Source organism: Hevea brasiliensis, chromosome 10, assembly GCF_030052815.1.
Source record: "Hevea brasiliensis isolate MT/VB/25A 57/8 chromosome 10, ASM3005281v1, whole genome shotgun sequence".
Lineage (NCBI taxonomy): Eukaryota > Viridiplantae > Streptophyta > Magnoliopsida > Malpighiales > Euphorbiaceae > Hevea > Hevea brasiliensis.
Window position 1 is genome coordinate 5,962,686 of NC_079502.1, and position 58,568 is coordinate 6,021,253.

At 33.3% G+C, this 58,568-nt stretch overlaps 8 protein-coding genes across 13 annotated transcripts; 5 read left to right on the top strand and 3 right to left on the bottom strand.

The window, feature by feature from the left end:
• Positions 1-6,666: 6,666 nt before the first annotated feature.
• LOC110663343 (casein kinase 1-like protein 6) lies at positions 6,667-14,759 on the top strand. 2 transcript variants are annotated; one of them, XM_058129036.1, is made up of 14 exons: positions 6,667-7,443; positions 7,560-7,600; positions 8,315-8,384; positions 8,664-8,812; positions 8,904-8,999; positions 9,514-9,584; positions 10,554-10,615; positions 10,711-10,774; positions 10,891-10,975; positions 11,527-11,653; positions 11,817-11,890; positions 11,970-12,033; positions 13,327-13,436; positions 14,219-14,759. In XM_058129036.1, the coding sequence occupies exons 1-14, from the start codon at positions 7,353-7,355 to the stop codon at positions 14,483-14,485; spliced, it is 1,371 nt and encodes a 456-aa protein (XP_057985019.1). In that variant the 5' UTR covers positions 6,667-7,352; the 3' UTR covers positions 14,486-14,759. The 2 variants fall into 2 exon arrangements, with proteins under 2 accessions (XP_057985019.1, XP_057985020.1); XM_058129037.1 differs by lacking the exons at positions 11,817-11,890; positions 11,970-12,033 and having other exon boundaries at positions 6,692-7,443.
• A 1,160-nt stretch (positions 14,760-15,919) lies between these two features.
• On the bottom strand, positions 15,920-20,562 carry LOC110663349 (vacuolar protein sorting-associated protein 2 homolog 3). The gene is made up of 11 exons (XM_021822612.2): positions 20,369-20,562; positions 20,060-20,104; positions 19,034-19,068; positions 18,904-18,954; positions 17,981-18,085; positions 17,799-17,870; positions 17,510-17,581; positions 17,316-17,396; positions 16,826-16,861; positions 16,679-16,734; positions 15,920-16,251 (listed from the first exon to the last, which is right to left on the bottom strand). The coding sequence occupies exons 1-11, from the start codon at positions 20,400-20,402 to the stop codon at positions 16,200-16,202; spliced, it is 639 nt and encodes a 212-aa protein (XP_021678304.2). The 5' UTR covers positions 20,403-20,562; the 3' UTR covers positions 15,920-16,199.
• Positions 20,563-21,304: 742 nt separating this feature from the next.
• LOC110663346 (serine/threonine protein phosphatase 2A regulatory subunit B''beta) lies at positions 21,305-31,851 on the top strand. 2 transcript variants are annotated; one of them, XM_021822605.2, is made up of 13 exons: positions 21,305-22,286; positions 22,872-23,114; positions 23,259-23,364; positions 23,510-23,609; positions 24,746-24,851; positions 24,996-25,086; positions 26,364-26,505; positions 28,209-28,356; positions 28,490-28,599; positions 30,257-30,413; positions 30,492-30,617; positions 30,740-30,889; positions 31,160-31,851. In XM_021822605.2, the coding sequence occupies exons 1-12, from the start codon at positions 22,128-22,130 to the stop codon at positions 30,878-30,880; spliced, it is 1,629 nt and encodes a 542-aa protein (XP_021678297.1). In that variant the 5' UTR covers positions 21,305-22,127; the 3' UTR covers positions 30,881-30,889; positions 31,160-31,851. The 2 variants fall into 2 exon arrangements, with proteins under 2 accessions (XP_021678297.1, XP_021678298.1); XM_021822606.2 differs by lacking the exon at positions 21,305-22,286 and having other exon boundaries at positions 22,970-23,142.
• A 1,695-nt stretch (positions 31,852-33,546) lies between these two features.
• LOC110663350 (60S ribosomal protein L14-1-like) lies at positions 33,547-36,344 on the bottom strand. The gene is made up of 5 exons (XM_021822613.2): positions 36,185-36,344; positions 35,911-36,012; positions 34,616-34,745; positions 34,421-34,533; positions 33,547-33,766 (listed from the first exon to the last, which is right to left on the bottom strand). The coding sequence occupies exons 1-5, from the start codon at positions 36,185-36,187 to the stop codon at positions 33,713-33,715; spliced, it is 402 nt and encodes a 133-aa protein (XP_021678305.1). The 5' UTR covers positions 36,188-36,344; the 3' UTR covers positions 33,547-33,712.
• A 2,529-nt stretch (positions 36,345-38,873) lies between these two features.
• On the top strand, positions 38,874-45,114 carry LOC110663353 (uncharacterized). 2 transcript variants are annotated; one of them, XM_058129039.1, is made up of 12 exons: positions 38,874-39,072; positions 39,424-39,576; positions 39,709-39,804; positions 40,163-40,266; positions 40,647-40,849; positions 41,320-41,442; positions 41,520-41,608; positions 42,430-42,535; positions 42,893-42,990; positions 44,082-44,336; positions 44,557-44,640; positions 44,850-45,114. In XM_058129039.1, exons 2-12 carry the CDS (start codon positions 39,448-39,450, stop codon positions 44,862-44,864), a joined length of 1,302 nt encoding a protein of 433 aa, XP_057985022.1. In that variant the 5' UTR covers positions 38,874-39,072; positions 39,424-39,447; the 3' UTR covers positions 44,865-45,114. The 2 variants fall into 2 exon arrangements, with proteins under 2 accessions (XP_057985022.1, XP_057985021.1); XM_058129038.1 differs by having other exon boundaries at positions 44,557-45,114.
• Positions 45,115-45,832: 718 nt separating this feature from the next.
• On the top strand, positions 45,833-48,789 carry LOC110663368 (glycolipid transfer protein 1). Of its 3 annotated transcripts, none has more exons than XM_021822644.2 (7): positions 45,833-45,967; positions 46,216-46,340; positions 46,415-46,470; positions 46,592-46,722; positions 48,066-48,201; positions 48,294-48,425; positions 48,589-48,789. In XM_021822644.2, exons 2-7 carry the CDS (start codon positions 46,223-46,225, stop codon positions 48,619-48,621), a joined length of 606 nt encoding a protein of 201 aa, XP_021678336.1. In that variant the 5' UTR covers positions 45,833-45,967; positions 46,216-46,222; the 3' UTR covers positions 48,622-48,789. The 3 variants fall into 3 exon arrangements, with proteins under 3 accessions (XP_021678336.1, XP_057985023.1, XP_021678335.1); XM_058129040.1 differs by having other exon boundaries at positions 45,871-45,967; positions 46,221-46,340; XM_021822643.2 differs by lacking the exon at positions 45,833-45,967 and having other exon boundaries at positions 45,998-46,340.
• A 1,353-nt stretch (positions 48,790-50,142) lies between these two features.
• On the top strand, positions 50,143-51,302 carry LOC110663370 (CRIB domain-containing protein RIC7). Its single transcript, XM_058129041.1, has 4 exons — positions 50,143-50,278; positions 50,366-50,466; positions 50,547-50,628; positions 50,713-51,302. The coding sequence occupies exons 1-4, from the start codon at positions 50,206-50,208 to the stop codon at positions 51,138-51,140; spliced, it is 684 nt and encodes a 227-aa protein (XP_057985024.1). The 5' UTR covers positions 50,143-50,205; the 3' UTR covers positions 51,141-51,302.
• A 428-nt stretch (positions 51,303-51,730) lies between these two features.
• Positions 51,731-53,757, bottom strand: LOC110663354 (piriformospora indica-insensitive protein 2). Its single transcript, XM_021822618.2, has one exon. The coding sequence runs from the start codon at positions 53,461-53,463 to the stop codon at positions 52,027-52,029; it is 1,437 nt and encodes a 478-aa protein (XP_021678310.2). The 5' UTR covers positions 53,464-53,757; the 3' UTR covers positions 51,731-52,026.
• Between the last annotated feature and the right edge of the window lie 4,811 nt (positions 53,758-58,568).

The window sequence follows — 58,568 nt, forward strand, 5'->3', positions numbered from 1 at the left end:
TAATTACTCATCGTATATGCATTTAGTAGAGATAAAAAATAAAATTAGAAGAAAAAACAATTAATACTCCGTAATTTTTTAAATGCGACAAATAATTTTAAACAAAAGAAAATCTAAATGTGAAAGATAAAAATGACGAAGGGAGTACTTAAGAATTTGATCTGTCCAAAATTAAGAAAAAAAAAGATAAAATTAAAAAGTTATCAGTAATATTTCAATCACAATAAGAGAGATTGTTCTTTTCACATAATAAAAAGAGAAATATTTTTTTATTGTGTCTAATCCACTTAAATATGTCTAAATTTATGATTGAAATATTCACTAAAATGTATTAAGAAATTTGAGTGATATTAAATTAAAATTTAAGTATTTTTTTATGCGAATTAAAGTTGAAAACAATGATAAAATAATTTCGAAATTAGAGAAATATTGTAACACCCCTATCCAGTCAATAATAAGCTGAGTCAGGAATGCCACAAACTATATTGAAATGCACAATAATCTATTTAAAACATTTTTAAGCAATAGAACAAACTATTTTAATTTTTTGGAGGTAACAGTATATTTAAAAAATAATTTGTTTTCTAAAAACATATTTTATACAAAAATATAAGAGAAAAAACTGTAAGAGTTTTCCCTGTTTTTCCTTAATTTTCTCCTGTTAAACATGAAATAAACACTTCCAAATAAACCAACCTTTACCTCCAAGCTTATTTTCAATACTAACCAAACTCAAAACACTTCTAAAATTATATCATCAAATCCAAACCATGTTTAAGATCATTTTAAATCCATCCATAATAAAAATAAATAATTAAAAAGATAAAGTTTGTAATGAACATTGCAAATTACATAAAAGATAAGAAGTTTGATACAAAATGATTTACTTGATTATGTAAATTATTTCTAATGTACATGCCAACATTTTACAACTTTTCCAAGATTCAATGGAAAAGAAAATTACAAAATCTCTAATGTGCTTTGAAGCTGATGCAAACTACTATGGCCCCTCTACTGGCGACTGCTCTCTACTACCTGCACGTGGGGAAAATCCAATGATCTAAGCTTATACTTAGTGGTGCTAAACTCATCCATAAAAAAAATTATGCAAGCAGGAAAATAACATACATTTGAAATAACAATTTTTATAATATTAACAATCATGCATATTCATAAGCAAGATTCAAAAAGACTAAAAAAAAAAAACATATCAAATGACAAGTATTAATCAAATTATACCATATTTGTTATGTCTCAACCCCTAAAAACTCTTAGTAGGATCACCTAACTAGATAAGGAAAAACTGTAACTATAGGGCATGAAGTGCCAAAACTGTAAGGCTCAAAAGCCAATAATTGTAGGGCACCATGCGTCAGAAGATTCATATAATGTATTCTGTAGTTGCGGTATTGCTAATTATATATATATATATGGGGCATGCCATACCTTATACTAACCTACGACCCCTACCGAAGTTTAGAAGGGCTAATAATACATATTATATTCTTTTCCAATTATCCAGTTTATATACGTATTTCATGTGCTTATATTTGCCATACATAGCCAAAATTTCACCTAAATTTATTCCAATCAAAATTTATAACATTTAAAACCATTTTCTGCAAAAAACTGCAGATTCCTAGCTAGGTGAACAGAAAAATCTAAAATTTCACCAAAATTCATAGAGACAGAATTTTAATGGCAAATTTTGCAGAAATTAACTTTCATATGTCTATTTTGTTTTCCAATTGGAATCATGGCAAAATCTACTCTACAAGTCAATATATAAGCAAAAATGTATAATTTGCCTAGAATTCTGTCTTAGTGTGAATAGTAACAAAAATGTATGAATTTCAATAGGAAAACAGCAAAATCAATTCCTAGCCATAACTACAAAGTTTTAAAGCTCTCTTTAAGCTTTCCAATGCCTCAAGAATCATCCTATTTCGAGTTTTCTAGTTCAAGTTATGAATTTCTAAAGTCAAGTCCCTTGTTGCTAGAATCTGCCAGACAAGTTTCAGACTTGAGCAAATAAATGTTTTGGCTTCAAACTCTATTCTATTATCAGAATTAAGGCTAACACTGAAGTACAAAGTTTTAGGGCACTCTTCAAAGTTTCATTTGCAGCAACAATCACATCATTTTGACATTCCCAGCTCAAGATATAAATTTTTGAATGTGGCTATCCAACAGCCTCACCCAAACAGAATTCAGATTTCATACACATCAAACCCTAAATTCATCTAGTTAGCAAACAATAAGAAATTCACATATATAACATGGAAACAAGGATGAGTTTAAGTACTAACCTCTAGTATAATCACTTGATTCCTCTTCTCTTCAATTCTTCTACCCAAAACCCTAAAAGAAGATGACTATCTACAACTTCAATAACTTGCTCCCTTTTTCTTTCTTAGGCTTGATTTGTGAGGATTAAGGTAAGAATTAAACTAGGTTTACTTTCTTGGTCTTCTTCTTCTTCTTCAAATTTGTGAGGAAATGGTTATGGAGGAAAGAAAGAAGATGGGAAAGTGAGGGAGAGAGGGGCAGCCGATTGGGGTTTAAAGGGATAAGTCCAAATTTTTTTTTTCCGATGGTTAAATAGGCTTTGTCCAATGGCCACTAATCTCTCTTTATACATTCTACCCCAAAACTTATCATTTACTTCAATTAGTCCTTATATCTTTTAATTTGCCTCCCAACTTTTTATTGTCTTCTTTCTAGTCCTTTCTTTCTTATTAAATAATGTACATATTACTTCTTATAATTAACTTTCATGAAAAAGATCCAATGCCTATATGATGACTCATGCAATATAAATAGATAAAAGTTTAGAGTATAATTGAGAATGTTACAAATATAGTAAATGAAATTAAGCCAGATCGAATGATGAAATGAAATTTGATTTACCGTCAAGATGGATATGATAGTTAAAAATCAATACGACATAAATATAAAATAGATCATCAATCCTAATATTTCATGATTAATCAATCCTAATTTTATCATTGAAAGTTTACTCGTGAGAAACTCTTTATCTTCATTAATGAGTTTTAGGAGTTCTAGCTTAGTAGTGCATAGTCATTCATAAAAATCATAAAAATACTGCCATGCCGTTTCTATTTAAGTGTTCGAGATATCTGGTAATTTAGTTTTTATTTAAGTAGTAATGGGCAGAAGAGATTTAGACAAGATGCTAGTCCCCTGAACTATTTTTATTATTGGGATACGAATTCATGATCACAATTCTGATACTAATTATAGGATTGAGCATTTACCATGTTGTTAAAAGCGTAAACTATTAACAGAAGTATAACTCCAACATCTTATAGCATAAGAATTTAAACACCACATGCCAAAAGGATTTAGATAAATTGTTGAATAGCTTCTTTAGATTAGGTGTTAGATGGAGAAGGTTTTTGTTTTAAAGGATACCAATTCATTTAAATACAAAATTATATATAATTTTTAGTATCTTTTAATACACTCAATATCTATATAATTTGAAAAAAAAAATGAAATCATATCTATAATTAGCAAGCCATCTAAAATGAGGTGAGAGAAAAGCAAAAGAAAGAGATTACTAAGGCCAGAAAGGAGATGAGGCATAGGGTTTATCTGGCATTATTGTTAGAATTGGGATTAAAAAATTATTTTTTTTATAAATATATTAATTAGAGAGTATTAAAAAATAATATAAAATTAAATTCAATGCTAAATAAGCACGTATAAAATGTCACGATCCAAATTATGGGCCTGACCGACACTAGGACTTGGGTAAATATAAGGCCCACAAAGCCTGTAATAAGCCCAACTATCTTCCAACCCAAACATAAAGCCCTTATTTGGCCCAATTTCAAGAAAACAATCGGACAAAGTCCAACGATAATATGGATCATCTAACGAGGAGTTCTCAACTACCCTGACCTGCAATCTAAAAATCCAATCCATTTGGGGAGCTCAGCTCATCCACACAATCATCCATAATCAATATAAAATTAAATGGGAGTCCAACTCTCTCATCCAACATAGGTATCCATCCACATAATTACACATACATGTAGTTTATAAATTACACCCAAATTAATAAATCTTATAGTCCCAATAAATAATATGTTCCTACACATGCGAAGATCTAGAATTCCAATTTAACATTTCAAATTATGAAGATAACGACAAGAAGACCTGCAGAGAAAAGAACAGGTTAAACACAAGAAAAAGCTTTCCTGTAACCTGGAAAAATAAGGTGAACAAGAATGAACATTCAACTCATAGAGTAAGATATTGATTTCACACACAATTAGAGTAAGATATTGATTTCACACACAATTTCTATAACTATCTAATTCTAATGCATCCTTAAAAATAAAATGCATCCTTAAAAATAAAATGCATCATTTTCATACAAGCCATACAGATCAGATCAAATCACATCATAGATAATCTGGAGCACTCACCCAGCCATGTCAAATCCATATTAACACATACATATATGGAGAGTTGATCCCCCTACACAGCTCTCTTAGTTTCAACCTCTGCCAGTGAGATCAACTCAAAACCATACTTTCTCTTTTTATCCAAATGCAGGAGCCAACAAGATCAACTCAAAGCCGTCCCTACCCCGACTTATCCATAATAAAGATTGAGTCCCAGCGAGTCAAGCTCCAGCTGCGTCTACCCATCCTGCCCATATCCATAAGCACCACATACACACTAACTCACACACACAGCTCTAGATTATCATAACACAACAACCAAAATAATATCATCAAATATAAATGCAAAATAGGCATGCCTAAAATTTAGCTATATACATATATGTATAAGTGATGATGAGCATGCCTGAAATATAATAATATTGAAATTGTGAATAAAATCAATATCTACTCACAGTACTCAAAAAATTACTGCAGTGGCTGGGCGGAGGAGGAAGGTTGACCCGGCTTATCTAAAATTAGGACATAACAACTCATCAGCATACAAATCTAAAACAAGACTTTTAAGAAGCAAAGACGCCCTATTTTATTTTGGAAATCTGACAGAGTTTTCCCTGCACTTAGGACCGACCCAACCTACAAAAATACTCAAATAACACTTTTAAATCTCAATTTCCAATAACCACAACTCATCAATAACATATGGCCCCTCCTGGGCCCTCCAAAACAGTCAATATTCACAATTTTAAAAAATTACATTTTAGTTCCCAAAACTAACCTTTTTGTAAAAACCACCAAAACGAGCTTTAAAAATTTTAAAATTTTGCCCTACGGTCCTTTGCAATATCACAAAGCTAATACAAAAAGAATTATAATTTTATAGCTTACCACGAATATTTTATGGATTTTTAATCTAATTTAGGCACTAGATAATTAAGAAAACTTAGGATTCGGGTTTACCTATGCTAATTGTGGCATTGGGAACGCATCCAAGGTGTCTGAAAATGGTGGGTAGCCTATAACCTTGACCCGGTTCTAGAGTATTTCAGACAGCTTGCCTGTCCGGCCTGAAATTGACCTGAGCAACTGTCAAATTTCATCGAAACGAAAGTACCTACGCGAAACCCACAACACCAGGAGTTAGAAAAAATTATTTATGGAATTAATTAAGCTCAATTGAAGTTCGAAAAAATACTACGAAGTTCAAAGAACTCACCAAAATTTTGATATTGGAAAATTTTGAAATTTATATCTCCGCGAAGCTCTCGTCGCGTAAAGCACGCTGGTACTCTCGGAGTTCCCATGGGTTTTTGGTTTGGGAGAAATTTAGCTTAAAAGTTAAAATGAGCTAAAACTTCTCAGGCAAAAATTGGACAAATTGCTCAATGAAATTGGGTGTTCTTGGTGTCTATGGAAAGTTCTTGAGGAGTATAAGAGGTTTTGACAAGATCCAGTCCAATTGGTAGCCAGATCAATCGGATTTTGGTCGGAAAAGAGGCGATACTGCACACGCATGAAGGGAGGTTTGGGCGCGATTTTCGATAGTTTCAGGCGGCGGCCGGCAAGAGGGAGGGTGCCAGGGTGGTCACTAGCGTGTGGGGAGGGAGGGGAGGTTGGTCGGTCGTGGGGAGGAGGGAGGAGAGAGAAAATGCAAGGGAGAGAGAGAAAAAACACGAGAGAGAGGGAGAGTGTCATGCGTGACGCGGAAGGAAAGAGGAAGAAAAAGAGAGCCGGTCCGATCCGGTCCAGTTTGATTCGGTCGGTTCAATTCAAAAAACTCAAAATTGAATTTTTACTCTATCTGAGACAAAAAATAAGGCTCAAAAATTTTAAATAAATTTCAGTAAACTTAAAAAAATTTGTGGAGTTTAGTTTTACAATTAATTTTTAAAAATTATCAAAATTTATTATGTTCAAAAAATCAAATCCAATTTTTAAAATTTAGAAAATTCTAATTAAATTTTCAAAATTTTAATATAATAAAATATTAATATTTACATATAAATAAATATTTTTAAATTAAGAGTGTTACATAAAAATATTGTTTACTTCAAATAAGCCAGATCAAATTCTAAGACTACTCGTAAACTAGTGGTCTATTGCTTCATAGTTCATTCACTCTCAAGTATATTAATTTTTTATTTTTTAAATAAATAAATAAATATATAATGATATTAAAAATTAAAAAAAATAAAAAATAAAAAATAAAAAATTCTCACCTGGCCCTTTTTTCTTCTATTGTCCGTCTCTTCCTCGTTTCTCACATTACTTTTCCTCCCATCAAACACCATCGCATTTCTCCCCCTTTCTTCTTTTTCTTCTCCTCTTTTATTTTTTTTTCTCGTAAAATATGTAAATTTTTAATCCCAAAGCTGGGTTTTCGATCTATCGGATATTTTCAATTTTGTTTTCTGTTTTTGGTTTGCAGTTTCTATTTGCATTTGATTTTTCTGGTCAATGCAGCTTCATTTTTGTTCAAATTAGGGTTTTCTTTCCTAATTTGTGATTGAAAATTTTGGGATTCTTTTTTATATCAATTTTAAAGCATGTGATTTGAAAGATCTCTTTTTTCCTTTCTTAATCCTTTTAATTATAAAGGAGGAAGAATCCCATTTTTTTTGCCCTTTTGAAATTAAATTGGATTTTGGATTATTTTTATTCTTATGATAAGTTTTGTCTCTTCGGTTTACACTTGGTTTTTTCCTAATTAAACGTTAATTAATGCGTATGTTGTAAAAAGTTGAGCTCTTTTTTGTCAAGGGAAGAGAATCTGTGAACCGGTCAATTTGGGAAATCTGTTGGTTTTTTGGGTGTTAATGTTTGTTGGGTAGGGGGGTTATTTATAAGGAAAAGCTAATTGCTCGCAAATCTAAGTAAACATAGCTATTTTATGCTTCTGGGTTGAGTTGTTTAGCAATGGAGAAATCGAAGATTGACCATATTGTTGGTGGCAAGTTTAAGCTGGGAAGGAAGATTGGTAGTGGATCTTTTGGGGAGCTCTATCTGGGTGAGTTTAACTTATCCATTCTTCTCCTTGTAGCATTTCAGCAACAGAATTGTAATCCTTTTGTTATTCTGTCTGTTCAACAGTTTCTTTGATGGTTATTTGACTTGGATTTTCAGGTGTAAATGTGCAAACTGGAGAAGAGGTCGCTGTTAAACTGGTAGGTGATATTTTTCTCAAAAAATGATTATGTTGATTGGGATTTACAGGAGTAATTATTTGTCATCAATTTTCTTTTTTCCTTTTTGGTATGCCATGATAGGTAGTGTTGGAAGGTTCAATTTCATGTGTTTCTACTGTTTTAATCACATTTATCTATGGCAATAAATCTTGTTCATCTTTCTATCTGATTGGCTGGTGTTCATCTTTCTATCTGATTGGCTGGTGGCCCTTTGGACATGGAGTTGGGTTGTATTTGAGGGTTCTTTTATATATATATATAAACATTATTATATATTAGCTCTGGAAGGTTTGGAGACGCCTCTTTGAAAACCATTGTAGATACTGGATGCTGTCTGTCCTTTGTAAGAACCAAAGAAAAAATAAGCTTTTTTCATGCCAGAATTAGGAAGGTATGGATGCCATTAAGATCTTGGATGGGATCTATATTAGTAATTATCTAAGTCTTATGCTACGTTGTCCTATCTGAGTTACTTATTCTTAATGAGGATTGATGAATAATGACTTTTTTTGCTTTTCCCCACGGAACATTTTTATGCTTAAGAATTGCATACAGTATATGCTGTACATCTGATTTTGTTTCTTCTTTTCATTAACCATCTTTTTCTTTCTCTATAAAGGACTTGCATGTCATCTAATGATATTCTTGCCAATTATTGACCTTCCCTTTTTTTTTAAAAAAAAAAAATTTCAGGAATCTGTGAAGACCAAACATCCTCAGCTTCACTATGAGTCAAAGTTATATATGCTTCTTCAAGGAGGGAGTAAGCCCTACCTGTCTTCCTCTCTCTTTCTCACACTCACACACATCCAAAAACACTCATAAAATGTTCTGGAAGTGTAGGATGGAAATTTATGAGAGAACATTATATTTTTTGTTTAGATGCTGTTTTCTGATTTTAATTTTTAAGACAGTAACTCCATGTTGAGGTTAATGTGCCATGATATTCTTTAGAAGTTCCTTTAAAACACACAAGGGGGAACATGGTCTGTAAGCATAATTTTTTCTCATAAATAATTTCATCTTATTTTCCGTGATGAAGCTGGAATTCCACATCTAAAATGGTTTGGAGTTGAGGCTGACTACAATGTCATGATTATTGACCTTCTTGGACCTAGTTTGGAAGATTTATTCAACTATTGCAACAGGAAATTTACATTGAAAACGGTTTTGATGCTTGCAGATCAACTTGTAAGTGTGCATGATTTTTCTTTGTTAAAGAGTATTCTTAATTTTCAAACCGTGAAAGTAAATTTTTTTCCCCTTATTTTTGTCTCTTAAGATTAACAGGGTTGAATACATGCATTCTAGAGGTTTTCTTCACCGTGATATAAAGCCTGACAACTTTTTAATGGGCCTAGGTCGCAAAGCAAATCAGGTACTTGCTTCTGTTCAATTCATGGCCATTATCTCAGAAAATCAGAATATCTGTGCATGCTTTGGGTGATAGAGTTTTAGTAATTCCATGTACAGGTGAAATGTCTTTGGTTGATAAATTTTCTCTCTCGGGGCAGTTTAGGGACAGTTTTTTACACATTAAAATAGAATATGTATATATAATTGTAATTATTTCCTATTGGAGCTGGTTAAAACAACTCACTATTGAAATGATAGCTGAATATTTTTTGTCTTTATAGTAAAATAAGCACATGAAAGTTCATACTGATTCAGTTTCGTTTGTAGTACGAGCTGCATTAAAGTCATTATCTAACTGCATAATAGTGATTATTTGGCACTGTGCCCTCGCTGGAAAACTGTTTGATTATTCTTTCTGTATGATACATTCAGAGAGTTTGATTGGTTATAAGATATTTATAATAAAGGAGAAAGTATTTTTATTATAGTTCCAACTTGTTTCTGCTTTTAAATTTGTTTGAATCGTTCTGTCACAGGTGTATGTCATTGATTTTGGCCTTGCAAAGAAGTATAGGGATCTTCAGACTCACAAACACATCCCATACAGGTAAATCACCATGTTTACATGATGCAGTAAATCCACCATGGCATATATTTTATTATGCTCCTTATGGCCTAGGCCCTTCAGTAGGCAAGGTCAGAGGCTTGATTTACTCATGAGATTTGTCCATGTTAAGGAAGAAGTAGAAAATTTGGTAGGGCATGTTAAGCATTTCTCCTCCCTTTCTGATTAGGAAAAAAATTTATGAACTCAATAAGTGCTCTATAAAACAAATCTGGAATTTTCCTCTTTGTTTTATATGCATTAAAATCCAAGTTTGATTTAAATTCGGATGAAGCTAATTTGGGAAAGGTTGTGACCCATATTTAGAGATTAGATATGAGGACTTGGAAGTCGAGTTGTGGTTTTATGACGTGTTACCAACTTACCATTGTGAAGCTTATTTTATTGGCCCTGAAATATGCTCAATTGTGCATAATGTTTGGATACAAGTTAAGGACCACTTGGCAGGATATGAGTTTGTGGTTATGCCAGTTCGTTTGTGTCTAATATTCACCTTTTAATTGGATAAAGGCAGTTATGGTCTTAGAAGCATACAATTATACTGAATAAATATCACGAAAGCAGCAGAGTTGCGAATCTTTGTTATTTTGAGTTGTTTTAGCTTTAGCTATCTAATTTGACTGAATGTGAATCTAATAAGGATCTTCTGTTCCCCACATCTGCCTTTTCTTTCAGTTTTTAATTTTCCTGCATCTTTTTAAGAAATCTTTTTTCTATACCATAAATTAACATCCATGCTGTGTTTGTCCGCTGCTGCCACACTTTAAATGGTCATCCTACTTTATCACTCATTTGACCCTCTCTCCTCTTTCGCATGCACATGCAATCATGAATATAGATTTTTACTCTCCTCTAATTTCTTCTTCTTGTTGTTCTTCCCCCCTAAAGTTTACTACCAGTTTGAAAATTTAATTTATTGTTGTGGCAACTCATAAAGGTTTTTGGTTGCAGAGAAAACAAGAACCTCACAGGCACAGCTCGCTATGCAAGTGTCAACACTCATCTTGGAGTTGGTGAGTGATGGTACATGTGAAGATGACTCTCCAACTAATATTATCAATACCACTATCATATGTGTAGATTTATTATTTCCCTATTTTTCTGGCAGAACAAAGCAGACGGGATGATTTGGAGTCTCTTGGTTATGTGCTTATGTATTTCCTAAGAGGAAGGTAGCAGCTATGCATTTAATTCATTTCTCTCCTTGTCTTCTCCATTTCTGGTTGAGCTTTCTCTATGCAATGTCAAATAGTTCTTGCAACATTTTGCCTAATTCTTTTTGCATCAGTCTTCCCTGGCAGGGATTAAAGGCTGGCACAAAAAAGCAAAAATATGACAAGATCAGTGAAAAGAAAGTTTCAACTCCCATAGAGGTATGATAGTTTGCCATGATTAACACAATCTTATTAATAAGAAGCCTTATAAAATAAAAAATCGATTGACTGTTAGATCCAAAGTTTGAGGCCCTTGTATGCATGTATATTTTCTGGATTGACGGTACTAATGGCAGATAGTTTGGTGAAGACTGGCTTGAACTCCTGGGCTTGTCTTTGATCCAGACTGGCTAGATGTTCGTAATTCAATCATGGAATAGCAGAGACTAGATTCTTCATTAAATAATTTAGTATTGAATATATGTATAAAATGCGTGCAAGTTCATTTTAATTATATGTATATATGTATAAATGCGTGCAAGTTGATTATGTTAGCTTGCATGTGGCAAGTGCAGACTTGTTTTTTTTTTTTTTTTCTTCTCATTCAATGTTCTGTATATTTTATTCCATAAATTAGTATGGGACAAATCCTTGCCCCAACATTGGGCGAGTTTGGTTCAATGTGGCTGTGGTCCCTTTTTTCTGGTCAGCCAATTTGTACGTAGTTGTGATGTTTTGGATTCAGTAATCTTAATGCACATGTATGATAGGTGCTTTGTAAATCGTACCCATCTGAGTTCGTATCATTTTTCCATTACTGCCGATCATTGCGGTTTGAAGACAAACCGGACTACTCATATTTGAAGAGGCTATTTCGAGATTTATTTATTCGAGAAGGTAAACCACCAGGACTATCATATTTCAGTTCTTAAAAATACATTCATATTTAACATTTCTGACATTCAGTCATGGATTTGTATTTCCCTTTCTCTAGGCCAATTAAATAGTTTATTATTTAGATGTTTTAGTACTCAAGGTTTTGGCTTGGATGCTGCGGCAGGTTATCAGTTTGACTACGTTTTTGACTGGACAGTTTTGAAATACCCTCAGATTAGTTCCAGCTCTAGAGGACGGGTAAGTGCTGGTGAAATGATAGGCCTAGGTTTCTACCCCTCCAGATTTGTTCCTCACTTTACTATTTGACTCTTTTCAGCATTCCAGTGGGAAACCAGGTCATGCAGGACCATCTGTAGAAAGACCTACAGAAAAGGTCTCAGGTATTTCTTAAAATCAAAACTGAATTTTAAATTTGGTGTTAAGTTTATGAACTCTGATAATAAGTTCAGTATATGTGAATCCTAGGTAGAGAGGGCCACAGGCCTGTTCCGAAAGTTCTGTTCCTTGGAGGGAGGGCCCTATACTGGACCACAGGGGGCCAGTTTGGTTTTGGTACCGGTTTGAGGACGGTTCCGGCTTGGTTATAGTTTGATCCGGAATGAGTTAATTCAATGATTGAATTTTTTTTTTCTATTTTTTTAAAGGGCAGTATGAACTAGACTTTTGAATCCATATCATAAGGTGTGACAAAATTTTTACGCTGGTTGTCACCTACCACAACCCTACTCCTTTATCCGGGCTTGGGACCGACTAAGCGCAAACTAATTAGGCGAAAAGCCGGATGGTCGAAGTGGAGACATGTCACGGGAGTTTTATATGATCATAAGATTCCCAATAAGTTGAAAGGAAAATTTTACCGTACAGCCATACGACCGGCTATGTTATATGGTAGTAAGTGTTGGGCACTGAAAGAGTCGTATGCGTCTAAGATAAAAGTTGCAGAGATGAGAATATTAAGGTAGATGAGTGGCCAAACTAGACTAGATAAAGTCCGTAATGAGAGTATTAGAAAAAAGGTAGGAGTGGTGCCAATTGAAGATAAGTTGAGAGAAGGAAGATTGAGGTGGTTTGGTCATGTGAAGCGTAGATATACGGAGGCTCCAGTTAGACAAGTAGAGCACATTAGGTTAGAGGATAGAAAGAAAAAAAGGGGTAGACCTAAATTGACTTGGAGGAGAGTAGTACAACATGACCTAGAAGCATTATATATTTCTGAGGATTTAACCCAAAATCGTTTAGAGTGTAGAAAGCGAATCCATCTAGCCGACCCCAAATTTTTGGGATAAAGGCTTAGTTGAGTTGAGTTGAGTTGAGTTGAGTATGAACTAGACTGCCTGTTCAATTCAAGGGACTGAAGGTTCTGGTCCGGTTTGGCCTGTATACTGTTTACCTGTTCTGGTTCTTGGTAGACCAAGCAGGTTTTGAGCCCAACCCGGACTGTGGACATGTTTAATGCTAGGATTGGAAATTGGTGAGAAGATGGTCTTTTACTCTATTTGAACCCTGAGTTGCACATCACGCATATCGCTGGAACTTTTTGTAATATGAAACTTTATGCTTTTCTTATGCAGAATATGAATATATCATGCACAAATACTCTTTTTTTTTTTTTTTTGGCCTAACTTAGTTTTTCCCCCTCTTCAATGGTTAATATCTATCATATTTTCGTCCAGTTGGGAAAGAGATTCGGGATAGATTGTCAGGTGCTGTTGAAGCATTTTCCACAAGGAAGTTCTCAGGCTCTAGTCCACATGACAATTCCAGAAACAGATCTTCAGAGAATGTAAGCTCATCCTATTTGATTGATTGCAGAAGAAACTATAAAGATTTGTTGTCCAATCTTCAAAGTATTTGAAATTCTGATTACAAGTTGATATCTTTACTTATGTATTTTAGACAGCAAGGTTCTTTTGAAAATTAGTAGTACCAACGAGTTTTCTACCATTTGGAGTCTAAAATGGATCATATTATTTTCACTATGAAAGATTTGCCAATAAGTATAGGAGAACAGGGGGAGTAGGTATCCTATTTAGTCATCTTGTTTGCTTTAGTTCAGGCTTCAAGTCTAATCTTTCAGAATGTTTCATTGATTTTAAACTTGAGATCTTGATCATTAAGAGAACAGATTTTCTGCGTGTACGTTGTTTTATTTGTTAGTTATTAAGGCTTGGTTGAGTTGTACAGTGTTTCATTAGTTCACTTTATATTTTCAGTGACAGCCAAGGCTTTTATTCTGAAAGTTAGATTTGAATCCAAGCTATCAGAATCTCATTTATTTCTGCTTCTGAATAGAGCAATGTGGAAATCAGTAAAAGAGGGGAAAAAGGAAATATAACTAAAGGGATTTTCCTGCCCAAGGACAACCTAGTTTAGTGGTTTGATGAAATTGAAACTAAACTTGAAACCTGTGATGTCTTGTGTCATTTACATTTGCTTATTTTATGGTAGCATGGTATGGTGGTTCCATTTTTGCTCCATTTGAAGTCATAGTGGCAATGGTACTGCATTTGAGATTCTTTTACACCAAATCCTTATTAAGGGCCTTTTTATTGCCTGATTTTGCAGCAACTGGAGCCAGAGAAAGGGCGTAGTTCTTCTCGTTATGGCAGCAACACAAGAAAAGCTGTCGTCTCAAATAGTCGGCCGAGTTCATCTGGCGAACCTAGTGAAGGTCGTTCTAGCAGGTTACTCTCAAGCAGTGGCCGTCTGACTTCTTCACAAAGAATCCAACCTGGGTATGACCCAAAATCATCTACTCGTGCCGTGGCTTCTTCTAAAGGCACTCGTGACGACGCATTTAGGAGCTTTGAGCTCCTCTCAATCAGGAAGTGATGAGAGAGAGTTTGAGATAGGAAGGTATTTGCTTAAGCCTCGTATAGATACATACTCTTCCATGTCAAGCAATCTTGGAATTTATAATCCTGCCATTGTATATGGAATATCACTTAATCGCTGCCATCACTGACTATTTCACATCTTTTAAGAACAACGTTACTTAATCTTGTTCCTGCTTCCTTTATTTTTTGACTCTTGTAACGATTTTTAGAAATTTCCAAGGGAGTTGTGTACGGTACTCGATTTGTCATTAATTTGGTTACTTTCTCTATATTTGCTCCTTTGGGTTATGTCTATGAGTGGTTGTATCCTATTCCTACCATGTGTTGCCTTGTAAATTCAGGTTCAAACGATCGAGGAGAAAAATAATTAGTTGATTAATTTAACGTTCCAAAATAGTATAATTAATGAGTATTGCATATAGGGGTGTGTGGTTTCGGTTTAGTGTTTCATGTGCATACATTTTGTCTATATAATATTAGTCAAAGTAAAAAATATTGATAAATTTAATAATTATGTATTATTAAAAGAGAAATGCGAAAATATTAGTATAAAGAGAATTGTTAAAATATAATTTAATTGTCTAAAAGACCATAAATTTAAAACAAAAATGATAGTAAGAAATACTAAATTTAAATTATAAATCATATCATTTAATTATATTATAAATAAAAACCGTAATTAGGATTAATATATTAAAAATGACAACCTAAATTATTATCGGTAATTTTTTACTATAAATAAAAAAATCAAGCAGTCGAAAGTAATAGTGTATTAGAAGTTTAACTTTTAGTCATAATTTATTAATTTTTTTAGTTATATATTAATATATAATTGTATTTGGAGCGAATTTAAATTTAAAAAATAATATCTATGACTTGTTTGATTTTTGCATATTGAGTATTTATTATCTAAATTTAACTATATAAATAATTAAATATATAATATTTTTTTATAATAATATTTATGAATTTTTATATATTATATTTTAAATAAATAAATTTTTAATATTTTATAGAATTATTAATTTTTTATAATATAAATTATTAATAAAAAATATTTTTTATATAAATTATTAATTAAAATATATAAAATTAAACTAGTTGAATATTTTTTAGATAATATCAATCGAATTTAAAATAAATTTAAATATTAAAAATAAATTTTAATTGAATGTAAGATAAATTCAGATGTTAAGATTATTAACCAACTTCAAATTCAGATACAATGAGTTTCACAAATACCATACTTAATACCATCCCTACTTTCATCTTTGCCAATTTGCCAATAGAACTATTCTATTTTATAGCAGTAGAAGTAGATCGTATAAATTTAACAAACAAAAAATAAAAAATTAACTTCGTTTTCTCAAGGGCATATGAAGCAGTGCAGAGTGCAGCTTTCACTTCCCATTCTTGACTTCTGTTGGTGTAATCTCAATGCCAAAATAAATTTATTTACTATTCTCGTTATTAGCTTTAACTCTGATTCTTGACTAGAGAGGGCATAATGAGACATGACAGATTGATCCAATGAAACAAGTTCTTCAGAAAGGAAAAAAAAAAAAAAAATACTACAAGCTAAACATCTTCAGAGAAAAATACATGTAGAATAGAATTATCTCCAGTACAAAATGCTCCGAAGAATCAACTTATAGAGCGAAGCTCTGATCAGTATGATAAACACATTGGAATTTTAGACATCTTTCTTTTTAAGGGTTTCTCAGAGCTGCCAACCTCTTTTCAAGCTCATCAATGCCCGAACTGCAAGAAGAGAACTTAAGGTAAGCTGAGAAAGCAACAAATGGATTAAAATTTTAATTTTTCATTTGATTCTTTTCTTTATTGTAACACTTGGTCCCAGTTGGAAAGTTGTGTGGTTATGATTACACTCCTCAATCCTTGCTGCCAAAACCCAGGTATGAACCATGAATGAATAAGAGAAAAGAAGTAACAGACTTGGCTTGAAGGCCAGTGATAATTATTCTTGGTGTATACAGTGTTCTGAAATGGGAACTAGACCAGCAGGTTAGACCAGTAAAACCAGGAACTAGTCCAATGACCAGTTCAGTTGTTAAATTTATTTTTTTATAATTAAAACTACTAATACATTTAGTCTTCGCTTAAGAACATAGACTGCATTTGTAATAAAGTTTAGCTTTAGATCAGAAAATACAAAAGAGAAGAATACCTGCGGACATCCTCTTCATTCTTCCCCGCAATTTTACCTTTTGGCACTGTTGACAACTGCCAAATTTCAAGTCAAGTCAGCATAAGCCAAAAAGAAACTTAATCAACTGAAAACAAAGTTCAAAAATTAATTACTACTGGCACTAACCTGTGAGGCAACATCAACACCAATTTCATCTAGCACCTGCCACAAGTGTTGAGAAAAGATTTAAAAAAAAAAAAAAAAAGTTGGCCACTTTCTCTGATGTCCATAAAAGATGATGCATAGGGAATAATTAGTACAACTGTGCCCTTGAAGTCCTTAGCTTTCCAGTTTTACCGCCAGAACAAGAGACACTTGATATCATCAAGTCACTACTAATGTAGAGCCATTGCGTACATGCAGAGGCTTACAGACTTTGAAGTTCAAATAAATAGCTTGTTTAAAAATCTATATATTGTGTCCTTGATTACCATGCAGATTAACTATTAATCTTTTGTAAAAAGACTGGTATTTTGTTTTATGAAAAGCTTCACTTGACATCACATAATAATAATAAGAGAAATCTTCACTTCACATCCAATAATAACAATAAAAAGCAACAGAAAAATAAAAAGCAACAGAAAAATAAGAACAACACTCGATTAAAGTAGCTTACTTGATTCGTCAAATCATCAGTTTCTTCTTCAGCCTCATCATCATCCAAGGCATCATCTATGGCTTCTGACATCATTTCTGTCTGCATACACAAGTGGACAACAATCCATGTTACCACCACAGCAATCCAACCAAGAGAACAAGTACAAACCTTATTCCATGTTAAATTATTCTCAAGTAGAACCACGATCTTACCGTCATATCCATCTGCGCTGATTGCCTCTGAAATTCTCTTATAACCTGTGCTTGCTTTGCGGGAGCCATTTGCTGCAAATAAAACATACCAACCATTGAAAGACACTAAGATAATAATAATAATAATAATAATAACTGAATGTAAGTAATTTTAGTTCTAACTACATATGGTAACAGAACAAATTTTAAGAAAATTGATTATCATGAAGCTGATTTCAGAATAAAGCTCATTATGCATAGTGAAATAAGCAAATATTCATCCAAAATACAATCTGTCATACTTAGATACCTTATTCATAGATGCCATTGCCTTTGTGCCACCTTTCAAACCAACAGCAACTGAAGATTGGGCATGCATTGCCTGCATAAGCGAATAAACACTGAAAAGAGCACATTCTCGTTGCACTGAGAAGAAAAAAGAGACAGAAAGAGGAGATTGTCTCCCAATACATGCATGCTTAGATAAAATACCTGTGTATGAGTAGCTATGCCTCTCATTTGAGCACGACTACCTTGTAAGCTAGCTATTTGTTGCCTAAGCCTGACCAGTTGCCGGGCTAGAATTTTAGTTGCTGCCTGCAGAATGCATACAGATTTATAAAGAAGTTATGTCAGAAAGTTTCATTGCAGGACAAGCATCATAGGCCCTAAAGAATGAGAAAGTTAGTGGTTTATGGTTTCATTGTATGGAAGTTGTTATAGAAGAAATAGCATTTTGGGATGAAATCAGTGTCAAAAGGGCAAAATGAAGCTTAGAAGGCTGTGTGTGCCTAAATTCTGCAAAATCTATCAGGAATTCTGATCTGAAAGTAAAGGAGGAAAAAGGGCATATTTAAGCTTCAACAATTGCACATAGGGTTCCATGGATAAAAAACAATCAAATTGTAGTGCAAGTTTGAGAGCTTCTGAAAATTCCAGTAAACTAGATCTCTATTGAATTGAATGTATTACATTAATTTACAAAGATTACTAGTCCAATTCTTTAATTGGCCTTGGACTTCAAAATAGGATTGAGGAGAAAAGAATAAAAAGTTACTTTATTGAATAAGAAAAACAAACAAAAGTGGAAAACACCACATTAATGTACAACTAAACAATTAAATCATAAAAAAGAAAACCCCTGCCAAGTCCTATTACCAATTGATATATAATTACATAATATACCCAATTCCAAAAGTCGGAAAGCACTGAACATGCAGCCTTTTATCTAAAAAAAATACATGTATTAGGACTAGAAATACTTTATAATATCAAATAGTCTTTACATTCACTAAATGTGGTTCTTTTCAACCCTAACTAGAAAAGTTATCAAATTAAGAACAATAATATGCCAAAGCAACTCAAGTTTCCCATAGCCAACAAGAATCCAACTAAAATCAAAACATACAACACACCTCATTTCCTGTCTTAGCTGTTCTTTTTATCTCAGCGACAAGCTTCTTTTCCTGAAAAGATGACTAATCTGTTAGATCTAACAGCAAAATTTTAAAAAAACAAAAATCATAATTGCAAATTATTACATACCTCTGATTGGAGTGCCCCGATTTCCTTCTCTATACCTGAATCAGGCAAAAAGCAAGCAAAGACATCAATATGAGTATTGAAAGATTTGCTTTAAGAGCAACAGTGCAAAAAGGACCTAACATAGCCCCTAGCATTAAGTGATCCAAGAAGAGCCTCAGAATCAAGAGGAGATCTTTCATTCAAGATAATCCACACTGACAAGAGGAGCTCTAAGGAGACCCAACAACCACAAGTCCTAGATTGCACAACACTAAGGTGGAAAGCTGACCTTACAAGTGATATTTCTCTCTATTTGTGCATGAAGTTTGACAAGCCTGACATAACGCATTGGAGAGTGCAAGAATCAAGCAACACAGTTTAATCCTTTGCTGAAGTCTAAGTTTCTAAGAAAAACAAAGGATAACTTTTCAAGCATATTGATACAGTGGCTGAATTTTCACTAGCTACGTCTGTAAGCTGTTCCTAAAAAATATAATTTTTCTCCTCAGTACACAGCTCCACTTTGAAGCACTAGTGATCACATTCTTGCCTTTCATAGTTGTCTTGAGGAAGATGAAGCAGTAGCTTAACTTTACTTGCTTTGCATGAGTAATTCCTCACAGAAACAGTTTTATCATGTGATACACATCTTTTAAAATTCCATCGTTTTGGGTTTGATGGCAAAGCCACTCGGCATATTTCAGAATAACAACCAACGTAATTACTAGTTCTCAAATCTAACCACTCTAGGTGATAATTTAGCCACTGGAAATGCGTTTGAGTTTCCTCAGGTCATGAAAGAACCATCTCATTTAAGTTCTATATCAACACAAATCAAGCAATCATCCTAAAATTTGAATTTAAAAGTTCAAAACTTAAGATTCCTGGATGTCGGGAGGGGAAAAAATAGCAATAACAGAATCTATAACAGCAGTCATCATTATATGATCTCAATGTAACCCCCAGAGGGGGCGAAAGAGTGTGACCAAGGGTTTTGCAAGTCCAATTCTAATAATGAAAATTAAATAGACTAAAAAAAGACAATACCTCTAGTAGCATGTTGCATTTCTCTCTTGCTCTCTCGAAGAGCCTCTGCAATCAAAATTACCAATTATAATTAACGGAAAAAAAAAATCTTCCTTCTTTTGGTTTTGCAATTTTTAGCAAAACAGAAGTCAACTCAAATTCAAATAGACCAATTGAAGTACGTAAAATTCAATAGCTCAAAAAGATGCGAAAATCATGAATTTATGTGAAGCGAATCAGAGTAGAATAAATTATGGAAAATACATGATCAAGCAATTATACAATCTGATAAAAATCAAATTGTGTAGCAGAATTTAGGGATAATCGAACCTCTGGGATTAGGTTTCTTGTTGAAGATGTTCATTCTACTTTTTTATTTTTTTGAGCTGCAATACACTTGAGAGGTTTCTCAAGCGAGACGAAGAGAGGCGGATGAACAGAAGAAAGAGCTCTTTGTTTTTGGCTCGAAAATGGAATTCGGTGCCCAGAGATTTTGCGGCTGTTTCCTCTTTAATTAATTAATTAATAATTACGGAATTGACTGTAAAAATGTATTAGTCTCACGCGGGTTTACGACTAGCGTGTAGTATTTTGGTGAAATGGCCTTATTTTAAGTTACTTTGATTTCATGCCGCCGTAATAATTAAATATTATTATTATTTTAAATAATTAAATATTATTTTTTTAAATAAATATTATTTAAATATTTAGTGGTGTGACTCTTTTTATTAAGCCATATTAAATTAAGGACATCACTAGTTAATTAAAGGATTTATTTTTTTATTTTTTTAAAAAAGGAAGATTAGTATATTTTTCTAAATTATATCAAAATTAATTTTATGCTTCTTAATTTTTAAAATTAATAATTTAATATTAAAAAATAATTGAATAAGTGGAATGTAATTAATTCTCATGTGGACTTTAATATAAAATAATTTTTATTAATAAGATTTTATCTAAATATTAATTTAAATATAAAAATAAGCAAAATACTTTCAAATTAAATATTGAGACTATATCGTATTTGTTAATTTTAGTATAATTCAATAGAAAAAAATTTCACCCAAAATTTTATTATATAATTAAAATGTTATATTAATAGGAAAATATAAATAATTATTATAGTTTTTAGGAAATTTTAAATGAATAATAAAAAAGTAAGTAATATAAAATAAATATTTTTTTTTGGTAGAAATAAATAAAAGTTATTTTATTTTTATTTTATTTATGTAAAAAAATCTCGTCCATAACCATAAGCCCTAGCATTTGGTGCAGGCGGTGAACCGTATAAAACTGGCGTATATATTCGTACAAGTTACGAAGGTGTCTCAACTCTGAACGGTCTCTGCAACTCTGTACACTCTTCGAGGGCGGTTTCGGTTAACCAAAAGCGCGTCTTCTTTTTTCGAAACTCGCTTCTTCCTCCCTCCCATGGCTGCTGCTGCTGCTGCTACTGCTACTTGTTTCCTCTTCCTTCTCTAGAATTTCGAATTCTTTACACATTCGCCGCTCCTTCTTGTCCAAATTTCTACTTCTGTTTCTTGATTCTCCGGTTCCCGAAGCAACAATTTACGCGGAATTGCTTTCTTGGAAGTGGTTTTGAAGATATAGTATGTGCTGTGGATAATTTTTGTCAGAATATCTAGGGTTTTGCACCAATTCTTTTAGTTTTTTACTGGGACTTTTCGTTTTCTGCTTCTGCTGAGAGAAATTTTGAAGTTTTTTTAAGAAGCTTTGGAAGCAGGGAAAAAAAAAGATTAGAAAAGGAAACAATTTTTCACCGGAAAGTATTTCGGGAAGCATTGAAGGTCTAATGTGCTTCCCTTTGTGGGTTTAAGTAGCACACTCTGTTTTTTGTTGTTGAACTTGCCTTAGGTTTTCTTAAGCGTGGCATTTCTTTGTTCTTGGCTACTATAAAATACTGAGTGTCAAAACTCCCCATGAGAAATGAGTGACAGGAAAACTATGTGTATTCTGGGGCAATTCTGATGTAGCTTTCAAGAGATGATTTGAGGAAGTGAATTGCTAGGGTTTAGGAAGTGGCTGTTGGCTTATTTTTTAAAATAGATAATAGGGATAACTGTATGTCATGGATATTGATATGGCGGGTGGTGGTGGGGATGCTCCTTATTTGGACCCTGAGTTGTTGCAGCTTCCAGAGGTGTCTCCATTTGTACTCAAAGCGAGTCCTCAGATTGCTGAGGAGTTGTTCTCTCAATGGCTGTCACTTCCAGGAACCAGTCGACTGGTATTTTTCTTGTTTCTTTAATTATCTCTGGAACATAATTGACAGTTGTAAATTGTTTGTAAGGTATATCCAGTAGATGCTGGCAAGTTATAAATGGGGTATGAAATTGAGTGATGATGTTTGATTGGATTGTTAATTACTGTGTCAAACGGTTTTTATTACCGGATAACTAGTTCTCTTGAGGACCGAAATTTATTTAGTGGAGAACTAGACTCCTTTTGGTTAATTGTTTGCCTCCACTGTTGTCATTTCAACTATAAAATGTCATTTTCAGCTTTGCTTATCAGTGTTTTATGTGTGCTTCTTCCCCTGCTCAATCCCCTTCTTCCCCTTACCAACTCCTGATAATTATATTTCCTTACTGTCCATGTGTTCATGCCTCTCACCTCTTATCCAGGTTTGGAACTAGCCCAATCTGATTTTGCTTTTGAGTTAATTGAACAACTGTGAGATATTTATTGGCTTTGGCTCCAAATTGCAATTTATTTTCATCCTCATTTCTCTGTGGCATATATTTCATTTTAACTTCCTTTTTTTCAGATGTTTTATCTGATATTATTATAAACTATCTACACTTGTGTGTAGGTGAAATCTTTAATTGATGATGCGAAGATTGGCAATCCCGTTAACTTCTTTGGGATCTCTGTTAATACAAGTGCTGGTGGGGGCAATTCATTGCCTTCCATGTTTCCTGCTGGCAGTGCACCTCCGCTTTCACCAAGAAGTTCATCTGGGTCTCCACGCATGTCTAAGCAGAAGACAAGCCCTTCTTCATTGGGTTCTCCATTAAAATTAGTTAGTGAACCAGTACGAGAAGTCATACCTCAGGTTTCACCTACTCCTGACAGCTTCTGTTGTAAGATACTGTCGTAATTGAGATTCTTAAGGCTTTAATTGGGACTTGTAATTTTCATCTCTTATCAAGGCTAAGTATTAAGTTCTCACAATGTTTATGCATTCATTTGCTTGTAGTTCTATTTTCGAAATGGTCGTCCACCGGCAGATGAACTGAAAGAACAATGTCTCTCGAGAATTAATCAATTTTTCAGTAATCATTTGGATGGATTGCGGATTGATGGTTGGAACTCCTTTACATATATTTGTATACTCTCTTTTTGTTTAGTAGATTTACTATAATTTATGTCTCTTGGGATGCCAAGATAGAAGATAAATAAAGGAATCAGCACCTGTAGGGGGATTAACATTCTTCTTTTGTTTTGTAGAATTTAAATCCATCACCAAGCAAATTTGCAAGTTACCGTCTTTCTTCTCCACTGCACTTTTTAGAAAGATAGATAGTGACTGCAGTGGGATAGTGACAAGGTAGGCGCTTTCTTTATTTCCTATATGTTGTAATAAGATTTTAAACCCATGGGTTACTGCAAGGAACATCTCCATTTAGAAATTTTTCATGTGTTTTGTGTGCTGCATTTTGCAGTTATTAATCACCTTACCTGTTATTAAGTTTACTGCCACTGTAACAATACAGCACTGGCCATTGTCATGTAATTGCCTTTGCTTTGTTTCCCAATTTTATGTCACAAATATTTAGTTTCCATTTGTCTTTTACAGCAAGTGTACTGCTCAATTTTAGAATATACCTTATGTTGAGGTATTTCATACTGTGAACATGCTATGACATTTCTAAAATTATGTTTTTAAGCAGTTATACTCATATCTGTATTCTGTAATCAAGCAGGAGTCTAGATTCTAAAACGATCAGGGTTTTTGGGCATTCTCACATTTAGTAGCATTTAGTTGTGTAAAATAATTCATTCCCCTCTATCCCCCTCTTACATTAACCTGCAATCATGGTTGATGATGATACTGTAGGATAAAGTAACTCAGAATGTGTTTTGTCAAAAACTCAAGTATAAAAGTAAGTCCGTACAACATAGGCAAGGAGATGGTTTATCTTTCTGTGGTTTTGATTTCCTTGCTTAATGAGTTTTTATGAGTGATCCGAGAAACGACATGAAGAACATTTATCATTTATGTTTTTGTACTAAAATTATGAGGGAAATCCAATGAATTAGGTCTGTAAACCATAATCATAGTAATCTTCTCTTGTAGCACTGCTTGTATTTTCCCAAAAACATGTCTAGGGATATGAAAAAATTTGGAACTGAATGTCAACAAGTACTGGAACTTCACCCAACATATATATAGTTAAGCTGAAACATCATCCTGTTCAGACATCTCAGTCAGAATTTGTCAACTCTGTTATTTCTAACTTAATGTTGGTAACATTTTAACTGTATTGCATTATCGTTTGGTTGTAGAGTGATGGGTTTAGGTTTATTGCTTGTTTGTTGATTGAACATAACTATAGAATTTTGGGAATGGATGATTTACTTGCTTATGTTGTGAACCCTTCAACCCTTATTTCAATAGACTAATGTATAGCTTTTTGAATAAATATTTCTGATTAGGTCCTTAGTTATTTCATTCGTTTGCAGGGATGCGTTTATTAAATACTGGGTGGATGGCAATATGCTGGCAATGGACAGAACAACTTGCATATTCAATATTCTAAAGCAGCCAGAAAACAAATACCTGATACAGGTTTGTCTTGTTATCTCCATTATTCATCGTGACACTTGTTTATGTTTGGCTTCCTGGTGATCATAATACCAATATGGTAATATTGGTGGTTGTATGCCAATAAACATCATACATCATCATTTTATATTTTGTGATTTTGTACAGACTGACTTCAAACCTGTTCTTCGAGAACTTTTGGCAATGCATCCAGGGTTGGAATTCTTACAAAGCACACCTGAATTTCAAGAAAGATACGGTATTTAATTCACCTAATCAATTGGCGTTGTATCTTTTGTTGGCTAAACTATGGAGTTGGTGTTTACCACTTCAATTATAAAACTGATGTTTTGGCCCTTATCTCAAATGTTCCCCCTTCCACAAGGAAGTTATTGCACAAAATTTAATTAGCTTTCTCTTTGTTTTTCTCCATACGCACATCGTATACATTTTGGGAAAAGAAAACCCAGATTTGTTTTTGAGGAATGATTTCTGAAAGAGGAATCAGGATGGGATAGTTGAATTACCATTTTCAGTATTCACGATATTCTTTGGTATTAGACATCATTGCAGGCTTTTAGTGAACCCAATTGCATGGTAACAATCAGTGACTGACAATTTTGGTTAACTGAAAAATACTGCCATCTTTCAAATCTTTCTGTTTTTATGTGTCCTAAAAGGTATCTTCTGCTTGTACCTTTTCTACATTGGAACGATCCAAAGGGAAAATAACTTTTTGCTGCTTTACTACTAGAAATGTGTCTTGTCCAAATGAATGCTAGTGCTAGTAAGATATGGTAAATTTAAATGAATTCTGAACTTTCATCAGATCGTGTAGTGTGGAGCTTTCAGCTCGTGGAAAATTGAATGCAATTGCAATCATAGGACATCATATGATTTTGTGCATAGTTGAATGGTTGAATGATCTTTCATGTTCTAGGAAAAAGTTTTAGATGATTTTAGTTATTTTGATTGAATATGAGACAAGCATATGGTTGTACTAACAATATGTTTGACTGACACACATTTGAATGTTCTGTTTTCGTCTGTTAAAGATTTTGAAACATTTGTAAAATTAGGGTTAAAAATTATTTATGCTATCCTATGATTATCTCATGAATTATAATTAATCCCTCCAATACATATCTACGATGGATACACTTTTGTTAAAAAAAATATAAATCACGTGTTTGAATTTTAGATGAAGTTGTGCTTCATTTGTAGACCAACGGCCTTCTTTTCTTCAATTAATTTGACATGATATGGAATAATCTTGCGCATCAATTAGTCAGCCAATCAGTGCATCTATAAATTTCTGATGGTTCATTATTAAATAAAAGAAGTTGCACATCAATTAGTCAGCCAATCAGTGAACCTATAAATTTCTGATGATTCATTATCAAATAAAAAAAGTTGGATTATTTAGTCAGCAAATTTTTTAGACATCTTTGGAGCATTTTTTTCTTTAACATTGTCTCTGTAATAATGTTTGTTCATAAATTAATTTTCCTTTTGAATACTTTCTTCTATGGCCAGCTGAAACGGTCATATATAGAATATTCTACTACATTAATAGATCAGGAAATGGCCGTCTTACCCTTAGGGAGCTGAAACGCGGTAATCTCGTTGCTGCCATGCAACATGCAGATGAAGAGGAGGACATTAACAAAGTCCTAAGGTTGGTGTCCCGAAAAACTTTTTACATGAATTATTGAATTAATGCATTAGGAATGGGAACCATTGAGGTAATATACAAGTTTAGCAAGGAGATGAATTATTATTATTATTATTATTATATAACTAAATGAGCTGCACATTTTACTGTTTCTAAGAATGGTAAAAGGAGGAACAGTAAAAGGTCCTCCTTTCTCTGCCCCTTTTTTTTTTCCTGTTCTTTCCCCTATCGCACTAATTCTGCTGTGAATGATATGATTGTGAACAATGGGACAGCCAGCAAGCATTCTTTTGGAAGGCTAGGCACCAGAGTGACTCTGGCAGAGTCCTACATTGCCCACATGCGCGTGCACGCACGCACGCACGCACGTGCACACACACACACACACACACACACACACACACACACATATTTCTCATTTTAATTTTTTATTTTAATTTCAGTTACTTTCAAATTATTTAATTATTGTTATTATTTTCATTAAAATAATTTTAAAACAAATTTATTCTAACAAAGTATCATTCACTATTCTAACTACAGTGTTGATCATTTTATCTTGTTGCGATTTTTTATTTTTGGTGTCTTCATTTTTTCTTTTATGTATTTTTATTTTGTTACTAGAAGTAATGACTTTCTTTTTAATTTTTACATAATATATCTTTGAATCTTTTGACATGTGACCCCTTTTTTTCTTTAAAATTAGTTGAATCTTTTAAGCTAGAAGGAACACTTGCATCCCCTTTAAATTTTTATTTAGGTATTTTATTTTATTAATTGAATTTTCAAATTTTATTTATTTATTTTTTAATTTTAAACTACTTGAGAGTTCATGAATGAATTCAAATTATTTTTACTAATTTGTTTCTATTGTTGTCATTTTAAATGTTTTAGATTATTTAACTATTTAATTATTAAATTTGCATTAATTGTCATTATCTTTATTAAATCAATTTTAAGATTACTTTATTTTATATTAAATAAAATTTTACTTAATACATCAATATTATATTAATGAATTATTAGACTTTTATCTCATTACAGGGAAAGTATAATAACAATAAATTCTTGATATATTTTACCAATATTTCTTGTGTCTTTTTTATTTTTTGGCTATAAACACTGCTTTAAATAGTAAGATTTTAATTGATGAGATTATTGTTATTTTGTTATAATATTGTAATTATTATTTCAATTGAAGTTACTTAAATTATTTTAATAATTATTGATAGATACTAGTTTTGTTTATAAGGTGTTAATATAATATTTTATATTATTATGAAACACAATAGGATATATTTTTAAATAAAATTTGTTATAATAATATATTATAATAATAATAAATATTAAACATAAATAATACCGGCAGCATTGCGCAGGCTTTTAGGCTTGTCTCAACTTAAATCTAGTTACATAGGAAGGATAAGCCTATATTTATACTTGCTAGAATATGCATTTGAGTACAAAAAATTCACTGGTAGATATATGAAAATAGACCACTTAACTTGTCATGGTACAGCATTGTACATGCCAGTGCTGTAATTGCAACTGAAACATATTCTATTACTATTCAAATATAATATGTTATAGACTTTTATGCTTATATGGTGCAAAGATATTCTGAGAAGACTTGCATATGAGATTGTTTGGCATATTCCATTCAGTTAATAATTAAGGATATGGATTGGTTGTGTTTTCCTTTATTTCAGGTATTTTTCTTATGAGCATTTCTATGTTATATACTGCAAGTTTTGGGAGCTGGATACAGACCATGATTTCTTGATTGATAAGGAGAATCTCATTCGATATGGTAATCATGCTCTTACCTACAGGATTGTTGACAGAATATTTTCACAGGTTTGTTGGCTTCATAAATTGCTTCCCACGCTAAAGTTTGAATCAAGTTAACTTTAGTTTTCAAATTATGAGATGCAATTTACGTAAGTGAGGTGCACAACTCTGTTGTCTTTGTGCCTTAATTTCATGTCAGGTTCCAAGGAAGTTTACTAGCAATATTGAAGGGAAGATGGGCTATGAAGATTTTGTTTATTTTATGCTCTCAGAAGAGGATAAATCATCTGAGCCTAGTCTTGAATATTGGTAACTTTGATTTCATTGTTAATTACTGACCTTTTTTTTTTCTCTTTTAGAAATATGTGAAAGATAAAGTGGATTATAAAATTTTATGTGATTTACAATGAGGTCAATCTTCATATAGTAGTTGCTTTAGTTTTTTCAATGCTCCACTGGCCCCTAAAATGGACAAGAAGGACAAAAGCTCAGCCTATATCTTTAGGTTTTCTTTTTCTTTTCTTAATAGCCATTACATGATAAAATTCAAAGTTTAGCTTGCAAATGTGGTACCAAAACGTGGTTTGATTAGCTATTTTATGTGAACTCTTTTGGTGGAAATGTTCAATTTGACTTGCGTCCATGGGCTGTTGGCAATACAAATAAAAGTAGAAAACCAGGGCATCTTAGACTCATGCCTGTATAAATATTGACTAGTTGTTTTACCATAATGGTACTTTTTCTTCACCTATGTTACTTGGACTTGGGTACGGGTGTCGAAATGGGTATATATCCGTGTGTCAGACTTGTGAACTTTCTAAATAAAAAATATGGAAATATGGATTTAAATTTAGATATGGGTGCTCGGATACATTATGTAGAATGAAAGGGTTAAAGTAATCTACCCAAAAGGGACCAACCACAATTATTCGTCATCTGCAACCATTGGATTCTCAAAATTTCAATATTAACTTGTTTTGTATTTATCCTTCAATTCAAAGTTGCATTCTCTCTTTATTTTGTTTTTAACCTATCCTTTAATTTAATATTCTTTTCATCTTGAGAGATCTGTCACTTGAGTGGTCGACTACATGAATATATGTTGACACATATTCCATGTCGTGTCATGTTGACATATGTTTGGGGCAAAATGAAGAGATGGAGCATCAGAATTCTTCACTATAAGGTGAAATTTTCCATTTGTGTTAGGCATGTTTACTTAGTATAGTTACAACTGGAAACTTCGTTAACATGGGTAGTGTGTCAATACTATGGTTTTTAACCCAGACATTATACTTGTATGTTGCTTGAATTTCCAGATGTTGAGTCATAACACTACCTGGATAAACTTCTTTCAATTGATTTGTCAGTAGGAACTAGGAAGTGAATACAGATCCCTTCAGTCCAAAACATTCCCTCTAAATGGATGTGATTCTATCCATAAAGAAAGAGTGAATAATTACTCTAATTATATTGAGGCACACCATTTTCTTGCCAAATCTTTAGGGAACCCAAGCAAAGCAAGTGTTCTGTTGGTGCTCTCAGACATGCTCATTCAATGTTAATTCTAATTGTCAAATTAGTTATTGGTCTTGCCATTAAGAAGTGAGAGCATAGGTTGTACCCTTAATTTAGTTTGGAGAGAGTTGTAATGCATCATATTAAACATGTTTCTCTGACTATAAACAAACATATTTACATGAAAAAAGTTGCAACCCATGGGCTCTACCAACAGCAGCAGTGCTGTCATCCTTGTTCAATTCTTCGGTTTAATTGAAGCATCACAATTGCAACAGCTTCACTTTTGACTTTCAGTAAGTGCAAATGGCGTAAAGTGCTTCCTCCATTTGTGTCTAGGGTCAAGGCCTAAGACCCAAGTACCACTTTATGAACCTTTATCTTGTCTGGAAATTATTTCTTATTGTATTAGATGTGCATGATTTATCTTGGCAAGTTGTGTTTGCAGGTTCAAGTGCATAGATTTGGATGGAAATGGTGTGTTGACACCCAATGAAATGCAATTCTTCTATGAGGAGCAGTTGCACCGTATGGAGTGCATGGCCCAGGAGCCTGTGCTATTTGAGGATATCTTGTGTCAAATAGTTGATATGATTGCACCAGAGGCAAACACCTGATTCTTTCTGATGCTCGCTCTCCTTTTTGTGTTAGATTTATCTGGGGTGATGAAATTTTATTTGCAGGCTGAAGATTATATAACACTGCATGACTTGAAAACAAGCAAGCTCTCGGGAAATGTTTTCAATATTCTGTTCAATCTCAATAAGTTCATGGCTTTTGAAAGCCGTGATCCATTTCTAATTCGCCAGGTAAATTTCTTCTGGTGTTTTGTTTCTTAGTGATGACATGATTACTATTGGGGGTTTGAATGGTTCTAGTTTATCTCTACGGCAATTTTAATTGCGCGATTTGCTTCTTTTTGTGTTATCAGGAACACGAGGAACCAACTTTGACAGAGTGGGATCGCTTTGCACATAGGGAGTACATCAGGCTTTCAATGGAAGAAGATGTAGAGGATGTCTCAAATGGAAGTGCAGATGTTTGGGATGAATCACTTGAGGCTCCTTTCTAAGTCAATGAGGTAAATTTCACTTGTAGGTCCAGAATTGAAGGTGGACTTCCGTCGAGAGAAAGACATCAGAATTTTGAATTGGTTGTGAATTGGGTTTTTGAAATTGCCATTTTTGAAGTTTGATGTTTTTAAATTGAGAGGCTGTAAAGGCAATTTCATGGATTTGCATAAATCTCTTGTTCTTTGATTGAAGAGTTTGGATATTGGTATTACATTCTATTTTTACATTATATAATTTGTAATTAGAACTTAATTGTAGTGATCTTTGTGTCTCTGCAGCTGCCTATGTAAATGTCTCGTTTCGTTTATGAGTTTTGGCATAGAAGGGAAATTACACCATAAGTGAAGCTCATCAATTTATGCTACTTCAGAGCTCTACATTCAAGGTTGGGCATGACTTCGACATGCAAATTGCTCCAGTAGGCAACAAGCTTGCCTTTTGCTGGACCCCAGAATTATGTGGTGTCAATTTCATGATTTGCCTGGGAGTCATTTGAATTGAGAGATGGCTGCTGTCTAATTGTTCACCACCCAGGTGACAGAAGTTCATACGGTTGTTGTTGCATAGCTATGTTACTTCCAGATCATCAGGTCCATTTCTGGTTGTTTTTTTTTTTTCTTTTCTTTTTTTTTTTTTTCCTTTTGCTTCTTTGTGGTAAAGGTAGCTGGTATCGATGTTCTCTGCCTGTGAGATTGGTCCTCAGATGGAGATTCACTCCAGCTCCATCCTCATCCGTGTCTTCTTTTCTGGGATTTATGTGCACTGTCAATGTTTATATGTTCTTTTGTGGGATTCATGACCAAGAAGACCTTTCTGATGAAACATGATATGTGGGAAACACACTTTTTGATAGGATAGTTGTGTGAAGACTGATATAAGTCCTGTTTAGCATTGAGTTTTAGAATTTGAAACTGTTTTTTTGAATAAAAGTATTATTTTAGATGCTGGTGGAAAAAATAGTTTGGAACAAGCTGTTTTGTTATTTTAGTGTTTTTATAATTAAAATTGATCAAATTTGATTTTTAATTATTTTTTAATACTCTCTACTAGTATATATAAAAAAAAAGTAATTTTCTCGACAGCAGTTTTAACAACAATGCCAAATAGGTCCATACTCTTATATGCTATCAATATTCTTAGGGGCTATAAATGAAACAAAGTCTCTAGACTCTGCATCTCATTAACTTTTCCACTTAATCCAATGCAGTCTTTAGAGCATAATTGTCAATTATTTGAGACGCACAGGTCTCCTATTTACTCTTCGAATTTATTCATTCCTACCTATCATTGCACAATCTCATTCACGATACATGCCCTCATATGCAAACCTTTTCAGATAAATGCCTTTGATCAAATGAAGTCTATGATTTACGTAGATAATTAGAACACGAAAAAAAAAAAAAGCATATTTTAACATAACTAGAACATGTGCAAGAAACCAAACGGCATATGATTTTTTTTTTTTTTCACCTCGATGGAGATTTGAATATTAAATTTTATAGTTGTGGAGATGATTTCAGTATCATTGAATTAGAGCACATAAGTTTTTGAAAAAAAAAATTAAAATTAAAATAATAAAAAAAAGGGCGCATGGGGAAGGGTTTTTATTTTTTATTTTTTTTCAGTTAGACAACCAGGGACAGATGCAGCATTGATGGAAGACATGGCAGCAAAGAGTAAAAGTGAGCCCCCTCCCGATAAATCGGGCACATACTGTTGTTGATCTCCGACATGGTCAACACAGCAGCAACAGCACGCTGAGATGCAACCATTAGCAATTATTTCCTCATTGACGGGTTCAAATTTTATCTAGACCATGGAGGAAAAAACACAAGATATTCTCAACCAATTTAGTTGGGTACTGAAGTCTTCTCCACTAATGTGAGATCTAGAGTTCAAGCTCTAATCAGCATTAAATAAACAAAAAAAAATCTAACGGTTAACGATGTGAGAATTAGGTATAACATTAAGATTGAGAATATAGTTTTCAATATTGCTTAATTAAGAATAATGCATTCACGCATAATTGCTATATTCATAAAGCACAATCTAGTGATGTTAGCGGCAGGTAAATTTCAGATTAAAACAGGGTTGAGCTAAACTTCATGGCACAGGCACAAAGCTCATCCCCACCCAGAACCCTTGTCTGCAGCAGGGACGAGAATTCTTTACAAAAGGCTTTTCCATTATGTTATTTATTCTATTTCCAGCTTTCATTTTCTTTGTCATTTCTACTTACTGTATTCTGTTCTTTAGTTTCCAATTCTAGCCCTGTTCAAGCATTGTATATACAAAATACCAAAAACAGAATCAGGTTTTGTCATTGTGATCCCTATTTTAAATACAAATTTCGCATCTTTTTAAAAGACTGAGATTGAGGTTATTTTGATCTACGATTTATTATTCCCTTCTGGCCATATAGAATTTTATCCCATAGAGTCGCTATATAATTCCAATTGCTATTGATTGATCATTTAACAAAATGAGAAAAGCAAATAAAAAGAACTTAAATATAATGTCTTATAAATAAACAATCATTGCATAATCATAATTTGCATAACAAATCTCCTATTCACCAGTCTCTTCAAATTCCCACAACTATCATTGCATAATCATAATTCGTATTAAACTATGACTACGAATACCTATTAAAGTATCATGCAAGTTTTAAAAAAAATGCTCCATAACTGTCATTAATGCATTTCAGCAAGGTCAGTCATTATTGGTTTCCATAACTAGCTAGCACATTAATGAAATGAAAAACCAAAAATCTAAATTCTCAAGTGTTTTACATTCAAGAAAAAATTGAGAAACTGACAAGTATGCAAATTTTAAGCTGCCTCCTTTTTAAGCTTTGCAAGCTCCTGCCTGATGATCCCTCCTCTCTGCATCAACAATTATAACACATTAAGCTTTCAAATACAAAATAGTATGTCAAGTTGAAGGTCACACTAATCAATCCTCTCGAGCGAAATGTTTATTATAGGTGTAATTTATAAGAGAGCTTGTACTAATACAAGAGTGCTCTGTTGACTAATTATTCACCATTGTTTTGAGAAACTAACAAAGCAGCTAAGCCACAAGGAGAACAGAGTGCCAAAGCTGAGAGCTAACTGCTTAAGTCATCCTTTTATTTTTAGATGGTTCAAAACAGATTTATCAAATAAAGCTAATCAGATAATTCTGTTCACAGCTGTGATAATATAATTTTGTTCACAGCTGTGATAATATAATTTTGTTCACAGCTGTGATAACTCCAATAGTTTTCACCCTGCTAGAGATGCATTGAAGTCTCCAGTCAAGGCTCAAAAATCCAGTTAAGGCAACTGATACCCAAAGGGCATTGCTTAATGAGGATGAGGAGTTGGCTTTGCACAACACAATATCTTGGGCAGAGGTGTTTGACAGTGAAAGATGAATGCAATGTGCTTGATGTAAAATAATATGAAGCTTATGAGTTGTATTTTAACCAGTATGGTCCTTTTACAAACACGATGAAATAATTAGTAAAGCAAAGACAAAACTGAAACATTTCAAACCTTAATCTTTGCCAACATGAGCTTGAACCTATCAAAATCATTAAGTGAGGCCCTTCTCTTCTGCACAATGAGCTTCCTGCCCCAGGAACTGTTCTCCCACTTGTTCTTCACGTCTGCCAACAAAGTAATAACATTTTAATTTCATGGAACTAATTCAAATTAGATACATGACAGATTTAACTGCTAGATGCTGACCAGCTTTCTCCATGGCTTCAATTAGAGTTTTCTTCTTAGGAACTCTTTTTATGTCAATCTTGATATCAGTTAGTGAAAGCCTCTTGAAGTTCATTTGGCTCCTCACCATGTCAGGGGCATCAACAAGTGCCTACAGCACAATAAGAAGGTTATGAATCTTAACATTTGATGTATTGGCTACTAACAGTCAAATTGGTTAGCAGTTAATCAATGTGAATAAGAAGTCAGGAAGTAAACGAATGAAAAGGTTGAGTGTGAAGAAAAATCACAAAAGGCGCCTTAAAAACTAGTTTGTATGCCAGAAGAATTATGCAGGGACAGCAGAGTCAATCTAGCAGGGAGCAAAAATCTGGTGATGAATTTAAAATTTCTCCGTCAGCATATATAATTTTGGGATACATAATAACAATCCAACAAACCCAGATTCAGGCTTCTACAGCTGAAGATATCTAATTGATCAGTGAACCTCAATCTTTTTCTGCCCCCACACAAGTCATAACAAAAATTATTGTTTGAAAACAAAATAAAGAAATCCAAAGCACCAGCTCCAAGAAAGATGGTTACTGACTAAAACAGCATCTTGAACAGAAAGTGAAATTCCATTACGACAAGTGCCAGAAACAAAAGAAACAACCTAGAAAAACACAATCAGAAAAGGATGTTCTTGATCCACTTTTTTACCATTTTCTCTTGGGGGATGGCGGCTATGACTGTAAGAATGCCAAGTATTAAAATCTAATGGGCAAATATATTATATCCATTCAACTATCCAACTGTATTTTCAGACCCAAACCAGCCCAGTTAGTTCAACCAGAAAAACAGGGAACCGATCCATTGGTCCTCAAAGCCCTTTTTTCAAAAACCTGTTAAAAAAAACCCTCTGAACCGGCCGAAGAAAAAGGTGAACTGGTTGACTCAAATCGGTTTTGGGGTCTTATTCAAAAAAGAAAAAAAAATGAAGCCACTGCCAGGACGCAAATACATTCATCCAGAACAAAAACAGCTTATCAATTCCACAAATTTCATATCTCAAACTAGGAATGCCAAGACACAGGTAATCAGCAGGACTAGAGCAATTCACTTTGAATTGAAAACTAAAACACAAATGAAATAAAATTGACACCAGAAAAGTTAATTTAACTCATCATTGAACAGAAAAGACACTACTAACTCAAATACATGCACATTCAAGGGTACAAAATCATCCATCAATAATCAGCCATAATTGAAAAAGGATAACTAAAAAACAGATACTACAGCAAGTATCTAGTCAATTAAACTAAAATAAAGAATACCCTATTTTGGTCGATAACATCCACGATGACGACAAGCTTCCCATACTCCTTGCCGTAGTTAACCAGCGCCACTCTCCCAATCTCCACGTACCTCTTGAACGGCTGCACATACACACAAAGACACAAAATTACAATTAAATAAACAAATGGCGATGAAACTGACAGTGTAGCCGGAACAAGCTTAAGTTCTGTAAAGGAGATTTATGTTATGCTGCTAAACCGTGAGAAAATAAAATTTGCTAGCCATCCAAACAGTAAATCAGCGGCGTCTCACCATTTTCGATCGACTTGCTGAGAATCGAACGCAGCTGAAAGAGGCGCCGGTAAGAGTTGGGTTTAGCGAGGATAAGAAATACCACTAGCTAGCTAGGGTTTTCTACCTACAGTGGTAGTTATCGCCTGCGCTTGAGTCTAGTGTACTGGACGATTTTACCAATTTTTTCATATTAAAAAAATAAAAAAAAAAATTATTTTATTATTTTAATATTATCATAATTAAAAATTATTAAATTTAATTTTAAATTATTTTTTACTATTTCCTAATTAATATATTTAAAAAGTATTCGTAGTGGCTCGATAATAGGTATAAACGTTTATTAAAATTATTTTATTTTTAATAAAATTTTTATTCATATATAAGTCATTTACATATAATCGATATAGAATTCGAAAAGACTCTCTAATTTGATATTTCCAATCATATTGATGTGGAAAAAAAAATAATTATCATGTCTATAATCTTTCTAGTCTTTCTCTCAATGCACTGAAATTATTTTATCTAAATCGAATTTATTATAAATAAAAAACATAAATATATAAGACTTATCATATATTTTATATTTTAAATTTAGACCGAATCTAAATAAGAAAAATCCCTTTATATATATCACTTGCTCTTTCTCATCGTCACCTCTCTCCTCCCTCCCCCCACATTCCTCGTCTCCTCTCCCTCTGTCTTCTGCAAAATCTAGAAGCTGAATAATTAGAGTTTAGGCTTCCTTTGTGAGTTTGACAACCGAAGAGCACCATAAATTGAGGAAGAAAGCATGTTTGTGGAATTATGATGAGAATTTGATGGATAAGTTATAGAGAACTATTTGAGTGGTTCTTTGAAGAAAAGAAATCTAATGAAGGAGGATTTGGAAAAGGAGAATGGGTTGTATTTGTTCTTGGAATATGCAATTCTTTTCTTTTGAATTTTGGTTGCTTGTTATAAGGGTTTAGGTTCTGATTGCTTGGATTTTACTTTTGGTTTGATTTAGTTTTTGCTTTTTTTTTATATATAATTACTTATGTTGATTATGATTTGTTTATGAAAGCTGATGAAATTTAATTTTTTTCTTGATAGAATAACAATTAGAATTTTGATTACTTCATTTTGATTGTTTTGTGAGAGATGGAGAAAGCAAAAGAAAGAAAGGGATAGAGTTTGGGGGAAAGAGTGGGGAGGATGGTGAGAACTGAGAAACAAATGTGGGAGAGATGGGAAAGAGATGGAGGGGTAGATTTTATAAATTAGTTTAATTATAAGGTTTTGGGTAGGCAAAAAAATTAGTATTTCAAATATTAGATCCAACTAAATTTTATTGGGATGGATTTAATTTAAAAAAAAAAATTATTCTTAATGAATTCATATTCACATTAAATATCATTATTTATATCTATTTATATAAATAATTAATTAGATATAAAAAAATATTTCTTTTATAATGATATTTATAATATATATATATATATATATATATATATATATATATATATATTTTCCTTTTAAAATAAATGAAATTTCATTCAACTATAATCAAAAGAATCAATACATAAAGCATGAAAAAAAGAAAAAAAGGAGGGACACCACTCCAGTCCATACCAAACTCAAAATAAATAGTTGTAGCCAATAAATAATAATATATTTTATCTAAATTATTAATTAAAATATATAAAATTAAATAAGTTAATGTATTATTTAAATAATAATAATAATTAATGTATTATTTAAATAATAATAATAATAATTGAATAGGATAAATTTAGATAATTCAATATAATTTTTAAACAAATTTGAGACAAGTTTAGAATAGACTTAAATATTAAGAATAATAATCACATTTGAATTTGATAGTCGTAATTTTCATGAATATCTTAACCGATTGCCATCTTTATTTCTAATAACTAATTTAAATAAAATGATTAATTCATTAACCATCTCAGATTATATAGAGAATTTTAAAAACAGGGACAGATTGATTTAACTATATATATTTAGGTCAAATTACAATTTATTTCATCAAGTTTATAAACCTATAAATGAATCTTTGTATTTTTAAAATTCAAATAATATTTTAATAAAAATGACTAAAATAACATTTATTATATTTTTTAACAATTTAAAGAATATTTGATATGAGATTAATAAGATTAATTATTACTATTGTAATTTTAAACCTTTCATTTGTATACGAAAAATAGAATAATTTAAGTTTTCATCTCATTAATATTTTAACTTATTAAGAGGTTAAAAGTTAACTTTGGAGTTTAAATTAATAATTATCTCTTTTTATCAAATTAACCATTAATTCTTTAAATTTGATAAAATTTATAAATTAGTCCTTAAAATTTAATGAAACCTATAAATAAATCATTATATTTTTAAAATATACCTATTTAGTTATTGACATTTTAAAAAATTACATATTAATATATTTATCCAATTTTCATAAATTATCGTTAATTTAAAAAAATATATTAAAATACTCTTGAATTTCAATATAAAACTATATAGTTTCTGAGATTTTGATTTATTAACAAACTTCTTCTTAAATACAGCAAAATGAAAAATTTTAATTGTTTTTATTTTACAAACTAAAAGAATTTGTAAATTACATTTATTATTTTGAAATAATAATAATAATAATAATAATAATAAAGCATTCAGAGCTAAATGTATTAAAATAATAATAATAATAATAATAATATAAGCTGTAGTGCGTTCCCTTCCCTCATCCTTTTCTCTGTATCTGTGTCATCCCTCCCCTCAATTTCAAGAAATCTCCATGAAAAACCGTTTATAGCATCGACGGATACAATCACAAAGCTCATCTCTTAACGACACAATTTTGATTATCTTTTCTTAGTCCGATAAATATCCATCATCTCTTCAATAAGGTAAGCTCAGAGCAAGTATTTTCTGCATTTCTTTTTCTTGTTGAATATTGTAGAAAATGGCAGATCTTTTAATCCCTTTGATCTTTTTGCCATTGTTAAGAGGGTTGGTTGGTTAGTTCCAAAATGCTTCTGGGTTGTTAGTAATTTGATAAGATATTTGATTTAACGTTGTAAAAATTCTGTGTTTATTCCTGTAAATGGATGTCAGGATAGGAATCTGTTCTCTTTTCCTCTTCATCTCTTCCTCTCTCTGTGTGTGTGCGTGTGGTGTTTTTTCAATCATTTTTAGTTAATGTCCATTTGAACTAATGATCAAATTCTTTTATATTTTGATTTTCTTTGCTGTGGCAGTGAGTGAGTGAGCGATCAGTTCGGATGGTTGGCTGTGAGGGATTGGCAGGAATGCTTTTGAAGAAGTCAGGAGGAGGGGAGGAGCTCGGGGTTTTCTACCCAATCAGACCCGAATGTCAAGAGAACGCTCCTACGACTCGTTTCAGACTTAGGGTATGGTTATTTTCTTCATGTTTTCTCTTTGACACTTTTTTCATCAATTAGTTTCCTTCCTCTTGCATTAATAATGCAGATTTTGTAAACTGCTGCATTATTGCTCTTATTTTTAATGATATGCTCTTACAGGCTGGGAAAACTTTAAGCCCAAGAAGGTGGCATGCTTCTTTCTCTGAAGATGGTCATTTGGATATTGCAAAAGTGCTTAGACGGATCCAAAGAGGGGTATGCATTTTGTTTTTTATTATTCCCTTGTTTGCTTAGTAGTGCTAATCTTAAATCTACAAATGAACTTTGATTTGTTCGCAAACAGCGCATAGTCACAGTTGGTGTTACTGTTATCACGATTAGTAGCATCCACTTTCTTTGCTATTTTTCAGGTTGTTAATTTTTTAGTCTACTTTCTTTTTCTTTTCTCATTGCCATTTTCTTCATCTAAGAATGGCTTGTATGATATTGTCATTGTTGACAATGATGTGAACATTCATCTTCTGAATCACTCTTGCTCCTTTATGTCTTTTAAGTTTGAAAGTATAATATAATGAAGGTGGAATGTTTATTTTTAATTGGTTTTTCATGTTAGGGTGTTCATCCTGCAATTAAAGGGATAGTCTGGGAGTTCTTGTTAGGATGTTATGATCCTAATAGCACATTTGAAGAACGAAATCAGATTAGGCAACGCAGGAGGTAATGCTTTCCTTTGTATTGTGGTCCATGGATATATCTAAGAAGTTTTTTGTCCTTGTACTTGTAATGGGGTTTTGTACATCTGTATATTATGTGTGAATATTTATGTTGTCATGTTCTTTAGATATTTTCGAAGTTCCTTTTTGCCAAAGCCTTATTCATACTACATATCAAAATTAAAAAAATCACAATGGACTTTTCCTGGCTTCTCTTTTAACACATACTGACATAAAAGTAATAATCCCATTAGCACCTAGTCACTCCTTTTTTGATGCTGCCATTCTTCCAATTATGAACATTCTAGTTCCTATTTCTTTTGTTTTTCTAAATCTTTTTCTTAATTCAAACACGTGATTTAGTTTGTCATATTGTCATCTTAGGGAGCAGTATAACACATGGAAAGATGAATGCAAAAAGTTGGTTCCAGTTATTGGTAGTGGAAAATTTATTACAACACCTATCATTACTGATGATGGTCAATCAATAATGGATTCTTCAACAAACAATGCTCAAGGAGGACATGTAAATAATGCTGTTTCAGACAAGAAGGTGATTCAGTGGATGCTTGTCTTACATCAAATTGGTATGTATATGGTGCAAAATCCCTCCTTTTTTTTTTTCTTTTTTTTTTTTTTCTACCGAGTGCATTTTATCTTTCCTTTCATTGGTTTTTAGGAAAGTGATTTGGACCTTTATGCTGGCCACACTCCTTTGTGATTAGTAAATGTTATTTCATTCACAGTTTTGAAGCAAGCAGACAATTTGCAAAGCTGGTACTTCATAATGACTTACTGTTTGCCAATTTGACACATGCTTTGTAATTTGTAAATATAATGTTTCTGATGCAAACAAACTTTGTCAACGTTGCCAAAGATTTGTTGGTTAAAACTGTCATGGAAAACATGCTAAAGCGAAAGTATACTTGTTACATAGGGTTGCACTATATGTTTGCTTCTCTGAAATGTTTTTTCTCCTTCAATAATCTAATTACCATGATATCTTTTGTATCTTCTGATAAAGCTTGATGTAGCTAGTGACACTTCTTTGTTGTAGGTCTGGATGTTGTACGCACGGATCAAACACTTGTGTTTTATGAAAGTGAGACGAACCAGGCAAAACTATGGGATGTTCTTGCAGTTTATGCATGGGTGGACAGTGATATTGGTTATGTCCAAGGTGAATTACAGTGATTTGCATAATTTTACTGTCAAACTGAAGTAATTTTGATTTCAGACGAATATGTTTCCTGGCAGGAATGAATGATATTTGTTCTCCAATGGTAATTCTTCTTGAAAATGAGGCAGATGCCTTTTGGTGTTTTCATCGTACAATGCAGAGACTGGTATACATTTTCTCATAACATAATTAAAGCAATTGTTTATATAAGATATGAAAGTAATTTAATGGCTTGCAATTAGTTTATTTTAGTGAGGGATAATGATTTCAATAAAATCAATTTAAATAAATAGTTTAGTTCTAATCTTCTGACGTGTTATTGTCCTGCATAATCAAGAAATCATAGGCATACTTAACTGTGACAAATATGAAATGAAGCTGTAATTTCAATGTCTAAAATTGCCTCAAAGGTTACTACATTCATGGGGAATTGGGTCAGTCAAGAGACATGGCTGGAACTCAGGATATAGTTAAGACATATGTGGAAACCTTGGTAATGCATGAAAAGATGTTGGGGTTTCCTCGTGCTCGTTCAAGGGGGAAGCAGAGGAAAGCAATAGTTTGAATCCCTGATTGCTTGAGGGCAAGTGCTTGACCATTGAGCTACTGTAGCAGTGGCAGTTGTTGGAGTGTTTGCTTATATATTGTGCCTGAAAAGTTGTTTGCTTATATTAGTGGGACTTCTAGATTATCAAGACCTTCTGCTCGGCATGCCTGTGCTCGCACTTGGATGTGTTGATGATTACTTGTTGACTTTTTGATTATGGAAGATACTGAAATATGGATCATCATTTTGGATCTATAATTGTATGAATATTTTGTGTTTATGCAACTAGCATCTAGAGTCCAGTCGTGGTGATGTTTTTTCTTCTTCCATTTTTGGCAAATTCATTTAAATTTGTGACCCTAAACAATTTTACATGATTAATCCTTGTGATTGCATCTGTTAATGTTTTAGTTATCCTCCTGCCTTTGTCTTTATAACAGAGAGAAAACTTCAGGACCAGCGCAACTTCAATTGGGGTGCAAGCTCAGTTGAGTACACTCTCACAAGTAATTAAAACTGTTGATCCGATGCTTCATCAACACCTTGGTATTTGTTCCATTTCCTAAACTTTTAATTGGTTGTCTCTATTTACTATTCAATCCATGGAATTACGGGCATGAATCTACTTGATACCACTTTGCTAATTTATATTGCCTGAGCCAAAAATGATAATTTATATTATCTGAGCCAAAAGAACTAGGTAAAATCAGAAGTTTGAATTGATGAAAATATGCTGAAATTACAATTAGAATAGTGTAGCCTACATGCCAAATTGGTTGCAGCAACAGGGCCCAGTACATAGTAGAGATAACAGATAATATAAATTTGCTTCCTGCACTCATGCATGTGCACCAAAAAAAGGGCTTCATTGATAAACTAAAAGCTCATTTTTGCATTTGGCAGAGGATCTTGGTGGTGGTGAATATTTGTTTGCATTTCGCATGTTGATGGTACTTTTTCGAAGAGAGTTCACTTTTGTGGATGCACTGTATCTTTGGGAGGTGAGGAAGGATTAATGTATTTATTGAAATTTCTCTCAGAAATTCATTAACACATCATTTGGAATGATTCTTGTGTTAGAATTCAATTCATTTCAATTCAATTAAAAGAATTTAATTGAAATGATTTTATAATAAAATTCATATGTTTAAAATGAATTTTAAAATGATAGAATTCATATGAATTCTATTGTTTGGAGCAATTGATAAGTGAAAATGAATGTACTTATTTTCCTATTTTGCCCTTATTTTTAAAGAAATAACTATAACATCAGTGTTTTGGGCTTTTAATTGAAACTTCATTAAATGGATTAAATTCTTGTAAAATCATGCCACTTTTGGAATGAATTCATTTCTTTCAAAATTTTTTTTTTTAACTAAAAGAATTGAATTTTAGCCATTTTAACTTTCCAAACACGAGAATTGATCAAACAGAATTAGAGGATAGATTTAAAAGTCTTGAGGCTTCAAGTTGAGATTTAAAATTACATAAAATTTTAAAAATCAAGAAAGATAAGATTTAAGGTCTTATACTCAAGTTAGAAGTTTTGATTTGAAGGAAGGCATGACTTTGGGAATTGATTGTTCTCATCCACGCCTAATGAGCTAGTAAATTTTTTTGTAATATTATTATTTTATGGATATATATGGTTTTTTTTCCCTTATAAATTTATGTTCAGAGTTTGATCCTTCATTTTCACACAAATGCTGCTTCTTTCATTTTTTTGTTTTTTAATTATGAAAAAAAAAAGTGTGTATTGTTAAGTTTCATTGCTTTGGAAAATATATAAATTAATCATCTCAAGTTGGAAAAGAACAACTGAATTCTAAATCTAGAAAGTGGGCATTTCAATTCTTAAAGAAGAAAGAACTATAAACTCTTAAATCCTAAGACATAAGAGGTCTAAGATTTATCAGATACTGAAATTTGTAAAGTAGTAGGAGTTTAAAATCTCAACAAAGGAGAAGACCTAATTCAAAGCTGCTGCTTGCTGGAATTTTAACAGCAATATAATTGATTTGTTGGTGTCTTAGTACTTTGGCACATTTTATAGTCAAGCTTATTTTAAGACAGTGATATAGATTGGTTTCAGCTGATGTGGGCCATGGAGTACAACCCAAATATCTTCTCCTTATATGAGGAGCCTAGTGCTGCCACAGACAAGAGTACTGCAACTATGTCAACTAAGGAGCTGCTAAAGCAGTGTGGCAAATTTGAGAGAAAAAATGTGGAGACAGAAAATTCGGGGCATCAAATTGCACTTGCTGTTTTTCTTGCTGCAAGTGTTATTGAGGCCAAGAACAATAGAATTTTGAAGGAAGCTAAGGGTCTTGATGATGTTGTCCAGGTCATCTCTCTCTCTCTCTCTCTCTCTCTCTTTGTGTGTGTGTGTGTGAATGTTTGCGCGCATGCATGCATGTTTATTACATATAAAGAAAACAGAAGAGAGAGTTTGAGTCCCAGGCAAAGCCAAATGAAACCACAAAAAAAAAAAAAAGTAGAGGAAGAGAAGGGGTTATCCATATATATTGTGTGTTGCATTCATCTTACGGCGAACTTTTCTCCAGATATTGGACGAGATTACTGGAAATATGGATGCTAAAAAGGTTTGTAACGAGGCATTGAAGATTCATAGCAAGTACCTGAGCAAGGTGGGCTGTATTCTTACATCTTTTATATGATCTCCTTATCTCTATCAGAAGACGTAAATTATCTGAAAAAGAAAACAAAGGTAAAATTGCTGTGAACAATATGAAATGAGCAAGGCAGAGACATTAACTCAGATCTATGTACAAATAATCAAAAGCCATGTTATATTAATCTAAATTTACAAATAATAAATGGCTGATTCTGCATGCAGGCCAAAATGCCATAGCAATATTGCAGGAGAACACCAAGGCAACGCATGAAATTGGCTGGCTGAGGCTCCAGTTGTTTTCATAGATTGTTTCTCTTAGTGATAGTGTAACCTACCCCCCCACAATCTCTCCCTAATTTATTCTCTTCTATTCATTTATTCATTCCTTTATTTTCATATTTTTTATTGTAAAATAAAAATTTGTTACAATGTTTATAAGATTTATATATGAAATGGTCGCGCAGCAGTGGGAGCTTTAGCAGCTTTATGGTGAATAATCTTATATATGCATATTCTTACATTTGCTCCATATTTTATTCATTAAAAAACTATATTCTATATATTTGAATTTTGTTGAAAATAAATATAATAATAAAAAAAATTATTAGATGAATATATGAATTTCAGTCTTATATGGTATGTGCAATGAAGTCTTAAAAGATTTTTTTTTTTTTTTAGTCAGAAAGGATGTAATTAAGGATTTAGTTTTTTAATATTCCAAAAAAAAAAAAACTTTTTCAACTTTCCAAACATCAATTTTATTTTTTAAATCTAGCTAAACATTATTCTTTTTTATTTTCAAAATAATAAAAAAATAAATAAATTAACTAATCAGGACCTAGAATGGTGAACATAAAAATTTACATAATAATAATGATAATAATTTTTAATAATTGCATCCTAAACAATAGTGTAATTGTATATTATCATTAATCATAGAGTTAAAAATCAATGCAATTGTTGCCTTAAACATAATTATAATAATATATTTATATTTTTTAAATTATAATACTTTAATATATTTAAATAAATTAATATATAAAAGTAAATTACTTTTTAATAAAAAAATAATAATATATTACTGTGCAAAATAAATTATAGAGATTCCGAGTAGAAAAAAAGGTGTATATATATATATATATATATATATATATATATATATATATATATATGTCATTTAACCAATGCAATGTCTTGAACGCTGCCGTTCGGGTCCTTTTCCGCATCAGCACATAACGGAACAGTAACAATATATCATTTTCCTGACTCAAAATCAAGGAAAAACGAAAAATTTTTTTTCTCTCTCATTCTATTTTCTGCACAAGATTTTCATCTCCCAGGTTCTTTTAATTTGATTATTTTCCCCTTTTCTAAATATTCTTGTTATTTTGTCACATTTCATAGATATTTAATCGATCTTGTTTATTATTTATTTCTTTATTTCCCACAATAAATCTGCATTAATAATTTATGATGAGTGTCAGATTAGTCAGTATTATTGGCAAGCATCTGAGTTCAGATTCTTGAAGGAGGGATGTGTTTGTTAATAAGGTTTATTCACGATGTATCTAATGTGTATGCAATGTAGTGCAAGAATGGAGGGAACTGTTTTCACTGCCTCTCTGCAAGGAATTCAACATGTGAGGTCTCAAGATGGAAAAATTCTAACCAAGCCTTTCTTGGACTTATGCAAAACCATATTGCCCGTTTTAGGTACAGTATTTTTACAAATTTCTACTTGTTTTAGGTATAATAATTGTAATAATTAGTCACTTGTATGATTTCAGATAATTTTGGATCAGCCATGTCAATTGTAAAATCTGATATTGGTGGTAACATATCGGTATGATGATCTTTCCCAGCTATTTTTAGAATTTACATTTGGGTTTGTTGATAAATGGGTTGGAATCCAATTCAGAAACTGATGATTTTTACAATTTTTCTTTTTTTTTTTCGCGTTGAAGAGATTGGAGAATAAGTATTCTTCAAACCCATCAGAATTCACTCTCTTATACAGTGTAGTGCGGTCGGAGATTGATGCTAAAACAGCAAAAGGATCATCCAGCTGCACAAATGGTCTACTTTGGTTAACAAGGTCAGTGGGTTTTTAGGTTGGATTAATGGTTGTATTTGTTAGAGAAAAATTTATTATTCAATAAAGAGATCTGGTAAAGGGAAGGAACTTTGCGATGAGAACCCGAGGGTGTATAATCAACACCCCACGGTACGAGTTTTGTTGATCATGTTGAAACTCAGGTGCAAGTTCAGGGGCGGCGTTTCATGTGAAGTGGGTCAAATGATCGCACTTAACCTTTTTCTTTTCATAAACATTATATGTTGTTAAATTATTTTTGAACCCACAAAATGATTGCACCTGAAACTAATGTTGAGGATAAATATGTCAAAAGAAAAATGGTCCAAAAAGCCTTTGCTAAAACATGTCCAAGAAGCTACAAAAATAAAAATAGAGTAAAAGCTTTTGAAAAGCTCTTAGTGCCATTCAAATTTTATTGATTTCAATTGAAAATTGGTTTCAAATTTGTAAATTGTACACATGATTAAAATTTCTCTTATGGATATTACTTTGTTTTCTTTACTTAATTAGCATAAATTTTAATAAATTAATCATATAAAATTTATTTCACTTCATTTAATTTGATGTCGATATATATCAAAATATCTATTTTATTTTAACCCATTTAGCTAGATATCATTCTAATATAAATGCATCTATTTATTTAATTTTTGTGAGACTTGAATTTAATTATGAATCACATTTTATTTTTTAGGTAATAGATAAATTTCTTATAAAAAAATTGGCAACCCCACTAATTAAAGTTGCTTGCTCCACCGTTGCTTAGGTCAAACCCACATTCTCCTCATGGCATAGTAGTGTATTGATAGTTTTGGACTTTTTAATTATTGGGGTGATTATATAAATTGGAAAATTATTGTGTATCTCCCTCCATAATTCATGGAGAAACTGAATTTATGTGAGCACTCAGCACATTATTTTTTAGTGCAGACAGTGTAATGTAGAATTTTTCATATAAATCCTATTTATAATAGGAATATAGATGCATAATAATTAGTGCTTATAATATTCTCATTTCAATAGTGAAAAAGTAGGTGAGTGTTCTAGATAAGAAAATTTAGAATATAACTATTGTATGTGCAACAGAATTGTTATAGCCATATGGTAAATCCAATCACAATCAATAGTTTAAATTTATCCGCCGCACATACAATAATTATATGAAATAATTTCTCGTTGTAGTTGCAGTCATATTTATTGAATTTCTCTTTGTATTTTCTAATTTGTGCGTGTGTTTTCAAGGGTATTGCCGCTAACATTTTTCTTGTGTGATTGTGTGCCCAAAATGTGAAATTTTCATGCATGGAGGTATTATCTTTTGCTTCATTTCTTGGCTGCTTCAGGGCCATGGACTTCTTGGTGGAACTATTTCGTAACTTATTGGCTCATCCAGATTGGAGCATGACACAAGTTTGCACTGATTCATACAACAAGACCCTGAAGAAATGGCATAACTGGCTAGCTAGTTCAAGTTTTTCAGTAAATACTTGTCACCTGGAAATTGTATATGTTTGTTATGTTTTTGTTTCCAATTCCTACTCTTTCTTCTCATGTTAATATATGAAATACAGGTTGCCTTGAAGCTGGCTCCAGATAGGAAGAAATTTATGGATGTAATTAGTGGCAAAGGTGATCTTAATTCTGACATGGAAAAGTTCTGCACTAATTTCTCACCTTTTCTGGAAGAGAATCACAAGTTCTTGGTAAGATTCAAAAATATGAAGTTATGAGTCTTGATTGTTCTCTGCATGATAAAATTTTTTAGTCTCTGCTCAATCAATACAGTTCCTGAGAAAAGCATCAAACAGTAGAAAAATCAAGTGTTTCTGTTTCCTCTCTGACCAGTGATTTTTAAACTCCTTGCAGGCTAGTGTAGGACTAGACGATATGAAAGCTTGATGAGCTGCTGCTGCTGCTGCTGCAGATTAAATCAATATTTCTGGACTGCCTTTCTATATTTCATTTCTTTTATTTATTTGTTGGAATTGGATTGTAGAAAAGCTTAATGAGTTGCTGCTACTCATATTCAATCTTCTTTCTAAATCCAGTAAATCATGTTGATGAAAATTGATTGTTAAAAAAAATGCTAATAATATTAGACCAAATTACATCCAAGAAGGCAGGGAATCATGAACTTCTCAAATTGCAGCTGCAGAAGAAGTTCTTAATTTAGCAAACAAATGTGTTAGCCCCTCTGTTCAAGACTATACCACAACTTAAATGATAATGCGGATACAAATTAGCAAACAAGAAGTTGCTTTCGTCAAAACGAGACTTCTTTGATTGGGATTCGAACTCAAGACAGCTATTGGTATTAATGTTCTTCTTTTAATGACGAATCTGAATCTATTTATCATCTTGTAGCACTCTGTCAGAAGCACAAGGAGCTTTGCAGCTACTCTATGATATTTGATTATTTTAGACTATAATTGTACGTGCAGCTAGCATGTAAGGGAGGTAGTTGCACTTATTGCGGCTAATTTAAGCCATTTTCACTGCTCTGATTAATTTCATTATTTGGGTACTGATCAGCTTTGTACCCAGACCTGCCACTATCCTGCCAATTCTCATTGCAAAAATACATGTCAGTAGAAACAAGCATATCAAACTTTTTTCCTCCAATTTCTCCAATACTAACTATGAAATTGAGAAAAAAAACTATATATATATATATATATATATATATATATCGAGTTTTGACGGTAATTCAAATTTGAGACTTCATAATCTGAGGACGATTTCAATACCACTGGCATAATGCTATGTTTGATAAACTATAATGCAATATAGGAAATTTGATTGCAATACATTGCATTATAGTTTAACAATTGTAGAATTAAATACATTGGTCACTTATAATAGGGTGTTCATTTTCTGATCCGAGTGGTAAGCAATCACCAGTAAGTCAACAAGCATGCAGGACCATCAAAACAGCCTTCTTATTCATAAATAGAAAACCTGTTAAAACCTATAATTAGCTAAATTTAGCCATTGAAGATGACTATACATTCCTTCTTCATCCTCACACCGAAAACTTCGATCCATTTTTGGTTTTTGATTAATGGCCATCAGATTAACGAGGGTTTTGCTTTAAACGGCAATTTCCTTGCTCATTCATCCCTTTTCTCATCAACACCCACCTTTTGACACATTTGTCAAAAACACTTGCATATTTTTAATCTTACATTTTGGAATTTCATCTCACCTTCAAAAAAAAAAAAAAAAAAAAAAAATATTTCAGAGATCAAAATTAATTAGCTTGGTTTATATCAAGATATGCAGTTTGAATTTAAGGCTGCATTCTCAATTAAGGTTTTGTTTTATATATTAAAATTATGGTTTTCCATTGATTTATAATAATAAGAAATTAACATGTTTCTAACCCACCAAAACATTTCTTCTTATTTTCTTTGTTTCAGAATTGAAGTTTAATTTATCAATTCCAGTCCCACAACAAGTTACTGCTCAGAAACCAATCCTGTGATGTCAAACAACAACAATAACAACAAGATGAAGGGCCTTTTGAAAGGCCTAAGATACATTTCTCAAATTTTTGGTATGACATTGATTCTAACTGGATCAATTAAAGATGTATTCTTTCAGATTACTTGTTCATATTCTTATAGCCTGGAATATAATGCAGATAATGAAAAAGAACCCGAAATGCAGATTGGGTATCCTACAGATGTAAAGCATGTTGCCCATATAGGGTGGGATGGCCCTTCAGTGAATTCTCCAAGCTGGGTAATTTTTCGAAATTTTATTTTTCTTCAGTTGAACAAATTTCCAGAAGACTGAATGATCCTACCCCGATTTTTATGTAGATGAACGAGTTTAAAGCAGCACCTGGATTATCATCAGCTTCTAATGGAGATGCAAACGATGAAATAAAATGGGTTTCTGAAGGTATGGTGCTTGTTATTTCAAAGATAATGAAATCTGAAATTCCTGAATCATCATTTGATTTTTATGAGTAATGCTGCGTGGTAGATGCTGCAAGTCGAAGAGTTTCCAGGAGAGCGTCAGATTCTTCAGCAAGGGACTTGCCAGAATTGCCAAAATCATCTAGACGACATTCATCAACAGGAGGAGCAGGTGATTCTCCAACTAAGGAAAAATCAGATAAGCCTAAACAATCAAGGCGGTCTTCAAGAAATGCAAACAAGGAATTGGCCGATGGCAAATCAGGCCGGCACAAGGATTCAGGCCCAGCCGGCGCCAGCGAGGATGCACCCAAAAAAACTCGGAGAAAGAAATCTAAAGACGGCTCAATGTCCAAATCCTCCCGATCTAAAGCACAAGCTTCAGATGTGGATTGTGGATCTGAATCTGGGTCAGTATCCAAATCTCTTAGCATTGGTAACTGTGATAGTGCTTTAGATGAAGATGCAGAAAATGGATTTACAGGTATATCTTGAGAAGTTGGGTTTTTTTTTTTGTAATATTTTTTCTTAATTCTTATACCAGTAGCTAGAATTTTTAGCTGAACCCAAGAGCGCACCCTTTTTTTCCTTTTTTTTATTTATTATTTTTTCCATTTTCCCATCTTCATGGAACATTTGAATGATCCATCTATGGCGCATACTAGCAGGCACCTGTTGGTACTGAAATCTTTTTTCTTTTTCTGTAAAGAAGAGTATTATATGATTAGAAAGTACTGAAATATGATTAATCTCACCATATTTCAGCTTAGAAAGTACTGAAATTCATTCTATTAACATGTACATGTGATCATCATTATCATAGAAAAATATTTTATTCATATGTCTATCATGTTTGCATGATGAATACAAGTTTTCAACTGTTCATTTATCCAAGTGACATTTTGCAAACTCCACTGCAATGGTGGTTCTGCTCCAAGACCTAAATTGCCTATCCTCACCTAAACTCTTACTGAATAAACAAAAGAAAATTAAATTTTGATTTGGAAGGATGAGGAAAAGCACCCAAATTTAAAACCTTTCTGTGTACAAGGTTCAAAAAATAAAACTCAATCAAATCAGGTCAATTAATCAATTATAATCATATATTGCCTGCCTCTTTGCAAACAGCCCTTCAGACACGCACCACTGTCATTTGTCATAAAAAGAACAGAAGGTTGACACCTATGTCCTACTACATCAAATAATCCCCCATACCTTTACAAATTTAAAAGCAACACTGTATATGTAATTTTGAAATTATCATCATAAAAGGCAATAATTACATATTTGCCTCAATGCCACCCCTTCTTCGAATCTAAACCCCCAAAAGTCCTATGCAAAGTTAGAAAGGGGAAACTGTTTCTTTCTTCTGTTAGCCACTTCATCTCTGGACATACCAAAGCAACAAGAAGTAAAAACCCAAAGTTATTAACCCATGGGGAGAAGATAACACCTGCACAGATGATAAAGAAGATACAGAATTATACTCTTTGAAAAGGACAGGATTGGGAATATCTGATTTGTTGCACAACTTCAACTTCTCCAAGCTGCCCTCATTTTTACTAGAGCCAAAACCTTCATCAATGCACAGCCCTGAATTACCTTGTAACTTAAACTTTTCATCAACCTTAGCTGTAAATGTAGCAGATAATGGAATTCTACCACTCAAATTGTTGTTTTCCAAGTTGATCTCATTGACAAATTCCAAAAACCACAACTCCTCTGGCACTTCCCCTTCAAGCTTGTTGTTATCAAGCCTTAGATAACACAAGTTTCTCAAGTATACTCCCATGGAAGGTGGAATCTTCCCAACCAGACCCATGTCAGAAAATCCTATTCCCGAAATACCCCCAAGCTTCTCCCATATTTCTGGAATATGCCCTCCCAGTAAATTCCCACTAAAATACATTTCTTTCAATCTGGGCATTTCTCCCAAGAACAGGGGAACTCCAAAGTTACCAAAGCGGTTAAAACTCAGGTCTAAAAACTCCAAAATTTGTAAGTTAACCAAGCTATATGGAATTTTACCAAAAAACCCATTGAAGCTCAAATCAAGCTTCAAAATCTGAGATAAATTACCTATAGACTCAGGGACATTTCCGTCAAAGTGGTTTTGACTCAAATCTAGAATTCTCAGCTTCTTCAGCTTGGACAGACTAAATGGAACATTACCAGTTAAATGGTTTCTTGAGAGTGTAATCTCTTCAATATTAACCAAATCACCAATCCTGTCAGGGATATTTCCAGAGACCCCATTTCCAGTCAAAACTAGCCTTCTCAGATTGGTGAAATTACCAATGATGCCACTGAGAGACCCAACCAAAGTTGGGTTTTCAACAAACACAAGCTCCTCAAGATTAGCCCCGAAACTCGAAGAAGAAACGTTAGGCACCACAACGGTTGTTTCAGTGAAGCACTTGTAGAAAAAAAGCTTGCGAAGGTACTTAAAGGAGGTGAAGAGGAGAGAGTTGAGAGTGGAGTTCGGAGAACAAGGCGGGTTCGGCGTATAATCGGAAACATAGCCGAAATTGAGCTCAGTGACGTGAGCCGTTTGAGGAAGGGTAGAGGAAACGTAGTTGGGTTGTTCAAAGAAGTAGTCGCAAACGATGCCGTGAGGAGCAGAAAGGCAGAGGTCATCAGGGAAGAGAGTACGCCAAGGAATGGCTGAGTTGATGGAGGAAAGGACCTCGTAGACAGAGTCTTGCTCGGTCGAGTCGAGGAGGGGTTGCTGATGCGAAACGATAAGAGAAGATAATAGAGTCATAAGGAAGAGGAGGATGAAAGCGAACCCTGAGGATGAAGATGGGAATGTTGCCATTTGTGAAAGGGAGAGGTGGTTGAGAGCTATGGAAGGTGAAAATTTAAGAGGCAAAATTAGGGTTTATGAAACTGAAAGGATATGAACTGTCGTGTTAGCTTCCTGGGTGGCTTTGCTGCAGATAACTATCTAACTACCAAAATACCCCTTAGCTGGTCTCCCGTTTAAAGCATGAAACGTCAGTAATTTTGGAAAATGTGAGGGGTATTATAGACTTTCAATAGTAGAACTCATCCCTTCACGATCCGCATGTAGTTGAAGAGACACAAATGTGAAATGTTGGGTTCAAAACCAATGATCAGACGACGGCAGATAATGTTGGGTTCAAAACCAATGATCAGACGACGGCAGATACCTCATTTAACCAGTGGTAAAAATGCTTCATAAATCTCGAACATTTTCACTGGCTTCTTTTAAAAGTCGACGGTTGATAGCCCCGAAAGGATGAAGAAAATTACTACAAACAAATTGAAGTTTAACTCCCGAGTCGATAGCGAAGAGTCTAGTTTTAGTTTCTGTACAGCAACAGTGTAAAAAGTAGCCGGCGTTAGCCGACAACAAAACCTACGGACAAAAGAAGCTGGAGGGAGCCGACTATGACGGACCGCAGCCGCCGACTTGAGTACAGTGTCCCATGAAAGCGACGTTTAACTGGTCCAACCGAGGCAGTTCTTGAGGACACGTTTCGCTGTCAGAGTGGCTAGAATGGAATTGACACGTGGACAAGTACGAAAGATCGTTTCCTGAAATGACAGAACATGCAAATACCATTTCCAGTGCTGGTTGTTTCCATGGAAAACACTGTTTTGGGATAGGCCTTTCGTTTTTCACCTTTTTGTTGCTTCTTGGAGAAGAAGCAAAGTATTGCAGGCAGCGAGCCTGAAAGTTAATTTTTTAAAATTTACATTGAAAATTTTATGATTTTAAAAATAATTTTAGTATTCTTATTATTAAATAATAAATTATAATAATTTTAATAATTGATGTTTTACGATATATTTAGAGGGAGAAAAAAATTAAAAAATTAAAAAGGAAAATATGAAAAGAAAATAATTTATTTTTTATTTTATATTTAAATTAAAAAATAATAAATAATAAAAAATTGGGAAAAAAATGAAAAATTTTTTATTGACCTCTTTTCCTATAAAATGAGAAAAAGTGAAAAAAAATAAAAAAATTATAAATATATTACAGAATTTATAAGTTTTTATTTTTTTAATTTAAAAATAAAATTATAATTTTACAATTCATAAAATAATTTTCTTTTTAATATTTTCCTCCTCTATCCAAACTTGAAATCGTAGTAGTTGTGCTAGTTTAAACTGAAATTAATTATTTTTATCACGACCCAACCTATGGGCCGGACCGGCACTAGGACCTGAGCCAGCCTAAAGCCCCCGAGGCCCGTAGTAAGTCTAATTATTCCTCAACCCAACTCTAAGCCGCATTTTGTAATTTCAAGAATTCAACCGGACAGAGTCCGGCTATAAAATGGACCATTTAACGGAGAGTTTTTGACTCGCCCGACCAATAAACACAATATATATAATAAACTATGGAGCTCAGCTCACCCTTCACATAATCAAATGTCATAAAAATAAATTGGAGCTCGGCTTCCTTATCCAATCCAATCCAATCATACATGCATTTAATAAGTTTATAGGTCCAACATGACAATTATATTACAGACCCAATCAAATAAATATTTCTAATACATGCGGAATTCTAGGAGTAAATAAAAATTATATAATATCATAACATAAACAGGCAACCTGCGAGGGATGGGAACAGGTTAAAACTCAAAAATAAACCTCCTATATCCTGAAAAAAATAGGTGAATAGGAGTGAGCGTTCAACTCAGAGAGTAAAATATCAATTTTAACCATAATTTCTATAGCTATCTAAAGCTAATGCACCATGTGGAGTGAAATACAAAATCGTCATAATTTTCATATCATAACAGCAAAAAGGCAATTTGGAGCACTCACACACCCGATAACGTCAAACAATACATATACGGGAGCTGATCCCCTATACAGCCCTCTTAATCCAACCTCTGCCAGCGAAGATCTCAAGCTGGACTTTCGCTTAATAAACCAAATACGGGGTCCCAGCGAAGATCTCAAGCCGTGTCTACCCTGAAGGAATGGGTCCCAACGAATCTCTCAAGCCGTGTCTACCCGTTCTGTCCATATCCAACACCATACCACACGCACGCCAATGCACGCACACTGTTCCAAATGACCACAAATAACACCAATGGCAATCCATCAATTAAGAATGCAATATAAAATGTGCCTAGTATTTAACTACATAGATATATACATATAAGTGATGCATGGGTATGCTTGAATATATAATAATATCGAAATTACAATTAAAATTAATATTTTACTCACAGACTCAACCGAAGTCACTGTGATGGCTAGGCGGAGGAGGAAGGTTGTCCCGACTCACCTGACAATTTTATTACAATTATTTAATAAATTTGACTCAATACAAACTAAGAAAAGACCAAAGATGTTCTAAGTCATGCCGAAAATCCGACAGAGTCTCTCGTCTATACCTAGGACCTACCCAACCTGTAAAAGGGCTTGAAACGCACTTCTATATCTACACACCATACACCCACAACTCAATCACATCACACAGCCCCTCCTGGCCCCGTCCAAACAGTCATCAATCACAATATGTAAAATTACAGTTTAGTCCTTATAATTGATCTTTTTGTAAAAATTACCCAAATAAGCTCTAAAAATTCTAAAACTTTGCCCTGCTGTCCTTAGCAATATTACTAAACTAATGCAAAAAGAATCATAATTTTCTGAACTACCACGAATTTTTTATGGATTTTTAATCCAATTCAAGCATTAGACAATTAAGAAAAAGTAAGGTTCGGGTTTACCTATGCCGATTCCGACTTCGGAAACACGCTCGGGATGTTTGATAATGGTGGGGTAGCCAAAATATCGACCTAATTCCGAGACTTTTTCGGTAGCCTGTCTGTCTGGCCCGAAACTTACAGACCCGGGCAACCATTGAATTTCTGCGAATCGAAGGTGCCTACACGAAGCGCACAACACAGGGGTTAATATATAATTTTTACAGAATTTTCTAAGCTCATTTAGTACTCGGAAAAATACAACAAAGTTTCGTGGGACTCACAGAAAAACGGTATCGAAAAATTTTGAAATTTATATTGCCGCGAAGCTCTTGAGGAGTGAAGTGCTCTTGTACTCTCTATTTTCTCGTGGGGTTCACAATTTGTGAGAAATCTAGCCCAAAAATTGAAATGGGCTAAAATTTTTCGGATAAAAATTAGACAAACCGCTCGATGGATTTTAGTGTTTTTGGAGTCTATGGAAAGCTCTCGAGGTGTAGATGAGTTTCGACATAAGATCCGGTCCGATCGATGGCCGGATCGGTCGGATTTTAGCCAGGAAGCTGAAACGGCGTGCACTCATAGGGGGAACTTTGCGTACATTTTCTGGCCGTCTGGAGCATCGGCCGACCTTGGAGAGGTACTGGGGCGACGCGCCGGCTAGTGGGGAGGGCTGGGGTGGTGGCAGCGCGGTGAGGGGAGGTGAGAGGAGAGAGAAAATGGGAGAGAGAGGAGAGACGTCGGGCGCAAGCTAGAGGAGGAAGAAGAAAAAGAAAAGGCCGGTCCAATTCGATCAGTTCGATCCGGTCTGATTTGATTCTATCTGTCTGATTTAGGATACAAAATTTTAAATTTTTACTCTGCCTGGAGACCGAAAACGAGGCCCAAAAATTCCGAAAAAATTCTAGAAAACTCAAAAAAATTCGTAGAGTTCAAATATATTTTTAGTTTTGCCACGTGGTCTTTTAAATTAATTTTTAAAAATAATCAAATTTTTATATTTTCGAAAAATCAAACCCAATTTCTAAAATCCAAAAAATTTCAAATAAAATAAAATAAAATATTAATATTTACTCACAAAATAATAAATTTAAAATTAGGGGTGTTACATTCTTCCCCACTTACAGAAAATTCGTCCTCGAATTTTACACAAGGCAGAATAAAGTATAGAATTACACACTGAATAGATAAGGATACTTGCTACGCATGTCCCGCTCCGACTCCCAGGTGCGCTCTCCCACTGACTGGCTCTTCCATAAAACCTTAACCATAGGGATCTGTTTTGATCTTAGCTGCCTCACGTGGTAGTCCACTATAGCTACAGGTTGCTCCTCAAAACGTTAAGTCTTCCTTTATCTCTATTATATCCGGCTGTAGCACATGAGAAGGATCAGATATGTATTTCCTGAGCATGGCGATGTGGAATACAGGATGAACATGAGAAAGGTTGGATGGTAACTCCAACCGATAGGCAACTGCTCCAACTCTATCAGTAACCTCAAAAGGTCCAATATATAGAGGTGCCAACTTACCCTTCTTTCCAAATCTCATGACTCTCTTCATCGGAGAAACTTTCAGGAATACATAATCGCCTACTGCAAACTCTACATCCTTCCGTCTAGGATCTGCATAACTCTTCTGCCTATTGAAAACTGTTTTCAATCATTTCATGATTAAAGGAACTATCTCTGAAGTGTACTGCACTAGGTTTATATCATGCACCTTTGCTTCTCCCATTTTTGTCCAACACAAAGGAGACCTACACTTTCTGCCATATAGTGCCTCATAGGGTGCCATCCCTATGTTGGAATGATAACTGTTGTTATAGGCGAACTCCACCAAGGGTAGCTGATCATCCCATTGACCTCCAAAATCCAAAACACACATGCGAAGCATGTCTTCCAGTGTTTGGATTATCCTTTCGAACTGCCCATCTGTCTGAGGGTGGAAAGTGGTACTAAAGTTTAACTGTATGCCAAGTGCCTCCTGTAACTTTCTCCAAAATCGAAAAGTGAACTGGGGCCCTCTGTCAGATATTATGGAAGCTGGAATTCCATGCAATCTGACTATTTCTCGAATATAGAGCCGAGCGTACTGTGCAATAGAATATGTGGTCTTCACAGGCAAGAAATGAGCTGATTTAGTTAGACGGTCTACAATCACCCATATCGAATCATATCCTCGCGTGATACGAGGCAACCCAGTCACAAAATCCATAGTAATC

Excerpts from the sequence above, each read along its gene's own strand:
- LOC110663343 (XM_058129036.1), top strand. The coding sequence starts at position 7,353 with ATGGAGAAATCGAAGATTGACCATATTGTTGGTGGCAAGTTTAAGCTG. Across the intron at positions 9,000-9,513 it reads TAGGTCGCAAAGCAAATCAG|GTGTATGTCATTGATTTTGG; the intron begins GTACTTGCTTCT and ends GTTCTGTCACAG. Across the intron at positions 9,585-10,553 it reads CACAAACACATCCCATACAG|AGAAAACAAGAACCTCACAG; the intron begins GTAAATCACCAT and ends TTTTGGTTGCAG.
- LOC110663349 (XM_021822612.2), bottom strand. The coding sequence starts at position 20,402 with ATGAACATCTTCAACAAGAAACCTAATCCCAGAG. Across the intron at positions 16,862-17,315 it reads CTGATGATTTGACGAATCAA|GTGCTAGATGAAATTGGTGT; the intron begins GTAAGCTACTTT and ends CACTTGTGGCAG. Across the intron at positions 16,735-16,825 it reads GTGTTGATGTTGCCTCACAG|TTGTCAACAGTGCCAAAAGG; the intron begins GTTAGTGCCAGT and ends GAAATTTGGCAG.
- LOC110663346 (XM_021822605.2), top strand. The coding sequence starts at position 22,128 with ATGGATATTGATATGGCGGGTGGTGGTGGGGATGCTCCTTATTTGGAC. Across the intron at positions 23,365-23,509 it reads GGATGGATTGCGGATTGATG|AATTTAAATCCATCACCAAG; the intron begins GTTGGAACTCCT and ends TTTGTTTTGTAG. Across the intron at positions 28,600-30,256 it reads GAGCCTAGTCTTGAATATTG|GTTCAAGTGCATAGATTTGG; the intron begins GTAACTTTGATT and ends TTGTGTTTGCAG.
- LOC110663350 (XM_021822613.2), bottom strand. Across the intron at positions 34,746-35,910 it reads ATGTTATCGACCAAAATAGG|GCACTTGTTGATGCCCCTGA; the intron begins GTATTCTTTATT and ends ATTGTGCTGTAG. Across the intron at positions 34,534-34,615 it reads TGAAGCCATGGAGAAAGCTG|ACGTGAAGAACAAGTGGGAG; the intron begins GTCAGCATCTAG and ends CTTTGTTGGCAG.
- LOC110663353 (XM_058129038.1), top strand. The coding sequence starts at position 39,448 with ATGGTTGGCTGTGAGGGATTGGCAGGAATGCTTTTGAAGAAGTCAGGA. Across the intron at positions 39,805-40,162 it reads TTAGACGGATCCAAAGAGGG|GGTGTTCATCCTGCAATTAA; the intron begins GTATGCATTTTG and ends TTTTCATGTTAG. Across the intron at positions 42,536-42,892 it reads GATGCTTCATCAACACCTTG|AGGATCTTGGTGGTGGTGAA; the intron begins GTATTTGTTCCA and ends TGCATTTGGCAG.
- LOC110663368 (XM_021822643.2), top strand. The coding sequence starts at position 46,190 with ATGTATCTAATGTGTATGCAATGTAGTGCAAGAATGGAGGGAACTGTT. Across the intron at positions 46,341-46,414 it reads AACCATATTGCCCGTTTTAG|ATAATTTTGGATCAGCCATG; the intron begins GTACAGTATTTT and ends GTATGATTTCAG. Across the intron at positions 46,471-46,591 it reads ATATTGGTGGTAACATATCG|AGATTGGAGAATAAGTATTC; the intron begins GTATGATGATCT and ends TTCGCGTTGAAG.
- LOC110663370 (XM_058129041.1), top strand. The coding sequence starts at position 50,206 with ATGTCAAACAACAACAATAACAACAAGATGAAGGGCCTTTTGAAAGGC. Across the intron at positions 50,467-50,546 it reads CAGTGAATTCTCCAAGCTGG|ATGAACGAGTTTAAAGCAGC; the intron begins GTAATTTTTCGA and ends ATTTTTATGTAG. Across the intron at positions 50,629-50,712 it reads AATAAAATGGGTTTCTGAAG|ATGCTGCAAGTCGAAGAGTT; the intron begins GTATGGTGCTTG and ends GCTGCGTGGTAG.
- LOC110663354 (XM_021822618.2), bottom strand. The coding sequence starts at position 53,463 with ATGGCAACATTCCCATCTTCATCCTCAGGGTTCGCTTTCATCCTCCTC.